At 37.9% G+C, this 72,089-nt stretch overlaps 5 protein-coding genes across 35 annotated transcripts; 2 read left to right on the plus strand and 3 right to left on the minus strand.

Moving 5' to 3' along the window:
* The first annotated feature begins 16,279 nt into the window (after positions 1-16,279).
* On the plus strand, positions 16,280-21,313 carry LOC147498468 (phosphatidylinositol/phosphatidylcholine transfer protein SFH13-like). 28 transcript variants are annotated; one of them, XR_015195501.1, is made up of 10 exons: positions 16,280-16,440; positions 16,692-16,864; positions 17,250-17,388; positions 18,205-18,650; positions 19,269-19,359; positions 19,500-19,583; positions 20,167-20,265; positions 20,337-20,484; positions 20,596-20,706; positions 21,038-21,313. XR_015195501.1 is itself a non-coding variant. In XM_086560442.1 (9 exons), the coding sequence occupies exons 3-5, from the start codon at positions 17,265-17,267 to the stop codon at positions 20,094-20,096; spliced, it is 288 nt and encodes a 95-aa protein (XP_086416568.1). In that variant the 5' UTR covers positions 16,280-16,440; positions 16,692-16,864; positions 17,250-17,264; the 3' UTR covers positions 20,097-20,102; positions 20,207-20,265; positions 20,337-20,484; positions 20,596-20,706; positions 21,038-21,313. The 28 variants fall into 28 exon arrangements, 20 of the variants coding, with proteins under 20 accessions (XP_086416568.1, XP_086416573.1, XP_086416574.1 ...); XR_015195497.1 differs by having other exon boundaries at positions 18,205-19,359; XR_015195498.1 differs by having other exon boundaries at positions 19,269-19,583.
* Positions 21,314-32,811: 11,498 nt separating this feature from the next.
* LOC147498469 (B3 domain-containing protein At2g36080-like) lies at positions 32,812-36,127 on the plus strand. Of its 2 annotated transcripts, none has more exons than XM_086560450.1 (3): positions 32,812-33,994; positions 34,327-34,517; positions 35,229-36,127. In XM_086560450.1, exons 1-3 carry the CDS (start codon positions 33,145-33,147, stop codon positions 35,289-35,291), a joined length of 1,104 nt encoding a protein of 367 aa, XP_086416576.1. In that variant the 5' UTR covers positions 32,812-33,144; the 3' UTR covers positions 35,292-36,127. The 2 variants fall into 2 exon arrangements, with proteins under 2 accessions (XP_086416576.1, XP_086416577.1); XM_086560451.1 differs by having other exon boundaries at positions 34,330-34,517.
* A 1,336-nt stretch (positions 36,128-37,463) lies between these two features.
* EMB2735 (embryo defective 2735) lies at positions 37,464-42,598 on the minus strand. Of its 3 annotated transcripts, XR_015195504.1 has the most exons (5): positions 42,461-42,598; positions 41,928-42,090; positions 40,377-40,593; positions 39,255-39,586; positions 37,464-39,171 (listed from the first exon to the last, which is right to left on the minus strand). XR_015195504.1 is itself a non-coding variant. In XM_086560454.1 (4 exons), the coding sequence occupies exons 1-3, from the start codon at positions 42,596-42,598 to the stop codon at positions 40,400-40,402; spliced, it is 495 nt and encodes a 164-aa protein (XP_086416580.1). In that variant the 3' UTR covers positions 37,464-39,586; positions 40,377-40,399. The 3 variants fall into 3 exon arrangements, 2 of the variants coding, with proteins under 2 accessions (XP_086416580.1, XP_086416579.1); XM_086560454.1 differs by having other exon boundaries at positions 37,464-39,586; XM_086560453.1 differs by lacking the exons at positions 37,464-39,171; positions 39,255-39,586 and having other exon boundaries at positions 40,212-40,593.
* LOC147498471 (pentatricopeptide repeat-containing protein At5g04780, mitochondrial-like) lies at positions 37,601-40,259 on the minus strand. The gene is given in 2 exon segments (XM_086560452.1): positions 37,601-38,795; positions 38,798-40,259. Coding segments are annotated over 2 exon segments (1,869 nt in total). The 3' UTR covers positions 37,601-38,388.
* Positions 42,599-42,754: 156 nt separating the features above from the next.
* On the minus strand, positions 42,755-43,106 carry LOC147498472 (bric-a-brac protein). Its single transcript, XM_086560455.1, has 2 exons — positions 43,017-43,106; positions 42,755-42,937 (listed from the first exon to the last, which is right to left on the minus strand). The coding sequence occupies exon 2, from the start codon at positions 42,935-42,937 to the stop codon at positions 42,755-42,757; it is 183 nt and encodes a 60-aa protein (XP_086416581.1). The 5' UTR covers positions 43,017-43,106.
* Positions 43,107-72,089: the final 28,983 nt, after the last annotated feature.

Consider the following 72,089-nt stretch of genomic DNA (forward strand, 5'->3'; position numbering starts at 1 on the left):
TATATCGATCCAAAGAGGGCCTAAATTCTCGCTTAGGATATGGCATAGTGATCAAGCAAGTGGACGTGTGATTTCTCTATCCGGATTTTACTTCTCCCTTGTGTCATTTCTCAAATGTTTCGCTCATATAAGGCTTTAGGCTATATTCTCACAGGATTTGTAGAATAAGTACTCTAGCTTAGATTTCAGAAACTTACTGCTAACAATCATAGATACTCATGTAATATATTTGTAGATAGATGCAAAGATTATTACCTACATATTAACCTATGTTTCTAAAAATTATTCTGATGCAAAAGCTACGTGAGATTTCTAGATTGTTAAGAGCATAGAGAAGGAAAACAATAGCACTATTCCTAAGTGTATAGCATGAACTTATTTATTTATATTTTTGAATTTTTAAAAATTTAACTAGAAAACAAATGCATATTAACTCTATCTATATCCTAACAGATGCCTTAATTACACGTGTTTCTATGCCCCCAACAAGAAGCATGCTTTGTCCTCAAAGCATTGTAAATAAAGAGGGTAAGAAAAATACCATTGAAACATGTGAAATTCAGGAACATCTGCAAAACAAAGTTAGAACGTACTAATAAAGGAAATAAAAACTGACGCAACTCTATACGAAGTTCTACCCATTATGGGGTTAATAAGAATGAAATTGCTTGGGACATAGCGGACACTAACTAGAATGAAACTTACCTTATCTCCCCGCGATTACTCATCATCTTCGCCGCCCTCTTCTTCCATAAAGAAGTGAGGTTCCTTTAGATCTGCCATGCCATGATAATTTGCCGGGCTTCCCGCCATTTATCATCTATTATTGCTAACCTATTAAGAGCTACTTGAGTGTCCGACGGGTGTAGGGTGCAACCTGATGAGGTTGTATCCTCCACCCTTGCCAAGTCATTGCATGGAAAGATCGAATAATACTATTGGTGGGTCGACATGCGATTAATCGCCGTAATCCAATCCGCGGAACGCGTGTACAAAAACGGGAAAGAAACATAGCATAATACGGAAACTAGAACGGGCATAAGAAGGAACTTATGCCTCATGCTATGGATCGAGCTAAACTAGACATCAAGGTTCGGGAAGGTCATGACATATACGTCCGTGGCTAAAGCAAAGGAAAACGCTGCAAGTGGCATCATTCACGTAAGAAAAACGCCATTCCCTAAAAATGTTTAGCATGATCCAAAACATAACAGTTCCTATGTTCATGGACAAAGCTACCAAAAGCGGCGTTATAGTCCCCTTGGTCCTCGATATCGAAAATGCCCTCCCCATACGACTCATGCAAAAACTCATAAGTGTAGACATACATATTATCTACCCAATAGCACCATGGGTCTTGTATTTCAGTGGGCATAGCAAGTCCAAGAACAAATGCTAGCAAGAACCTAGTAATTTCCATTGGTTCATTATCAATGTTGATGGAGAACACTTCTCCATCTGGTCTTTCAAAGAAAATGCAGTTATCTTAAAAATAAGATGCTAGTGTTGGAGAATAAAGTGCATCCGGTCTTACCATAAGCGGCTCCCAGCCAACGTATGTGATCGCCTCGCGAAACCAAGCACCATAAGTAGTGCTTTGGAACAAATCTTCGAAAGATTGTTCCGTATCGTTGTTGAGATGTCATCTCAAAATTACGCCTGGAATAGCTGCGAATGATCCGGATACTACCCGCAGAAAACCGAAAATTTTCTGGTCCACGGAAGTCGTATGCTGAAAGGCTCGATAGAAGCCTTGAAGAAAAGGCCTGAGTATTTGAAATTTCCAGTGTTTGGCGGGTCGTCGGCTTAGCGCAAGTCGCGCTCGACAAAAATGTGAAAAAAATATACAGAGCGAAAAGGCCCTGTAGAAATGAAAATCTTCGGAGTTCTTGAAACTTCGAAAATGAGCGAAAACGAAAGGAATCGTGGGAGTGAAAGGTGAGTGATGGAGTTTAGGTGTAGTGTGAGTTGTGAGTGTAGAATGTATGAAGTTTATATAGGTTTTCAATTGCTAAAACGGATCGGAAGTTGCCAAAAGTATTTACTGGCCGGTTTCGAAATTCTAAAATTTCCAAACCCGAAAACGGAACAACTCATTATCTTGATTCTAATTCAAACCTAGTATCTTTTAGGTTGAATTTATGATAGAATCTACCTATTTAATCTAGATTTCATCCTACCCTTATACTTATTCCTGGATATGCCTAAACGGCCATATTTTCACCTTGACTCCTAATAAATTCTAACACGAGGGTTATCTAAAAATCATCTTTGAATAGATAAAACCACCCCCAAACAATTTGGGAAGGTGGGATCAATATTAGACAACCACGATAATAAAAAAATAACCGCATTATATTAAAATTTTCATTGGAGTACATTTCACTACAAAATTCAAATTACGGAAATAAACTTACAATAAAATAAATAACAATAATGAAACTACAAATAAACATAAAACATCAAACGATGCTATCCCTAACTACTCCTGAATCGGTAGCGGAGGGCACACGGTCCGAGATCGCTCTGAGCTCCCGATGGGCCAGCACCATTATCTCGCCCTTCGGCGACGGCGCCGTGCCTCGATGGTGTGTCCTCGGAAGGAGAGTCCCCGTGAGGTGGGAATCGTAAGCATCTCTTCCTGAATCGGGCGCTGAGCTTCTAGCTCGCCCTCATCTGTTCCCACCTCTCGTCCTCTCTCGGGTAATGCGGATCTCGGTTATGATGCATCGTTGCTGTCGAGTCCGGAGGTCTTCGCAGATGGTGTTGAGCGAGAACGCGATGCCACGATGAATCACAGCCATGCGTTACGCCCCGACCAACACCTCTCCAAGGCATCCGCGATCAAAACAAGTCAACTCCTCCTCATCCTCCGAGGCATTACGATTTCCCCGGCCTCCTCGGCATTCTGATCTCCACCATCCTCTTCTTCTTCTTCTCTATCCTCACCAACCTCCAAACTCGTTGGACGACTCCTTATAGATGTGAGGGTTACGGTGTAGGGTGATGTAAGTCCTATCGGTCGCTGAAATGCTCTCAACTTCAACATGATCTTGGTTATCAACACGGGAGAGGGGCAAAGACTTCCCCTCTCCCCTAATCATGCTAAGTAAAACTCCAAGATCACGAGAACTCATACTTCTGCTCTCGAGTATCCATAAGATATGGAGGCGATTCGGGCGATGTCGATGTCGCCGACCTTCTCCTTCCCCAGGACGTTCCGACCAATCCACTGAGGTGCAGCCAGCTGGTTGGTCCTAAGGGAAGCCTGTCGAACACAATGCGATCTCGCATTGTAGTCCCCTCCAATAACTGTCTTGTTCATCAATGGCTCTACCCCATTATGTTGGGACTCCTGCAGGGTGACATCCAGATGGATTCTAGGCGGAATGCCTAGAATCTCAACCAACAACCCAGTCGTCACTTCCTTCCTCCTCTTCGCCACCACAACAAAAATCCTAGTCCCTTCCAACTCCCTCGTATTGTAGAACCGTCTGACTAAGTCCTCGTGGTAATAGGCTTCAGTCGAGTACCACAAGCTATTCTAGTCTCGACTGATCATTTCGTCACCGTAGAACGGTGCGAAGTGGTCGCCGGTAAAAGCTTGCTCTCGTAAAATTCGGCGTTGTTGAGCCATTGGAAGTTTGGAATGTAGTGGGGGTTTAAATGGGATGTGGTGGTGGGATTTAAATCGACCAACGGAAGCAACAGTGGTGGTGGTGGAGTGGTGGCGCGGCAGCACCAAAATTTGGAGTTTTCGGTGGTTTTTGGTGATGTAAATCGGTGGGGGTTGTGGTGGGAAGCTTTTAGGTTAGATTTGAAATCGATTTGAATTGGGGGCGTGGGTTAATTTAGGTTTTTTTTTTTTTTTTTTTTTTTAAGCTTTTGGGCGTTAATGGCGGTATGGAGAAGAAGATCGCGACTGTTGGCTAAGGTAAGGGCTTTGGGTCTGGTCGGGCCCAAGCCCAAATCGAAATTATTGATTTTTTTATTTTAGCTAAACTTCAAATCAAAATTGCCGCCGTTTCGGGTCCGATTTTTGCGAATGAGATATGGAAATGATCAGGAGAGAATTTCCAATCCACTGATCCATAAAACACTCTATTCCGACCGTGGATGACATATAAGATAGTGGAAAATGCCTTTGAAGTGCGTGCATGACGACGTTATCACGAACAATTGGACTCTAAAATCATGGATTATGTCAACCCGAATCGTTATACAATTAAACGGCCTAAACAACTCTAATGGGACATAAACATTCTAGGACGGAAACACGAACACCCCACCCCCAAACAAATTTTTTACAACGGAGCTTAGAAAATTTGTTTTTAGCAGTAGGTCTTTTAAAGTCAGATTCCCGAGACTTCCTATATTACTATGTTTATTCTTTAATATATATATATTTATTTATTTTTAATTTTAAAAAGAAAACAATAAACAAGAAAGACATAATTCACCCCATAGAGAAACATGACTCAAAAATCCGAGAAAACATGCAAGAGTGGAAAACGTGAATTATGTCAAACGTGGACTTAGGATCCGGTACTTACAGCCACACACTCCATAGGGAGGGCCCGGTTACCTTAATGGTGCACTCACCAATATATGGAAATGAAAGGAAATGCACCAAACACAAAAGTTGAGTCATTTATAGTCAGATACTCGAGACTTTATCTAAACGTATGTATGAACATGCAGTTTACCATATATCAACAACCGAAATAGTTGTGGATCATTCCATAAATAAATATCACAGAAAACATATCCAAACACAATCAAGCACCAAGATTTCCTATGACGCAACCTAGTAAAATGAAAGCGAAGTCGGATAACCCTATTACTTAACCTAGCATGCACCTTTTTTTTCCATTTTTGAACGAGGGGTGTCCTAGTGAATAAGTGTGGAAGAGTGAATGGTTGTAGAGAATATGGTGGATATGGGTAAGTTGTAGAAAAGACAGCACAGAAACAATGAGGATGTGGTTTTAACACAAAACTCATTCATTGTGTGTGTAGGGACTGTCTCAAGTCTGAAAATGAAGGTGTCCAATGGATTGTCCTTCTGAAGTATTTGTTTACTAGGTGGATTTAAAAAATTATGGAGCACTGAAGAAACAAAAGGATCGAGTGCAAACTCGAGATTCCTTTGAACTGGTGGAAGGAGGGGAGTCGAGGTGGTTGTTGTGCAAAGTAGTTCTTGATAGGGTGAATCATCACCTGCTCTAAGAAACTCATCGAATTGCTCATCTAGATTGGTCATATCCACGTTACTATGATAGTCTTCTATATCTCTGAGAAAGTCATCTATCTCCTCCTCATCCGTAATATGTGTATCGACTAGTGTAGGGATGGAAATGTTGAGTCCGATCTTCCAAAGGAAAGAAATTTGGGCATACGATTATCGTGAACGCGTGTTGTTGAAATAATCTCGAGCAAAGCTCTCGATCATGCTAACCTCTCCATCCATAGACGAATCGGGTAATCTCTTGTCTTTGTTTTAAAAACATTGACTTCAACAACAAGATGGCCAAAAGACATGGACATTGAACCATCACGCAAATTAATGAGCGCATTGGCGGTTGCGAAAAAGGACGCCCTAAGATGATCGGGAGAGTGTCGCTAATCCACTTCCGTGGTCGAGGATGACAAAATCAAATTCGGATAGTAAAAATCCTGAATTTTACGGAACATTTTCGGCGACACCCTTAGGATACTTAATAGACCGATCGGCTAATTTCAACGCCATTTTAGTGGGTTGCATCTCGTCTAGACCTATTTGTCTATACAAATAAAATGGGAGTAAGTTAACACTAGCCCCCAGGTCTAATAACGCGGTCGTCGTATAAGAATCTCCTAAGGTGCATTGTACAGTAGGACGACTAGGGTCCTTGTACTTAACAATTCCATTATGTTCAGATAAAGTTGGGAATTGTTCTGTTAAAAAGGCATCTTTTGGTATATTGGTCTTACGCCTAGTAGTACACAATTCCTTAAGAAACTTAGCATGGTGTGGTAGCTTTTTTATAGCTTCGAGGAAGGGAAGGTTTATAGTTAGATTCTTGAAAACATCCCTAATCTCCTCATAATTTGTATCCCTAGTTAACATGGCTAATTTTTGTGGAAACGGTGGTTTCTGTCTATATTTAGCAATGGTATTACCTGGATGTTTAACCGTGGCTTCCTGTTTCTTAGGTTTTGTTGTAACTGGTACCTCTACAGTGGTAGGCTCTTCAGTTTCTATTTCGGTATCTAGTAATATAGCAGGTGTAGGGGCTACTGGTGGGGTAACTATAGGCATAGTTACTTTGTTATCAACCACTCTGCCAGAACGGAGAGTGGTGATGGCCTTTAGCTCACCTACATTTTCATATTCATTACTAGTATTATCGGTTACCTCAAAGGCTGTATTTGTTGTTTTAGGATTAGGTATTTCGTGACCTGGAGACACACCTTTGGGTTGGGCTTTATCTTGAGCCAACTGTTGGGTTAAATTATTAACGGATTGTAGAAGCTGTTGGTTAGATTGAGCCATGGTTTGGAAAAGTTTTTGGCTCACTTGTATAAAGGTGTCAAGACGATCCGGTTGTGTGGGTGTACTAGTCACGGGTGGTGTGACTGGAACTATTTCACGTGAATTATTTATGGGTGGATTTTGATAGTTATTTACCAGAACGATACCTCTATTAGCATTATAATTATTATAACTACCTTGACTTTGTGCTTGACCTTGTCGAGGTTGCACTTGGTTGTTATAATTATTAAAATTACCCCACAATCCCTTGTCGTAGTGGGGCTTGGTTAAAGCCGCGTGCGTAGGCCTAACATATTGATTATTGTACCCTTTGAGGTGTGACGCTTTTGGTTATTTCTCCAACCAAAGTTGGGATTTTCTCTCAAGGGCGTTAGGTTCACTATTAATGGAACAAGCCCGCTCATAGGCAATAGGGACGCTGTGAGCCTGATGCTCGTGGCTCCAAATGTAACGTAAACTACATGGATTTGAATTTACATTCATGACGGGGGATTGGCTTTTGTTGTACTGTAAATGGCCTCAACCTTTTTGTGAGGGATTCAATTAGAGTTTTAAGCTCGGGATCTGATTTAGCCTCAAACATACCGGTAGCCTTAATCGTTGAAGAACTAGCGGAGCGGAGTAATCGTCACTACCCCCAATTATTATTACGCTTTAGTTTGATCTTCCAAAATTTATATGCCTCCTCGAGGCTCCTTTACTTAAGAAACTACCCCATTCATTATGTCTAGGACTTCTTTATGGTGGTGTAGAAGTCCTTTCAAAAGGCAACGAACTAACGTGTCTTTCGCTAAATTATGATGTGGACACTCTATAAGGAGATCGGTGAAACGATTCCAAGCCTCTGAAAATGACTCATGAGGATTTTGTCGAAAGAAATGAATCTTGGAAAGCATCTCGTCCGTTTTAGGGGTGGGTAAAATGTTCCATAAACAAATTGAACAAATTTAGCCCATGAGTCCACGTAATTAGGCGTTTAGGCGCTTAACCAAGACGCCTTTATCGGGCTAAGGTGAAAAGGAATACCCGAGTTTAATTTGTTCCGCGCACCAACCGTAGGATGGTGGAATGTTGTTAGGACTTGTTCAATCCTACGCGTGTCTTTGATAAGGTTTTTCATGGTCTAATCCATGAAAAACGGGTAACAAATTAAAATATTTGGGGATTCGAAATCCCCAATCGGTCCCGCTAGAACGATGCAAGATTTGGGGCTATCACTCAAGGCTTTGTAGAAGTCAGAGAGAGGAGTTTCTCTTTCTTCAGCCATTATGTCAAGTATGGTTGGTGGGATAGTAGTTAGAGGTGTAGTGATTGGTATACTCGATATGTTTGTTTGTTGACGGTTAATTACGCTCGAGTTTTTTTCCGACCGCACCTTTAATCTCATGCAAGTCTAAGTCTAAACACGAAAACAATCCAAACAATCTTGATATATTAGTATGAGCCTCTAACCGAGATCGCGAGGTATGGAAGAAAGGAATACCTTCCTTGCTTCGCTTTATAAATAGCGTCTTGTTCTGGCGTGTTCAAGTGTAAATAACAAGTTAGAACACCGAAAAACTTAAACAATCGGGTTCAAAAACAAACCTTCCAATCGGAAAATTTTGATGAGGGCGCGCCGCGTAAAGCCGCGATAGTAGGCGCTCCTTGTTCAGTGACTTAGCGTCGGTTCGGTGTGGAGGGCTGTCGCGCTCGTGGTCCAAAGAAAAATAGTATGGTCGCGCTGTTCCGTGACTATAGGCAGTGCGCCCTTACGGCGTGGGTCGCTTCGGTGTAAATTTGTCGGAACTTTTTCAACGCTGAAACGGATAACCACAATATGAATCAAACAAGGGTGGGTGGGTTTAATGGGACTTTAAAAATGACTAATTCTACTATGAAAACAATGCTAAAGTGCAACTAAGATGGCAGCGGCGCCATTTGATAAATGATAAATTTGAATAGTTTACCTACGAAATGAACGTTGAACTCAAAACGTAAGTAAACTAAAACTTATCTTATGATGCTTTATGCTTATCAAAGATTCTACTCTCAATCCTATGAGATATAGTGGAGTAGAGTGATTCGTTCCACTCCTAGTCCTTCCGCATGCTTGTTATCACGTGTAATTACTCTACTTAAGGTCTAATGAGAGATTTACGAAAAGGCAACTAGACTACGATGCAACTACCCATAAGATGCACTAGTCAACTATTAGGACAACTAAGGGAATGCTACGTTGATTCTATGATAAGGAGTTAGAGGGGGATTGATTCCACCTTAACTCGACTTAATCCAATTAACGATGAATCGTCGTAATCCGAATTGAACTGCTTCGCAGAACAATTGGTTCTTCCTAATCCCTAATTACACATGGCATTCCTACCAATTCATAACTAGCATGTGAACGATTAAACCCATTCTCATGGTGAACTAATCGTTTCTAGAGTGGAAAGGAAATTACGACGATTCTACGATAGTCAGAATCAAGCTTTCATCAAGGCTTCTCAACCCCTCTAATGGAGGTTTAGCCGAGAATCATTACGCAATCATTTCTGATTAAAGTTAAACTAAACATGATATAAAGAATTGAAATTTACTAATCTAAATTAAACAATAATTAAAATCTAATTAATAACTAAGAATTGAATAACAAGTAGTAAATGAATCAGTTCTAACACAAATGTAAATGACAAGAATCGAAATTGACAAACTAGCTATTTTATTTATCAAACTAATTAAGAACAATGATTCTAAGAATTTAATCTAAAACAAGAGTTGGATTTGAAATTAAACTTAATTAAAAATAATTAAATAAAAACTAGATCTAGAAGCTACTTTAATGGCTACTTTTTACTCTAACCTATCTACCATTAACAAAGAGCTAAGCTTTTGTTTTTATACTTTCAGATCCAAAAATCGTGCATGGGCTTGGAGCCATGTTTTGGGCCAGAGAATCAGGCCCAAAACCCAATTCTTTCAGTCCAAAAAGGCCTCTTCAGATGCAGTTGGCTTCAACAGACTTTTCGTCTACTTCTGCTCCTCTGATTGGATCACATCTTAGACCATTGGAAAGCTCTTTCCGAGCCGGTCGTTTTGACATAAGGTAGGCCCCATTCCGAGGTCTGAGTCCAAAGATATGGCCTTCGGAAGTTCTGCTGACTTTGTGTGTTGTTTCTGCCCGCGTCGACTTTTCAGCTTTTGACCGGGCTTTAGAAAGGCTTTGTCTTCTTGAATCTTGGCCTTTAATCACGGAACTCCTTAGTAACCGAACTTTGCTCCTTTATCTCGCTAAAGTGGCACATTTCTGCACATAATGGACTTTGAAGCCTGAAATGCATAAAAACACGTAATCAGTGTTAACTCTTAATTATTACTCACATAATTGGTCTAAAAGTATGTCTGTTACAGGGTTAAAACTACAGTTTTGGGCTCTTATCACACCAAAAGCAGCATTAATCACGCTTATTATGAAGACCAATAGCTACTATGGAAAAGTGCTGAAAAAGTTAAAGTCAACCGATCAAAGTCAATGGTCACAATCAATAGTCAAAGTCCTCAATTTAGAAGACCAAAGATGGAGGCCCTTATTTCAAATTATGAAGACTTATCCCTAAACCTATCTTGGTCAAGAAGGCACTAAAAAGCAAAAGCAAAAGCAAAAATGAAAGGGATGAGGTACTCACTACAATATTAAAGCTTCAATGAACCTTGAAGAACTGATCGTCCGTCTAAGGATAGAGGAAGATAACTCCTCATCTGAGAAGAAGGGGAAAGATCCTATGGTGGCGAAAGCCAATGTTGTGGAAGGCACAAGTGCTAAACGAAAAAAGAAGCGCTAAGATGACACTAATCAAGGCGAAAAGGAGTGTGCCTACCAAGTTCAAGGGCAAGTGCTACAACTGTGGAAAGGCTGGACACAAGGCAAGTGAATGTCGCAAGCCAAAGAAGTACAAGAAGCAAAAGACTAAAGCTAATGTGATTATGGAGAAGTTTTCTAGGGACGTGAATGACATAAATCTATCTACGGTGGTTTCTGAATGTCTCACGGTTGGAAACAAGAGAGAACGGTAGGTGGGCACTAGTACTACTCACCATATATGCTCTAACGTACAGGTCGATGTTCACCACCTATCATCCAGTTGAAAAGGAAGAATAACTCTTCATGGGAAATTATTCTACTTCCAAGGTTGAAGGTAAAGGAAAGGTGGTGATGAGGTTGACTTATGGGACAGAACTAACACTGAATGAGGTGCTCTATGTGTCAAACATTCGTAAGAACTTGGTTTCTGGGTCGCTGCTAAGCAAGAATGGTTTTAAGTTAGTTTTTGTAACTGATAAATTTGTATTTACTAAGAATGATGTATTTGTGGGCAAGGGCAATTTTAATGATGGGATATTTAGAATGTCTTGTGTTACAATTGTGCTAAAGAGCGCTAATATAGTTGAATAATCTGTTTACTTGCTTAAGTATTCACATGTATGGCATGATAGACTAGGACATGTTAATTATGATACTTTGCTTAGATTAATTAATTTGGACTATATACTAAAGATAAAATTAGACCCACATTATAAATGTGAAACTTGTGTTGAATCTAAGTTAACCAGATCATCCTTTCATTCAATTGAAAGAAGTACTGCACCTCTAGATTCAATACCCACAGATATATATGATCTTAAGTTCATGCAAACTAGAGGCGGTAAAAAGTATTTCATTACTTTTAATGACGATACCACAAGATACTGTTATATTTACTTGTTGAGAAGTAAAGATGAGGTTATTGAAGTGTTCAAACACTATAAAAATGAAGTTGAAAATCAACTAAGAAAAAATATTAAGGCTATAAAGAGTGATAAAGGGGGTGAATATGAATCACCTTTTGAAGGTATCTGTTCTGAACATTAAATCATTCATCAAATTACAGCTCCTTATTCTCCTTAATCAAACGGTATTGCGGAGCGTAAAAACCGAACCCTAAAAAAGATGATGAATGTTATGTTGTTAAGTTCTGGTTTACCCCATAATTTCTAGGGAGAAGCTTTGCTTTCCACCAATTACATCCTCAACAAGATTCCTAACAAGAATACGCTTAAAACACCATACGAATTATGGAAAGGTTATCAGACTTCTTACGAATTCTTAAAAGTGTGGGGGTGTCTTGCTAAAGTGGAAGTCCCTAAACCCAAGAAGGTGAAGATAAGACCCAAGACTATTGATTGTGTATTCATTGGATATGCAAACAATAGTAGTGCATATCGTTTTTTGGTTAATAAATAAGAGATTCAAGATATACATGTTAATATGATTATTGAGTCAAGGAATGTTTCATTCTTTGAAAATTCGTTTCCATATAACATGTGCATAGAGTCAAGTTCATCAAAGAGAACTTTAGATACTACAACTAGTAACCATCCTACACAAAGTGAAATTAAGGAGAAACCTAGACGTAGTAAAAGGTCAAGGACGTCAACGTCTTATGGACCTGATTTTCTAACATACTTGTTGGAAAATAATCCTCAAACGTTCAAGAAGGCAATGTCATCTCCAGAAGCTACTTATTGGAAAAAAGCAATAAATGGCAAGATTGAATCCATAATGCAAAATCATACATGGGAATTTGTGGATTTACCACCATGTTCCAAAACTTTGGGATATAAATGGATATTCACAAAGAAATTTAAGACTAATAGATCAATCAACAAGGTACAAAGCCAGACTTGTGGTCAAAGGCTTTAGACAAAAGGAAGGATTAGACTATTTCGACACTTACTCTCTATTTACAAGAATAACGCCCATAAGGATGCTAATAGCAATAACTTCAATACATGGACTTGAGATACATCAAATGGATGTAAAGACGGCATTCTTAAATGGTGAGTTAGATGAAGAAATATACATGGAACAACCCGAAGGGTTTATTGCTCTTGGACAAGAAAGGAAAGTTTGCAAGCTTGGTAAATCCTTATATGGATTATAACAAACACCTAAGCAATGGCATGAGAAATTTGACAATGCAATATTGTCAAATAGTTTCAAAATAAACGAGTGTGACAAGTGTGTCTATGTCAAAAGCACTCAAAAGGGATGTGTCATTGTTTGTCTCTATGTGGATGATTTACTCATTTTGGGGAGTAATATGGATGTTATAAACTCTACTAAACAAATGTTAGTTGTCCAGTAAGTTTGATATGAAAGATTTAGATGCCGCTGATGTTATCCTAGGAATTAAGATCTCTAGGATGGAGGATGGACTTGTTCTATCACAATCTCATTACATTGAAACGATTCTTGAAAAATTCAAGAAATATAATATCACACCAAAAAGGACACCAGTTGACATAAATCTTCATTTAGCCAAAAATACTAGAGATAGCATATCTCAACTAGAGTACTCTCGTATATTTGGCAGTTTAATGTATGCCATGAATTGTACAAGGCCTAACATAGCATACTCTGTGAGCAAGCTAAGTCGATATATGAGTCATCCTAGCAAAGCTCAATGGACTGCCATACTAAGAGTTTTGGGATACTTAAAGTGTACTCAGAACTTTGATCTGCACTATGCAATATATCTAGCCGTTCCAGAAGGGTACTGCGATGCAAGTTGGATATCTGACACTAAAGACTCAAAATCCACAAGTGGATATGTCTTTACACTTGAAGGTGTAGCTATTTCTTGGAAATCCTCAAAACAAGCGTGCATAGCGAGGTCCACTATGGAATCATAATTCATAGCACTAGACAAGGCTGGAGAAGAAGCAGAGTGGCTTTGAAATTTCTTAGAAGATATTCCAAACTGAAGCTAAACCTATGCCAGTAGTGTGTATACACTGTGATAGCCAATCTTCTATTGGTATAGCACAAAGTAGCATGTATAACGGGAAGTCTTGATCGACACATCCGTCATAGACATAACACCGTTAGACAATTGTTCTCAAATGGAGTTATCTCAATTGACTATATAAGGCCAAAAGATAACATTGCGGATTCGCTTACAAAAGGTTTAACAAAGAGCAAGTGAAAATATTATCAAGGGGAATGGGTTTAAAGCGTTTGAGATAATTATCCAAGAGTCCTCATAATGGAAAAACCAACTTAGTTGACTGGAGGTCCCAAGATCTAGGCTCAAAAAGCCAACTAAATTATGTCTGTGACTTAGTGAGCACTGGAGAGTAATACTATACTCTAACCTATTCCTATGATAAGATGTGCATCTCTGCCGCGAGAGCCATGATAAGTTAAGCTTTTAATGATTTACTATATCTTGGAAATTTATTTTATTCAAGTGAAGTATTGCAGGATAATCTTTATAGAAATCACCTATGTTAGTGCGAAGTAGGGCCGCTTCTATGAGAATTTTAAAGACAAATGTCTTAGAAGCACTATCTGACACCAAGAAGTGTTCAAGGCCAAAATGAACACAAATGTGAGAACCAACAATATTCGAGAAGGTACTAGCGTGAAGATGATTGTTTAGGTTTATACAAACGGCTGACATTTCAAGGACATTAATTAAAGTTTACTGATCATCTAATTAAATATGATCGTCTTTCACTAAGGCAAGTTCAAGGTCTCCCATGCAACTTGACCTGATGCGGTATATTTTCATTTGTAAAGAAAAACATAAATTCATTGTTTATGAGTGAAAAAGCCAATTTTTCATTTATGTGGGGGATTGTTAGAAAAATGGTTGTAATTGAAAGTTCAAAGTGTAGTAAACACATGGAACTTGGAATTACACCAATCCATTGAGAAATGAATGAGTAATTTGTCTCCCAACTTACCTTACTTGAGATGAAATGATTGAGAAATGAATGTGAGAAAGTATGAAAAACACTTAGTCCCATATGAGAAGAAGACCAAAGAGTTGTTGAGTTTATAAGGCCTAATTGTGGCTGCTTGGGTTGGGGCCCAAGGGGTACCACTAATTTTCCATGGAGACGGAACGTAGTTAAGCTCAACAAGAAACACGCGTGCCGCCCATCCGACCGACTCAAGTCGGGTCGGGCTTGGCTTGAGCTTGGCTACTGTGTATATTCTTTTTGGACTATGAACTTCTTATTTCTTAAACCAGACCCAATCCGAATTGGGTCCAATAGGTTAGTTAGTTTCTCTTGAAATAGTAAAGTGAAATACACCTTTTCGAAAGGGTGCACTAGTTCGAAATAGTATATTATGCCGAAAAGGTGCGACCTTTCGAAATAGGCACTGGTTCGAAACAGTACTTTATGCTGAAATGATGCATCATTTTGAAACATTTTCAAAGAGTTGCCTAACTTTTCCCAAGAGTCACTGTGTTGTTTCAAAAAGACACAGCTCACTTTTAAATAGTGGATGAATTTGGAGAGAAAGATACACCAAATCACACATTTCTTATCTTTCTCTTCTCCCTCTATTCTTAGTCAAATACTATGTTGTGTTCGCTGATTCTGTAGAATTGAAATACTAGCTTGCTATAGAAGGAAATATGTTCTATCTTGGGAGACATTTTCTCATCAACCTTCAAGCACCGTGAGGGGAAAATATGTCTTAAGGACATAGTGTTTCTACACTAGGCTCGGATTTAACAAAGAAGTACAAGATACTTACAAGACAAAATATTTGTACTGTTTGGTGATTGGTAAAAAGTAACTACATTTAAATTGTATATTCCTAACAAGAACTGCATCCCCGACTTGCAATAAAGATGTAATTAATGTAAGTATGTATGGTACATTGGCAATATAAACTGCGGCCTACATATTATTAAATTACATGGTGACCATTATACAGAGATTGTGAATGTTGTTGAGACAATGACATAGAAACTACTAGACCATTAAACAGATATATATATTGTGAATGTTGTTGCGATATGACATAAAAACTATTAGGTTAATTTTACACTTAATTAAACGAAGTGAATTGGTATCTGTTAGAAAAATGGATTTGCACAAATCCATTGAGATATGAATGAGTAATTTTTCTCCCAAGTTACCCCACTTGAGATGAAATGGGTTTCTCTTGAAACAGTACGTAAAGTGATAAAAACATTTTCGAAAGGGTGCACTGGTTCGAAACAGTGTATTATGCCAAAAAGGTGCGACCTTTCAAAATGTGCACTGGTTCGAAATAGTGCATCATGCTGAAAAGGTGTGACCTTTCGAAATAGGCACTGGTTCGAAACAATGTTTTATGTTGAAATAGTGTGTCCTTTCGAAACATGTGACTTTTCAAAGAGTTGATTACTTTTTCCAAAGAGTCACTATGTTGTTTCGAAGAGGCACCACTCACCTATAAATAGTGGATGAATTTGGAGAGAAAGACACACCAGATCACACAGAGTTCTGATCTTTCTCTTTTTCCTCTGTTCTTAGTCAAATACTATGTTGTGTTCGTTGATTTTATAGAATTGAAGTGCTAGCTTTCTATATAAAGAAATCCGTTCTATCTTGGGAGACAGTTTCCCATCAACTTTCAAACACCGTGAGGGGAAAAATCTATCTTAAGGACATAATGTATCTACACTAGGCTCGGATTTAACTAACACTACACCATAACAGCATATTTGTGACACTGGACATTTTCTAATTGTGGCGCCATATTGGTGTCAGAAATTTTGTGACGGTGTTTTCACGTCAGAAATTGATAATTACTGTTAGAAAAATACATAAATTTATTGATTTAATTTTAGCATTTATTCTAAAACATACTGACGGCTTGTTGGCGTCAGAAATAAGGCACGTGTTAGGTCACGCAATTTCAAAGGGCAGCTCTTGTAAATTTGTAACAAAGTTTTATCGATCTCATCTCTTCCGTCAACTCTAATTTCTTGAAGAAGAACAAGCAACAAGCAATCCAGACCACCCCCACCACCACAAAAGTGTTATTCATCTTCTTCTCCATTCGCGAGGAGTCACACTCACATCCACAAAAGTGTTCGGTATGCCTCTCTCTCTCGATCTCTTTTATCTATCCCATGTTCACAGGTTGATCTGAATTTTGAAGCCCTAGAATAAATTGTATGGTTATAATCCCTAATTTTAAAAGCCCTAATTTCAAATCCCTTAATTTCTCTGAAATTAAAAACAAGTGTCGTTCAATTTGTTTATTATTTTTATTAGTTGTTGGTTCTCTAAAATTGATTTTGGGGCATGTAATTTACTGATTTTGGGGTTTGTAATTTCATGTCAGTTTCGGGTTTCACTTGATTTGGAGTTTCACACAACAGCGACAATGTTTAATCATATGATTCATCATATGTAGCGGGTGGTAATCCTGCTTCTTTAAGGCCTGGTCGCTGTCTGGACTTGTATAGTGGAACAAAATCTGTTGGAATTGAAGCGATCAGCAAGGGATGTTCTGAGGTGTCTTCCTTAATCCACATTAGTACCTTCTTTATTATTTAGTCCTACCATGCTCAGACTTTTTTTCATGAAATATTTATTTCAGCAAGCACTTGAAGAAACAATTTAGCTATTATTGCTTCCAAGTTTTATTCTTCTTATTTCTTTTGTAACAGGGCTTCTTGCCCTATTTTTTTTTTCTGTTCCCTTCTGCTTAGATTCTAACAAACCTTACTTTGTCAATCCAATTTCGAAATAGAAGTTTTTCACTTCATGCCATAAGCGGGATAAAGTTAATAGAGTTCGAGTAATTTGATTTGATAATAACTTTTGTGTAGAATATATGGATGTTTGCTTCGGTCCTTGACATTTGGCCTACTCTGACGCATGAATTATTTGCTTGCAGGCTCACTTTGTCGAGATGGATCCTTGGGTTATCTCAGAATTTTTAAGACCGAATTTGGAATGGACCGAATTTCTTGATGCTTCAGTCATACATACACTTCGTGTTGAAACATTTCTGGAAAGAGCTGATATATTTGTAGGTAAGAATCGTTCTTTTACATATATCTTCTGATTCATACTGCACCAAATTCATGCATGACAGGTTTCACCTACAAAGAGGGGGGGTTAAGCTTGCATGGCCAATATATATTGCCATCTAGAAGTATGCTTAGCAAACTAATAGCTACATATGTAACAACAATCTTACTTGAGGGAATAGACATTTTACGGATCAATAAAAAGATAGAAATGTGCTTAGCTACAACCAATGCAACTTCCAAGCGGTTACTGGAGTTTGATTTTATTTTTGGAATGCTCTCCTAATGGGCTAATACTCATAACCTTTATCCCTAGAATTATTTCTCTCTGATGATTTACTTATGCTGAGTAAAGCCTATTTCTCCCAAATTTTCCCTTTCTGTAGCATTTTGCCGCTCAATTATTTCCAAGTTTGTTCACATCATCGTAGTTTATTTCATCTTTCCAATATCTCTTTCTCGGGTAGAACTTTATAGCCCGTACAACTAATTAATGCTGTCAGCGGTATAGCCAGTACATAGCCAACATCTCAGTCAATTTGCCTTAACTTGTCATGGATTGATACTTGTAGCATGAGCACTGGTATTCTGACACTTAAAACTGTCCTAGCTTATAAGTCTTGTAATACCTTTCGATTTTATAAATTCCCTTCACCGAAGGAAATTACATGAAACTAGAGACTGGCACTAGAAACCAAACATGATTCCAATATGAATGTATTTTATCACCCCTCATGGGCTATTGCAAGATAAGCCCCTTAGAATTCATTTTAAATCAAGGAAACCTCCTTAAGGATCTCGATGCATGAGTGTGTGCAGGTGGTGATGTGAGTGTGCTGCTAGCTAGTGTGTGAGTGTGTGCATGTGGTAATGTGAGTGCATTGCTAGCTGGTGTGTGTGTGTGTGTGTGTGCAAGTGGTAGTACATGTTGCTGCTACTGGGTGTTGTTGTTGCTGCTGCCATGGACCTGCTGCTGCCTGTTGCTGGTGGTGTCGTTGCTGGGTGCCTGTTTGCTGCTGTTGCTGGGTGTTGATGCTACCACTATGTTGCGAAGGGAAGGCCCTTATTGTTTGCGAACTCCTGATTTTGTTATTGTGTTTGAATTGAAGTGTGTTATGAATTGAAATTTTTGCGAAGAATCCAAGTGCACAACTTGATTGCATAAACCTCTACTGGTTGTACTCTCAAGAGTTAGCCATACTATGTAGGGTCCCTCCCAATTAAAGCTTTGAAGCTTCCTGAATCAAATGTATAAAACTTCTATGGTGAGTTCCTAGGCTATCTAATTTACAGTTATGAACCAGTATAGTGAAGCCCCTAATTCTTTAGTCAGGATCACATGATAGCCATAGTTTATTTGCATAGTCTTGATGTTTAGGCTTAGTTCTATTGTTTTTTAATTAAGTAGAGCATGACCCATTAGGCGATGTCATTCTTGGGAGGAGTCCCTCAAGTCAATTCTATTTTGTGAGTGATGGTTTTTGTATCAACACCGTATGCATTTTGATAGACACAATAGTTAGTCTAATTTTTTAACAGGCACAGTTCGTTGGAAGTATACGAAGAGTGTGTAGATTATCGAGATATAAGTTCATCCACATGTTTAAACCTCATGGTGAGGCGGAAAGACAAGGTTTACTGTCTCATGACCAGTTTTTCAAAATTAACAAATTAAATGAGTTTAAACTATGTATTGCATAAATGTCTGGGAAAGTTGTTGGAGTTTATGAGGATACTATCACTATAACAAATATGGGCTTTTGTAACATGCCTTTTTGCAACATTTTGTGGGGAACGCGTTACACAGATAAAACATTTGTAACATTTTTTCTATAAAATGTTATTGATTATAGGATATCACATGCTTTTGTGTCATTTTATAGTGTAATGCTACAAATTTTAGCTGACTTGCAACATTACTATCAACATTTGATAAGCTTGTTGATGCCGTGTGGGTTACCCTAGGTCCTAAAGGTATATTGTTATTCTTTGATTGTCCTTGTTTCGTGATATATAGGCAGACTATGTTCACGAGGAATATAATGAGATTTGTGTCTCATTATATAATTAGTATGTGCGACTGCTATTGATGACTTTTCTTTTGTTCTTCACAGATGTTTCTTTGAATGGTGCTGATCCTGTTGGACAAAAAGCATCGCAATGCCACTACATCAATGGTGCCTCCATGTACTTTGAAGGTACATTTTTTTTCTTTTAAGTTTAGAGTGGTTTGGTTTTTTTTTTTTTTTTTTTTTTTTTTGTGATGTGGTTTGTTAGCTTGTCTAGTTTTAGCTAGTGTAGGTACTGATTTGGGATTTGAAATGACGATTATTGAAATAGATACTACATTTTGAATGAAGTATGATAGTAAGGTTGGACTAATGCGAAGTTTTGTGGTATGAAGAATGTAGTGGTAGTGTACCATAAGATAATTAAGCTAAATTGAATTGAAGTTCAGTGTGAATGGATGGGTGGGGTGATGGTTTGTTATCTAGACCCAAGACAACTTCCAAGATTCATGTTTGCTAGAACACTACTCTATATGTTATGGTTTCTTGTAATAATTTTTGGCATTATGGTCACTGTTATATTTTGGGACATATAACAGTAGATTGTGAATTGCTCTAACAAGTTCTTGGAAACAAGTACCAGGAGATCATTTATGTGAGGTATATGATTTTGACTTGAATTTGGTAGATGTCAAAGATTAGGAATATGTATGTATCTCATTTTATATATTTAAAATGTACAAATTTCTGATACACCTTGGAACTTCCCCAGTGAGTTACCTGAATTTATGGGGGTACCTGTACCTGTGCAGATCAGGGGGGCTGCCTTAGGTCTGACAAAGGTCCCTGGAAAGTTCCCAGCATATTAGAGGTTCGTCCTTGTTTTGGAACTTTCTTTTCTCTTAAGTTTGATTCCAGAGTATTCTTTCAATTGTGTTTTAGGTATTGTTCAGAAATTTTTGACTGTCTGGATTTTCATTTTCGAGGGTTCGTAATGGTGAAGCATGATATGTTAGACAAATTGTAAAAGTTGCCAACAGTGATCAGTGATCATACGATAATTGCTTATAGTAAGCCACATCACAGTGGGGTAAGACCTTTAAATTTATCAGTACTCAGTATACATTTTTGGAACTAATCTTCAATACATCGTTTTGTAATAGCTTTCTATTTTCTGGTATCATTCCTACTGTTGGAACAGATGAAAGGAGGTGACACATCTACTGCTGAGTCCAGATTTGAAGTCGAGGACAGTATTTTCCCCAAACCATTTAGTCATGCACATCCTAGGCTGACAACTGTTTGCAAAGAGGTAAGGGTTTCTTTTGCATTTTTAAAATTTAAGTGTGTAGATAAAAGGTTAAGTTTGAAGGAAATGTATTAGAATTAGGACTCACACCTCAAATAAAGCTCATGTTACCCCCATTCTTGAAGTACTGGCCCTCTGCATAAAACAACTTCAACTAGAACTATCCAGCTATCTCGCTAATTACCCGAGCTGACTAGCTATCTTTTCCTTGTTGGTTGTACATTGTGCAAAAAATTTCAAGAAGTTGAGGTTTGCATTTTGTACTATATTGGATTTTGTCGCTTTTACGATATATTGAATCTAACTACTTTTGTTTTGTTTTTCTATTTTGTAGATTGAACTTAATAGAACGAGGCTATGATGGCTGGAATGATGGATAAGCTAGACATGAAATCATTTTCTCACACGGTGTTAGGGTCAAGGCATAAGCAGTGGTGATCAGGGGACTTTCTTTCTAGGTAGCTAGTTGTAAACACAATGTAATATAGCATAGTACTTTCACTTGGGAAATATAAGTATTTAGTCTTGCAAGTGATTTCATAATTTTTAAAGGGATGGAATGAATACTATATATTCTTGAATGGGATTGATGGTGTAATTTTGCATTTTATAGTGGACGGTGTTTTAAATGAGTTCTTTTACAGGGTGCAAGACTGTAAGGTGGATGTATAGCAACTATTTTTTTTTTCTAAAATATATTTTGTGACGTCACAAAATATAGTGATGCCATTTTGACGTCACAAAATATAGTGACGCCATTTTGACGTCATAAATTAGTGACACCAAAATGGCTTTACAAATATTTGTGATGCCAAAATGGCGTCACAAAAATAATTGACGCCAAAATGGTGTTACTAAAATTATTTGTGACGTCATTTTGGCGTCACAAAAAATATGTTTTGGTGTAGTGTAAAAAGTACAAGACACGTACAAGACAAAATATTTGTATAGTTTAGTAATTGATAAAGAGTAAGTACAATTAAGTTGTATATTCCTAACAGTATCTAGGAGTACATTAAGTTATAGGTGCTCACGAAACTACAACTTGCTTGATGGTTAAAATCCTAGAGGTGGAGCATATATTTAGAGAAGGAAACAGAACTGCAGACTATGTAGGAGGAGATGATACTGTAATGAGTAGTACAGGTCCCATAGAAGAAAATTTATCAAAGATAGTATCTGAGTGTGAGGGAGTAGTATTCACATCCAATGAATACCACACACGTGTCCAGCACAAACAGAAATACCACACCAACCTCTGACTTACTTCTCCAACCTACGTCACCATATCGCGTCCACGAGCTACGAGATCGCTCTAGAACAATTCGTATCACTACGCAGATCATTCTATATCATGACTCAGCCTACCTTCTAGAAGCAATCATGACTAAAGTTACACGTACACAAATCACTGCCGCCAGCTACTGACCATTGTCGCAAGCTACTAACCCTATTACTAATCCCCATCATTACGGCAAACCTACTAGCACAGTTCTCACACGCCTCCACAATCTCCACCCTACATTTGTACGGATCTTTACACGTGTTGGGTTAAGATTCACTTTCATCTCCTATAAATACTTCTCATATGAACTACGCCAGACCTGATCTTCTCTCCCCCCAGAATCGAGAGTAAGATACATAGGCAGTTCGCTCATCAACGAACTCGGTCTTTCCCACCTTCAATCCCATTCTCCTTCATACCTTATATGTAAAGGTGAACTAAAATGCTCCTTTATATTGGCGCTGTCTGTGGTCTCGATTTCTTGAGAAACCACTTCACAAATCCCAAAACCATAAAACAAAATCCTCAATCCCACGAAGCATGGCAAGCCTCGAAGCTCAAATCCCGAGCTTAGCAAGTCAACTAGGTACCATGAACAAGCACATCACCCTGCTCAGGCAGGAGAATGTTGCATTACGAGCACAAGTAGACGCGACAAAATCCTACTGGCGCAATAGCAGAGGACAGTATCCATGAAGTTAACCAGCAAATCAACGAGCTGTCGCAAAGAATCGATCAGAGTGCAATCAATCAAGCTCCAGAATTACTACTCTCACATTTTGTATAGGTTCTTCAAGCTCCAAGCTAGGGCCTAGCTACAACCATCTCCGAACTGGGGCTAGTCATTGCCATCTCAATAGACTCAATTAAGTTATTATGCTCTATGCATCTCCAGAATTACTACTGTTAGTTCGTAATAACTCTTTGGTGTTAGCTCGCATTTTGTACAGGTCAATTAAAACTTCAAAAATAAACTGGGGCTAGCTATTGACAGACTTACTCGGGTCACGACACCCAGCTGAGTATAACGCTCACTCGAGCTCAAACACTACATAGCGTCACTGCCCCAGCTCCTGTTGTCAAGACCCCAGAGGTCGTCTCCGCTCTTGCTATCAAGACCCCAGAGGTTGCCTCTCACGTTGTCAAGACCCCAAGACCCTCTCTCGTCAAGACCCCAAGGTCGCTCCCTCTGGTGTCAAGACCCCAGAGGTCGCCTCCGCTCCTGTTATCAAGATCCCAGAGATCGCCTCTGCTCCTATGTCAAGACCCCAGAGGTCGCCTTATAATTAGCTCCTGTTGTCAAGGCAAGCTATCAACTGCAAAATCCAAATCAGGACACTCACTAGAGCCGCCAACTCACTAGCGCAGGCAGACTCACTTGGGTCCTAACGCCCACCTGAGTAACAAGCTCTCTTCAGCTCATAAGCTCCATAGCCTCTCCAATTCTCACTAGTTAAGGACCTATACTTCTAGGATCAACTCAGTGAGAACGCTCTCAGTGAGCAATACGCTTTCATAAGCTACCACGCTCTCCGCGAGCAGCACACTCTCTTGAACTTACAGGCTCCATAGCCTCTCCAGTTCTTACTAGTTGATGACCTCCACCTCTAGGATCAACTTAGTGAGAACGCTCTCAGTAAGCAATACGCTTTCATAAGCTACCATGCTCTTCACGAGCAACACGCTCTCTTGAGCCCATAGGCTCCATAGCCTCTCCAATTCTCACTAGTTGGGGACCTATAATTCTAGGATCAACTCAGTGAGAACGCTCTCAGTGAGCCACAAGCTTTCTTAAAGTTAACACGCTCTCCGCGAGCTACAAGCTTTCTTAAGCTAACACGCCCTCCGCGAGCAACAAGCTTTCTTAAGCTAACACGCTCTCCGCGAGCAACAAACTTTCTTAAGCTACCATGCTCACTCGAGCTACCTGGCTCCATAGCCTCTACAGTTCTTACTAGTTGACGACCTACCACTCTAGGTTCCACTCAATCCTCACTAGTTGAGAGCTTACAGTTCTAGGATCAACTCAGTGCAGAACGCTCTCAACGAGCCGCACAAGCAGCCAAACTAAAATACTCTCAGGAGTTCAAACGTTCTCCAACATAAACGCTCTAACAGAGCCACAATCATTCTCTACATTAATACGCTCACTAAAGCTCAAATGCTACTTAGCACTACAAAGTATTCTCTAGTCACAGCCATGCATGCCCAAGGTCAACTAGAAACGACATGTTAACTCGGACACGAACGCCCTCTCAAACTGCAGCATACTCAGAATTCACCACATACACTTCTATGTCAAATTCAAGATGCATGTAAACATCAAAATGGTACTTCAAGAGCAAATGATGTGTTTCATAATACAAAATTCTGCTCAGATTCTCCCAAGCCACGTGCCAGCTATCGTCTCACAATAGTTCATTATCCAACAAGCACCGACCTCAGTAGCACGTTCGGCATTTCTGTTCGCAATTGCTCGCATCCTCACATGTGCTAAACACGTGCTATCGTTCTCTCTCAGCAGATCGCTCCTCCATACAAAGCGACCTACTGAGAGGGGGTTGTGTGAGGAAGTAGTATTCACATCCAATGAATAACACACACGTGTCCAGCACAAACAAAAATACCACACCGACCTCTGACTTACTTCTCCGACCTACGTCACCAGATCGCGTCCACAAGCTACGAGATCGATCTAGAACAGTTCGTATCACTACGCAGATCGTTCTATATCATGACTCAGCCTACCTTCTAGAAGCAATCATGACTAAAGTTGTACGTACACAAATCACTGCCGCTAGCTGCTGACCACCGCCGCAAGCTACTAATCCTCATCATTACGGCAAACCTACTAGCACAATTCTCACACGCCTCCACAATCTCCACCCTACATTTGTACGGATCTTTATACGTGTTGGGTTAAGATTCACTTTCATCTCCTATAAATACTTTCTATATAAACTACACCAAACCTGATTCTTCTCTCCCCCCAGAATTGAGAGTAAGATACGTAGGCAGTTCGCCCATCAACGAACTCGGTCTTTCCCACCTTCAATCTCATTCTCCTTCATACCTTGTATGTAAAGGTGAACTAAAACGCTCCTTTACACTGAGGATGATAATGGATGTACTTATATATACCAGATTTACATGAAAACAGGTTGGATTCAGTGAAACCGTACCCCTAAACAATTCCTAGTATGTAGTCTATTCCATATGACAACATCGGACAACCTCAAGAGCACAGCACGCGCCGTATCATACAAATGCTCGCCCACGTAGTAAATCCGATCGAGCATGTACAAATTTAATAAAACACGTCGGTTTTCAATAATTGAAATATATATCAAATATTCAAATCAACAAAAAAAAATGTAAAATAGATATTTGAGATTGGGTTACCTTTGGGCTACTTAATGAATTTCAACAGGAGCTACTGAAATCATTTAGCCATTTGAGCTGTGTAATACGCACTGTGGCTTAATGTAGTAGAATGGGACCGTAATCTGATTATCTGAGAACTCAATCAACTGAGCTAATTTAAGGATGAAGATCTGAACCTTTTTCTTTCCGGTAAAAAGAACATATATTCTTAACTTGTGAGAGATTATTCCTTACTTGTATAAAAAGACTAATGACTTTCAAAAAAAGTAGCAGGTTAATTGTTATTGGCCTTAAATGCACATTTCATTAGCAATAAAAAGTTTCGTCAACTTATATGCGTTCTCCTTGCAACTAGCTAGATCACTAATAACGACGACTTATCTTCATGGGGTGCTTAGAAGCCAACTTTGATGAGAGGTCATTGTCGACCTTCTCTGAATTGAAATGATTCAGTGAAAGTTATCTTATAACGAATATCTTCACATGGTGTAAGATATAAAACTTCATACTGGCGATGAGTTCAGAATGCATGCATGATCGGAGTACGTACGCAAAATGAACTATTCAATTGTGATCACATGTGTAGAGTAAATTAACAACAAAGTAGTCTTATTGTACACTTGTACCTCAACAGTTATTGTATGTATTGATCAAACCTAACTTTATCGGATTCATCTACAAGTAGTGTACAGAAATCAGAATTTAGAACTATTGATTATATCACTGTGAAGGTCCACCCCAAGTGAGGTACTTAATTAAATAATTCGTAGAATCAGGCAATCTAGAACCATCAGGAATTGGACCCCATATATATATATACAAGAGGATACTTGTTCACCAAAGCTTGTGTCTTCTGTGACAGTTGATCACCTGAAGAACTGGTTACTTGAAGAAATGAAGTATATATATATAGCACACCAGCCACACCTTCAAATGTCGAAGATATGTACCAAGTACCAACCCACCAAGCACGCAAACAGATAACTGGGCCTTTATTTCTGAAACTCTCAAGGCCCAATCCAATGGACTTAATTTCTTACGCTGAATATAAGAGCTAAATTTAAAATATTGGAGTATTGTACCGTTTAATCAGGACTGCGTTCCATAGCATTTTATTCGAACTTTAGGCATCAAAGACATTACCATAGGAAACTTCAACGACATGTTTGGTTTTAAGCTTAACAAAAAGCCCAAAAAGTGCGAAAAGTGCCTATAAGAAATGAAGTGTTTCGAAAGGATCAGTGTCAGGTGATTTACACAATGTCAAAATTTTGTGAGTTCTGCAATTTTTGTCTATGATCGCAAATCAAAGAATGGCGAAGTGATGCCATGTGAACCTGTGTGTGCCATTGTTGGCCCCATTGATAGTAAAATAACACTCTAACATGATGAAATTGACCCATGAGCTCGGCCGCATCAATGAGTTACTCATCTTGTTTAAAAGCAGGTTTGCCAATCAAAAAATTGACCCTCATGCATGTCTCATGGAATAGTGTGAGATTTTTTACTTGCCTGATGTCAATTACTAACGAGGAAAAAATATATATATTGTGGAAAATAATATGTCTGCTTTGAAATGCATGCGTATCATTTTTATTTCTCGACAGAGTTCGTTTTTGAATTATTGGATCAAAGCATCTATACTATTCATCAGAGATGACTTATTGAAGAAACCACTATAAAGAAATTTTTATCGAAGTACATATTTTACACCCATCAGAACTCCACATTAAACAGAAAAATCAATGAGATAGGGGAGAAGGAAAATGTTTCCAAAAGATACGGTGCTTCATCATTTCTAGTGCTTCCATCTGATATTCTCCCCAAAGACAAAGTACACTTCGATCCACTCGTCAAAGCCTTTGTTTGACACAACAACTCCTTTTCCCCTCCCACAAAGGGTCTCTCACTCTCTCATCTGCTCATCAGTAGAATTCAAGGACAAAGTATACCTTGTCCTTTTTCTTCAGTCCCCACCATCCCCACAACAGATGTATTGTAGGACCATACTAGTAAGCGTGTTGTAGGAGCTGAGACTGGTCCCACATTTGCCCATTCTTTTCTCCATCTTACTTGTACCATCATCTTCCACGTGTCATCTTACTTTTAGTTGGAAAGAGAGGGAGAACATGATTCATGAAAAAATGGCTTCATCAGGATCAAGTGGGTCCAAATAGAGGTAGAAATATGCACGCCTCTGCAGCTAAAGCCATTTAAAGCCCGGCCGACAGCCTGAGGAAGTTAAACGTGGCATCATCTAAACACGTTTAACATCGACATATTTTAAATAAAATTGACAAAACAAGAAACAAATAAATCAGTACAACACTACAACAGAATTTATGATATCTGTTTCTAGATAATTAGCTATTGGAAATTGGGTCTTTTATTTTTGTCAGTTTTAATTGAAATTATTTTATTTTTCGTTGTCATAAATTCATAATAATCATCTCTCTATCTCTATTGGTGATTCTAATGCCAAAAGTTGCGCAGGAGGAGTAGTTTTTAAAGGCAAGCACAGGTTCTGTAGATTGAGCCCCACCCACCCACATGAGTCTAAATATTTCCTACCTTCTTGCATGGTCCATGCCCTGGCCGGCCATGTTTTGTATCTTCATCGATGGGCCACTTCTTTCTATGAGTGTGGAACTTTTGAATTCCCGTTGAAATTTCAGCCCCATGTGGAAATTGCAAATCTTTTGGCTTTATAAGCCCTCTATTACTTATTAAGGATCTGAGGTAATTCATAAAATTCTTTTCATTGTCTTCCTTCAATCACTTTATGAAACTAGCTTGCGGATTTATTCAGTTTAGTCGACGTATACCAGTTCATTAATATATAACAAAAAAATTAATAGCACAGTAAAATAAAATAAACAGCATGCATGTGAGATATACAAAGTGATTTAACTCAAAACATGAACCAGATCAGCAGGGGATTGTGAGTTTCGTTGCACTTATCAAGAAGGAGACATGGTGTTTTGTTCGAGAATAAAGAGTAGTCCACAGGCTAAGCTGATATTGTCTCTTAAGATTTTAAGAAGAACTTGCATGTCATGACATCACTGCCACAAGTAAGAATATCATGCAATTGTGTGCACTGATTGATTTATAGCCTTAAGTGTATGTTATGTTATTCAATCCAATTAAGTAGATGGCGACCGTTTTCATATTTGGGACGACCAAAGTGTTTGGAGGTTTAGCAAGCTACTGCTAGATGATCCTGTATTCCTGTCTCAAAGTCTACAATCAAAAAAAAAAAAAACTGAATATAGCACATTACACATGAGCACCATTTTAAAAGGGTTGGAATTCAGAGAGCCTATCTACGTCGATAGTTGCATAATCCAAAGTATTCGACTGTCCAGCCTTGATAAGAGGTTGATCCTTAGCATTCTTCAAAATTAATGAAATGTACACTGGAATCTAATCGGGAAGGCCCGTGGATTTGTGGTCCTAATTGAAACAAGGTCGTTCTTTTGCTTGGGAACTGGAGAACTTCAGATATGGTAATAATTTACTCTATTTTATTACAAGTCCATGTTTCTCAACTTTCCTCAAATACCTCATGAGTTTGTCCCCTGCAATAGTAGTTTAAGTGAAAATAAATGCCACATTACTGAAATCCCCATGAGCTACATGACAGATTCTACATTTATAGGGGTAATCTGGTGATTCAAGACCAAGGAAGATCTGATAAGTTAGTAGAAAACTGTTCCTTTGGTGTTTTAAATTCAACCAAATCAAGTTGGGTGCAGATATATGCTGATCTTAGCAACCCTTAGAATATAGCAATTTATGACAACCATATGCTTAATTGATACAATGTTCCTAGCACAAAATTCCTGTTTATATCATTTATATATATATATATATAAGGGTGCACGCGGATCGATCTGGACCATCTGATTATGGACCACATTCTTGGATTGGAATCTAATTTCCGGAATCAGTACAGTTGTATGTAGTTGGATGCTCCTAGTCCTAGGCATGCAAATATGAAAGTACTATTTGCCTTTATGGTATCTGAATACCATAGAGTAGAATATAGTTTAGACTCGAGGGTTCAACTTATCCCCTCATGTCCATACGGCAACTTTTACTCTATCGGCTCATCTTGTGACATTGCCAACAACTCTCAAAGCTCTTTTAACACACCTTTGATCGGTTCAAACTTCAAAGACCACCCATAAATTGGTCTAGGCTGACATAAGACGGTTAATCGTCCAGAATTCCTACTCGTGTAATATAGCAGGGACATAGTTACGAAATCATTTAAATTCTAAGCAGATAGATAGTGATATAGATAATATATGACTAGGCTGATTAGATGAGCATAGCTATCAGGCTGTACACTGCATTATGTTTAAATCAATTGCGAGTGTTGTGCACCATTAACAGGCCTAAAAGGAAACTATCAAATAAGGTGCTAACTGCTAAGTGGGCCAGAAAGTATGCGCCAAAAAAAAGGTGAAAATGACAGATTGCAACCAAATTCTCCAGGAGGTACAGGACCTCCTGGCATTAATGTCTGTAATGACTAATCCACAGGATTGTTTGCAATCAAAATCAGTTGATTGATGGTAAAAACATTTGTTCAATGAGTGGCCTTGTTCAATTGTGTTACTAAGCAAACCAATTCTAATTTTTTTTTCGATAATAAACCCAACCAATTCAAGTTACTCATACATCATGCAAGTGGTTCAGATTGAAATATGACACATCTACCTTTGTTCGTATAGTAGTTAACTAGTTATACATAAATCCAGCAACCTCAATTATATATATTCATGTTCCCAACATGTCCTTCGATAATAAAAACTAGTTTACCCTTTTTGTAGGGAATTGAAGAAAAGGGTGTATGTATCTCTACCTGGAAATAGAGGTGGGTTTTGTCTTGAAATTTAAAACAAAACAAATTCGATAGAAATATAATAATAGAAAACATAGGGGAGATAGTTAAGTATGTTTGTGAGCTAGTGAAGAAGGAAGAAACAAATAAAAAAGAGAAGTTAGGGACAGGATTGAAACACGAATGCCAAACAAGTCTCCTCCTGATATTAATCTTATCTTGTTGTTATATAATGTTAGCATCTCATATCTCTCTATCTGCCTATTGGAAATGGTGTGGGATCTCTGGATTTTTGCAGGCCCAATTGGTTACGTGCTTCTTTAAAAACTAGGAATGATGCATCAATGGTCCAAGATCAATAATTGTCACGCACGTGACTTAATTGCCAACCCCCTAACCCACTAAACCATACCTTTTCTATATCTTTTTTCATGCATATGCATAACTAACTAATTATGCAAAAGCTGGCAGCTTCAATAGGTGAGTGTAACCATTATTTCTCCTGAAACAACCCTAACTATTTAAAGTTGTTGTTCGCATAATGCCCAACTTTCTTTAAATGACAAAAATGATCTATATAGCGTAAAACGCATGTTGTTCCAATTGGTTGGACAGGAAATTAATAAACTGTTTGAATTAATTCGATCATTATGCACACTAATGGGAAGAAAAGAAAAAGAACAACTAAAATGTGTAATTCGTTCCTATTCCAACTTTGCATTTGTTTTATTGATATTTTTTTCCAAAAAAAATTGTTTTGTTGATTGGAAGTGTCGCTTCAGTCAATAAGGCAACTAGGAATCTATTTTTGGGGGATGCAGTGTAGTACGTCGTTAATTCCTTGGAATAAAAGTATAATTTGGGTGCAAATTAAATAGTTAAATTTTTTGCATTCTTCACATATAGGAGTAGGAATGTAGGATCATAGCTAATCACTAGCGCAGTAATGGAAAATTTTGTACTTCCCTCGTGTAGAGCTGTGTGGATGGACATGTGGTATTTTGTATGCAGATGTTGTTGGGTGTTCCTACCCAAGAGTGATTTCCACTCCTTCTGTATATGTATGTAAAAATATATAGGTGAGTTTATACATTTTATAAATAAAAATAAAACTCAGATTTCACTTGCAAAAAAATAATGTTGGGTATATATATGGTCATGCCGGTCTCACCCTACACCATTTGTTTCTGCTATGTTGGAATGTGCATCAATAATGACTTTTTGATATGTGTTTTCTTTGCAAATTTAATGCAAAACCACCATTAGGTTGTCACCTAGACACGTACAGTTGGCAGTGGTTTATTTGCATTTGGAAAAAGATGACATTAAACATTTATCGAGTGATTTTTTGCTTCTAGTGATATTTTCTCCAAAGGCTCCAAACCCAATCAAGAAGCAACCCTTGTTAATTGTATTGGAGATCTAACTAGCAACATATTTCTTTAGATTTGTACTTTCGGTTTTACTCTTAGAATTTTAATCAACAATTTCTTCTTCAGTTCTTTTATTTAATAAAAAAAATTCAATAATTATCATTTGAGCCCCAATAAAAATGAGATTTATGGGGAATTATTCTATTCATGAGCTGACATAAAATATGAAAAAACACATTTGAAAGATTATTTTCTATTTTTTTCAACATATATTTTAGATTTTTTCTTTAAATTTTGACAAGAGCAAATTGGTAAGTCTAAGAAAAAAAAAACAGTTATTGGTAGTTAGATTTCAAACTATTATAGACGTGTTGATTATTGATTGGGCTTAGAGCAATTGGAGGAAATATCACTGGAGCCAAAAATCACTCAATAAATGTTTTATTTCATCCTTTTCCAAGTGTAAAGAAACCATTGCCAATTGTACACGTCCAGGTGACAACCTAATGTTGGTTTTGCATTAAATATCACTTGGAGCAAAAAAAAATTATTAACTACTTTTTTGGCATCGATATATATCTAAAAATATGGTCTCCACGTAGATTCCACAAAGTATCTACTTGGCAGAATAAATGTGCGTGTGGAAAACACGTGGATTCAAGCATTTGGTGATCTGGATGGGCACAGAGCGCCAAGTCATACCCACTAGGCAAACATGTGTCAAGTCATCATTACACATGGCACCAGGAGGAGGAGAAACACACCGAGTATGAAATCATATATCCTTTTAGGGCTCAATAGGGTTTGATTTTAGAACAATCATTATTAATTTCTAAACCAACTAATAATCTTCTAAGGTCCTTATGGATCAAGGGAATGTTCGTCCAAACCGGATTCCTATACGTATCACGGCATCTTTCAGCTCTCGTCCACGGCGTCACTTGCTACTTCGCCTTAACGTAGCTCCGAGCACTATTCTAGGCTGTCCGCCACATTCTAGCTTTAGACATTATCATATCACTCCTTTTACAGTATCTTCATTAAAACTTTGAAATAACAATTTTTTTTTTCTAATTATCGTGTCAAATAGATGGAATTTTTTGAAATTAATTTATCACAATTACCAAATACCAAAAGTGTAATTTACAAAAATCAATTGAGTGCACACACCACATGAAATTTCTTTCCAGGTCCATTCTCTAAATTTAGTTAAAATAGCAGGAAAAGATAGAATTTTATTCAATAATATTCATCTCTACATTTTATTTAAATTTGATTCCAAAAAAGAGAGTCCCAAAATATATTATAAATGGACCAAAAAATGATTGATATTTCCATCACGCAAACCTTAAAGTACTATTGTACTTACAACATTTTCCACTCTCTTTCCATCCCCCCCTCTCTCCTGCTTTCTCTTTCTCTGCTATTTCTTCCATACCACCATAACCAACTAATAATTCCCTATTCACTCTCTCTTCTTCATAAACCCCACCAACAATCTCATTTCACACTTCTATCTTCTCTCATCTTTCTTCCTTTCTTTCTCCATGCCCATGACTGATTTCTCGTCAAACCTTCAAGAAGGCTTATGGTGGAATAACACACCACCACCAAAATCACCATCCTCAGAGTACAAAGGTGTCATCCCTCAGCCAAATGGTCGTTGGGGTGCTCAAATTTACGACAATCAACACCGCGTTTGGCTTGGCACCTTCGACACCCAAGAAGCAGCCGTCCATACTTACGATCAAGCCTTAGCCATGTTTCGCGGCACCCCCGAAAACTATCCCATAGAAGACCACTCTCATTCATATTCACATTCTACTCCACAAGAATCAATCACGGACGACATGGACGAAGACGTGGAAGAAGTAGAAGAGGCCGAAAAAGAGTACATGTTCGAAAAATCATTAACACCAAGTGATGTAGGTAAGTTAAATCGACTTGTTATACCAAAACAACATGCTGAGAAATATTTCCCATTACAAGCTGACACAGTTGAAAAAGGGTTGTTATTAAGTTTTGAGGACGAGTCAAGAAAGATATGGAGATTTCGTTATTCATATTGGAATAGTAGTCAAAGCTATGTTTTAACTAAAGGTTGGAGTCGTTTTGTGAAAGAGAAAAAACTTGATGCTGGTGATGTTGTTTCATTTCAACGCCGTAGATTTGACCGTGAAACGTTATATATACGGTGGAGACGTCGTAATGCTGCACCCACGGCGCATGATAGCAGAATGTCACAGTCTATGACAGCTGCTGCTACAAATGTTAGTAGTTCATCATCATCTTCAGCGTGGACCAGAGTTTACTATTCTGCGCAGCATCCTTATCCTTCACACCAGCACAACCTTCATGGTCCACTTTCATACCAACCTGACTGTCTCCATGCAGCTGGTATCATTTCATACTCTTTCAAGTCTTATCTGTATCTTTCTTTCTTTTTTATTCTTTATTTGTACACTTTTGATTTGTCAATTTTAGTACTCTTTCTTTTTCAGTATTTTAATTTTCGTAATCATGGATCGTCACCATTTTTACTTATACTTAGCTTACATGGCATTGACTTCGTTGATATATGTCATATGAATATATGATCTGTCGAAAAAATGTGGTAATTATGAAATTTATTACCTTGAGTTACTGAATTCTTTTATTTTATTTTTGCTGAGACGTAATTGGCATTATCGTGTCTCGAGTTCTAATACATCTTGAATGAATTGTTCCAGCAGAACCAGTAGAACAGAATCCAGTTACAATGAAGAAAAAGAAGCCAGTCAGAGTGTTTGGTGTGGACCTAGCAGATTGCCAGCGCCGTAAATCTCAGCCATCTGGGCCAGATAATTCGTCATCTTTAGGTCAAGATCGAGCGAATTACATGTACTCACATGGGCATGACTTGAACCTTAGCATTCAACAGGTACACTATTTGCAATCTTCTTGAATATTCAACAACACCTGATTATATACTTAGTTCCTATGTTATTACAGGAACCCATTATTTTCAACGGTTTTGATATAGTCAGATAGCATTATAGGCAATCCCATCGGAATTCTTTGATTCATTGGGGGCCACCATTTCCAAATAAGAGCTATCAAAGCTGCCAAATCTTTATAGAATACTTTATTATTTCTGGAAACTATTCTTTTATTTGGACATGTGCATTTAAGCTGGTTATGACTTTGAGATTCTTCATAAAAATTAGTAACTTCCCTCCTTTTTTTTTGATAAAATTCACAATTTTGCGACCTTTTACAAAATTAGTAAAAATTCAATAAATTGCTTATATTCTGACCAAAAAGCAAAAAGAATAACAAAAATAAAAACTCATTGGACATAAGAACAACTGTCTTCTGTTGAAATGAACTGGTTGTTACTTGATGGCCCAGGTAAGACCGAAAATGAAGCTGAGCCAAAGCAATGATTATATTTTTTTTGAATAATGGAGACAGCACATTAATGACCTACTTCAGAAATTAATGGTTTGTTGATTCTTTATCAGAAATTATAGACAGTTGTGATTAATGCCCCAGTTTAGTTTTTTTGGTCGTACAGATGTTTTGCTTGCAATGTATATATGTTCCACAAGCGATGTTTGGTAATATTTGGATGTATTTGGTATCATTACAGGATTTCAGTTTCTCACAACAAATGAGAAATTATCCAGGAGGGAGTGGAGATATGCCTACATGACGTCAGGGATTGACTTTGAAGAAGCGCTCTGGAAAAACAATAAAAATAAAAATAAAGAGTATAACTATTTGAGAAAATGGAGAAGAAATCCCTGATTCTCTGGAAACTCTCAAATCTCATTTTCAGAATTTTGTCGAAGAAAGTATAGGAGAGAGAGAGAGAGAGAAGTAAGCAGAAAAAGTTGGACTTTTCAAGTTGGGTAAATGGGAAGAGAAAAAGGTAAAACCATGAAGAAGAAGATGGACCACACTACCACAGAGATAAGGGGATGACATCACCACATACTGTAGAACACTGCATGATTGGATCTCAGAAATCTCTTTTATTTACTGTTGGGATTCTCTAAATGTTCACTGAAGATCATTTGATTTACAAAAGAAAAGGAAATGGGAGACTGAGTGAGTGAATCAATGCATGACAGCCAGTAGTACTTACTACCCTTCTGTCTCGTCTTTTTTCCCAGGTAACTAAAGTTAAGTTACATGGTTAAGGTAGAAAGAGCGGGAGCACATTGTTGTTCTTAGTTGAAGTTTCTTCGACTCTCAAGTGTGTGTCAGTCTGTCAGATGAAATGAGGTTTGAATTTTCTTCTTATTCCCCTTTTAACTGAATTCAACAAATTTGACTTCTTTGACATGATTTTGTATGAGTTAAGTTGTACGATTATGAAGATAACGGGTCCATTCCTAATTTACTACACCACCTCTATCCCGTGTATTTCCATCTTAGTCTTGGAAGCCAAAAGTTGACTGTATACTAAGGTCCCAAAGCTAGACTTTGTGGAATTGTATTGAACATTTTGCATTCTATCGGATTTCTAATTTTGCATTGTGTAAATTTCGTATTTATAAAGTTATAAAATTATCATTATCTAACGGCCTATATTGTTTTAATTTTGGTAAATTTTTTGACAAAACTAAACATATTCAATTGGGCTGATTTTTTGTGAGGTATTCTCCACTATGTGATATATCTCTACAAAAAATTAGTCTTCAATTCATCTTGTAAGTTCACTTTTAGGAGTAATTTTGGAGTCACTATTTTTTTTTTATTGGTAAGTCTGTTTTTAAATGAGATCAGTAACTCTTTGATGCTAGCGGGGTTCGAGCCCCAGACCTCTGGTATCATCACCCAAAGGTTTATCATCACCCAAAGGTTTTACTGACTTTGGAGTCACTATAAGGTTGAATTCATATAACCAACTCCATATATATATATATATATATATATATATGAACATGAAGTAGTCATGAACATAGTTTCAAGAAGCTCAAAATAAAGGCAAGATCCAATGTCAGAAATACACTGTCATCATTCATGAACCTGGTTGGAAATTAAAATAACTCGACGTTTGTTATACTTGATATTCAGACATAAAAGCCATTCCTTCAAATCCAGTACATAATAAATCTCGATAGTCAAGATCAATTCTAACTCTGATTTAGAAGACAAGGTTGCATGCTTCATTTTACATTCCAACTAATTATCTTCACTGGGACGCTAAGCTGTTATAAACACATTAGACCTGTTCTCCTATCACTTGTGTACACTATGACAGGAGCGGCAGTTGGTTATAGATGACAAAGTCATCTAATGGACGCATACCCACCAAAATACTGCTCAAAACTTCCATTTTACATACATCCTTATAAAAGACAACACAATCCCTCATTCAACAGGCAAATAAAATCCAGTAGAGATTTAACCAATAGTGGCCCAATGACTGAATGCCCCAATATGAATTGAAATCCACTTCTAAAAGTGGGTTGAAATAGACAGAGAAATCAATACAATTATCAATTCCTGATGCGTACTGAGTTTGAGACGACCTATTAGAACCATAACCTGAGTTTGTAGTTCTAGTTGAGCGGAAAATAAATAAATTGTTGTATAAATAATAATAATCATAATAATAAACAATAAACAGTAGTTCTACATATGGCCTGATTACAATTACCTCATACATTTGTAGATTCAATAGATACTTTATGTCTTGACAACTACCACAGATGTTATATATTTAACATCCTAACTTTCATGTCTAACAGTGTACACGCAGACATTGTTCGAAGTTTCTGTAAAAAATCGCTAGTATACCACAAACACATCAGTTTCTAGTGAAGGCAAAGACCATGAGTTTTACCACATTCTCAAAGGCCTGGCTTCAAAATCCTTATACACGACTAACATATCGAGACATGCATTGGTTGTTTAGGAACTGAAACATACACTGTTCACTATACATGCTTTTTACCAGTAAAGTTGGGCAACTCTTTACAAGTTGCATATGATTAGATAGGAGATTTGATGTGGTGGGCCAAAGTTTAAAACATGATGGAAAGAAATCGAAATGGTGTAAATAGTCATCTGTTGTATCATGTAATCACAATGACTTTAAGATTAAGACAGTGATACCCGTTGACCTTGGCGATGATGGATCGAAACTTTAGTGGCTTTTCCAAGTGTTCAGCATGATGGATCCCCAGCTGTGGAATTTATCATTGGCCCAAGTTAGTGCCCAATCGTAATCCCAAGAGACTCCTGCTTGAGTAATGGGTTTGTCCTGTGAGGAGGATTCATTCACCCATATGCTTTGACACAACACCCATGTAACATGTAGCAACACCTTGTAAGATCTCCTCAGATTTGCTTTTCCTCTTTTCTTGGCTTTGCTTTTTTTGGGTCTGGGTCAACCAAGCAAAATCCTTTTCCATGGCCAAAATAAGTAAAGGAGCAATTCTTGTGGGGTCCCGTATCTAGTTGAGCAGAAGACTAGGAAAGAAAGTGAAAATGGATGTTAACAGCAACCGAACCTGTCAATAAAACAAGCTAAATTCCAACTTGTTTTCATTAGATTCAACTGTTGTACTTGATCAAACCACACGAACCCTGCCTCCTAAATTTAAAACAGAAGGTCCCAGGTCTTGTTAGCAAAAGATTCCAAGTTATTGGCTATAGGAAAGAATCTTGAAGCCATGGGAATCTCACCCCACCATTTCCTAAGTAAGAATGAGATATCGGTAATGGAAAATGGATATCAAGTTCTTCTGATGTGGCTCCACCAATTCTGAAGATCTGCAAATTGAGAAACTAATATATCACCAAAAGTCTCTGCATGAACATGATCCATCCCTAAAATGGTGAAATCGATTAGTATCCCTCACAATGATAGCCCTCGCAGTGATCTTTGAGACCAGTTTAATGAAGGAATGGCAGTCCCCACATATCCGAAGGTTTTTCTTGATCCTTATAGGCATGCCAGAAGGTAAGCTTATAAGCCCAAAAGCTAGAGCTAGCTTCTCACTATGGTGTCTCAGGAGCTCCTCCTTCTGAGCTACCTCCACATCATGTAAATCGTGGTCAGTATCAGCTTTGTAATCAAGCTTCTTCATCTCTTCCACCAACTTATCCAACTTGGCATAAATATCAGTGATTCTTGGGTGTTCTCTTTCTCCAACCACAAATGTATGAACCTTATCTTTAACTTCAATCCAACTCTTACCATCTCCTTCCTAACACCGCTGTCCTTCAGAAGCTTTCTCGACCTAGCCACATCTAGCCACATTTTATTTGCTGCGTATATATTTGAAAGAAGCACATGGTTCCCTCCATTGTCAGGTTCCATGTGAAATAAATGTTTTGCAGCAATCTCAGCCAGTTCGAGATTCCCATGTATCTTGCAAGAACCCAATAATGATCCCCACATCGAAGGAGTTGCTTCTAATGGCATTGTCTCAATCAAGCAATGAGCTTCTTCAATCTTCCCCGCACGACCGAGAAGATCTACCATGCAAGAATAGTGCTGAACATTAGGATACACATCAGGATCTCTGACCAACCAGTTAAAATATATCTTCCCCGTATCAACCAGACCCATATGACTACATGCAGACAAAACAGAAACATATGTTATTTCATTTGGAAAGATACCCATTTGTTGCATTTTCTCAAATAGAATCATCACCTCCAAGGAGTGAGCATGTCTAGAGAAACCTGACATCATTGCATTCCATAACACTATATTCTTTGCTTCCACCATGGAAAACACCAAATACGCATCTTCAATAATCCCACACTTAGCATACATGTCAATAAGAGAGGCTGACACAAAAAGATTCAATCCATAACCAGTTCTCACTAGTATTGCATGAATCTGATTCCCTTCAATCAAAGCTGACAAACTTGCACAAGCACTGAGAGCAGAAGAAAGTGTAAACTGGGTCTGTTCAGCACCCACCTTTTGGCCTTTGTGAAACAACATCAGAGCCTCTTCATGAAAATTATTTTGCACATATCCTGAAATCATTGAACTCCATGTAACGGCACTTCTTTCAGTCATGCTATCAAATATGCGGCAAGCATAATTAATCAACTCGCATTTTGCATACACGTCAAGTAAGGCAGTCCCAACATATACATTAGAATCAAATGCAATTTTAAGAGCAAATGCATGTAACTGTTTGCTCTCATACACTGCTGATTTTGCAGCACAAGCACAAATAATACTTGAAAGTGTGAATTCACTTGGAGGAACCTGTTCCCTTTGCATCTGCATAAAAAGATTGAGGCCTTCATCTTCCTCTCCATGTTTAGTGTGTGCACCAATCATTGTATTCCATGAAACTAGGCTTCTTTCAGGCATCCTATCAAAAACTTGACGTGCAGAGTCAACAAATCCACATTTGGAGTACATGTTGATGATGATGTTTGACAACAAAGTGTCTACCTGTAAACCTGCCTGGAAAACCTGACCATGCAAGACCTTCCCCTCCCAGACTATCTTATCTACAGCACATTTTTGTAAGAGAGCCTGCAAGTTCACTACATTGATATTGCAGACCGTAACTCCTGGAAATTTTGGGTACTGTGTTCCAAATTCAGTAGCAGCAGTCGCGGAGAAACCCCGAAACTGAGAGCCAACTTTACGATAAACTTTCCAATAATTAATAATATAAGAGATGATCTTCATAAGAGATGTAGAGCGCAAGTAGTCTTCGTTCAGAATGTATAACTTAACAACATCATTATTAGCTATAGCCAATGCAGTAACTCTATTTTATTATTTAAACTCTTGAGGTCAACTTACAAAGTTCCTTTGTCGAGACAGTATCATCCTGATTTCTTTGAAATATCTTCAGGCTGTTGAGGATTACTTTCTTCCTTCTTTGACATGACTTGTTGTATGCCTTCTTGATAACCATGTATAAAGCTCTTGAGAGCATCCCTATAGGCAGAAGCTCTCGTCATGTACACCCGCTGCATAGCTGGCCTTAGAGTCTCCATTCCCCCTCTGGCAGCCACCGCTGTTTTCATCACCCACGTAAAAGATAATGTAAGAGCTACTCAAAGTACAATGTTGGACAAAAAGAAAAATACTCCTTTCCATTTCTAAGCAAAATAAACAAAACAATGATATACAGACAAACAAAAATTGAATTTAGGACACATGTAAACTTCTTTACCAAAAACGTAAAGCAAGAACACAAATCCAGACAACTCCAGTATCACAGTTGCTGCGGAGTGAGGACTACATGGGGAACTAATGAAGACCATTTTCCTTTTCCATTTTCAAGTCCAGGAGTTGTGTAATATGGCAACGCAAGAGTTTAAGATGAAAATAGTGGATGCCCCCAAGTCAAATACAGATTAATATTTCAGAACTTCAGTACAGACAAACACTCGATTCTGTTCAATGCTCAAATGGATTAGGCCTCGAGGCGCGGCTGGAAGCCTCATGAACAAAAATGCATCAAGGTTATGACCTATAGCCCTATACACGAGGTGAAGAGGCTTACGCTTCACACTAATGACACGCACATTTTGGTGCCTAAGCTCAGTAAAGTCCATTCTGTTTCTTTTTTATTTTTGTCAAAGTATTATCCTTTTACATTTGCTAATAACATATAACTACCCCTCGTACAAATATATCATGATGCCTTAAATTCGTAATAAGTCACATGGGTATCTAAGGCCTACGGCCTCTATAAGTTTCATTGTTCCTTTAAATTTTAGAGTGATGTACTTATGTCGCAACATTTTCAAGCTTTCTTCTGTGAGATTGAATGCTACTCACAGGGTAAAACTATATAATTCATATGATATAATATTTCTTATTTTTCTTAATTTAATTAACTATGCTTTTTTTCTTAGAAATTCTGCAAACTTTTTCCAATTAAGGCGTACACCTTGCGAACCTCTGAGGCTTTCCTCGGGCCTCAATGAGGCCTTCTTGCTCAAGGCTTAAGGGAGTTTTTTCAAACATTGATGTCCTTATGGAAAATTATTCTTCAAAAACAAAACAAAACTTTGCCTCAAGTTAAATTAGTGAACGACCAGTGCTTAATCTGCAGTTACTGAGATGGCAAGCTAATTATAAGTAAAAATGGAAGGGGGAGCGAGTTGAAAGGAACATAATAATTTCCTTCACATGAAAAGATAGAAAAACTTGTGATGCTCATAATGAAGTTAAAACGTATCAAAAGGTAGATGGTGCAAAATGATTCAGCATATCACAGATGCAAGCATTTGGATGGGCATCAACAACTGTTAGGCGGATCTGTCAAAATAGTCTCCTATCTAGACGGAATTTGATCTAAAACAAAGCAAGAATAGCAAAATGAAAAAAAATGCTGCTCACCAAGATCCTCAAGGGTAGAGGGTTCTTTCTCTTTGTTCTCAACATCTCCTACATTGGATTTATCGCCATTCTCAACATACTTTTTGTAATCATTCGGCCGAAGATCAGGGCCAATATCCCGTACCCAGCTTGCTGCGTATAGCCTAGATGCCTCCTTCAATACCTAGACAACCAATACAGAACATTGATTATATATGTAAATAAACATTACTAAAGGTGAAATAAGAAAAAGAAAATGATAGTAGCAATTTTGGAAATAAACGGCAACCGCCCTACCAGTTGCTACACCCTTCATTTGGTAATGCAACGCAACAAGCAATGTAAAAAAACACCAGAATTTTTTAGTATATAGATTGAATGATTAATAGCTTTTAGCAGGTCGAGAATATGAGTATGATGAGGCCAGTTTTTTTATTTTCTGTCATTAAATAACTGTCCGCTTCCACAATATCATGAAATATGAAGCCATTATTGATGCCTACCAAGGGGTGGAAAGTATCAAATATCAAATATCAAATAGAAAAGATACTTACATAATAGCGCTCCTTCCAATTCAATTTTCTACGTTTTATAATGTGAGGAGGGTCTGGCAAAGATGAAGGAAAAGCAATTTCCTTGAGATCATATCGTACATAATCAGACACTTTCCTCCACACCACCTTCAACTTCATTTCGGTCTCAAACTAACCACTGACACAAGGAAGGAAATGACTAAATTATCCCCCAAATAGAAAGTTACTAAATTACCCCACATTTTAAAACAAATACATACCTACTACTACTACACTACTACAGTAATAAGCGGCGGCGATGTCTTAAAACAAAGATTACTTTCCGTATCCGTATTTCTTTTTCAAGTGTTCTCTAAGTAAGTCGTTACGGGCTTTAGTTCGAGCTTGTTGAGGAGCAATGTTAACGTACGACAGGTGTGCACCGATACCAAATAGGCAAACTCCTACGCCGAAACAACCTGCAAACCCCTTTGGTGTCCACGGTGACCAACCAACCATCTGATTGGTTATAAAATATATATATCGAAATTTTAGCCGAGAAATGAAAAGAATGCAAAAGAGAGAAGAAAATACTTACTCGTTTGTCAATTGAGGAGTGCCAAATGAAAACCCTTGATAAACCCCCAAAATGATTTTGTGGACCGTTTATTTAAGGCATAAAAGTAGGCCGGGCTATTTTATAGTCTACTGTTAGCCCATATTATTCGATTAGTTTGGGTTTCACGTGTTTGAACCATTTGCGAATTGGATCCAATTGAAGATCCATAGCAACTTTGTTCCTGTTTTGGCATTGCACTCTTCACTGCAAAATCTGTTATGAAATGATACCATCATTTCACTTCAAAATGTTGCTTTGGAATTTCGTTACATATTTAATTTTTGCGTCGAAATAAAAAAAAAAAAACTTAAATGTGTAACCAAATTTTGTAGAGCGACAGGTCCAATGGCATTATATAGACAAACACTCAAAACATACCAAGAAAAAAGACTACAAAGATTACATTTGCACGCGCACACTGACACACAGGCCATTTAGATCCTACATGATGAACAAAACTAAAAACGAAGATGTTGGCTTCATTCTCAATCATGGCCTAACCTAACTTGGGGCACTTTGGGCCGGGTTTTTTCCTTGTATAATGTTTTTCTCCTCTTGCTATGAGTTAATTGACTCAGTTGTTCTACTTCTGACTGTGATTGTGCAATTGCAAAGAAGAGTTGCCTTATAGTTTATTGCGGCAATGAACAAGTCTTCCTCTCGTAAGATGCCTTAGGTTTTAATAATGCTTCATAAATATTATACTTTCGAGTTTACATTGTATATTAGCAAAGACAACCAATAACATCCATTATCGCAATAATTCTCAGAGTTAGAGCATTGGTTAGTTTTGACTTTTGAAGGAGAAAGAGGATGAAGGGAGAGCTAGTGCATGAGCTGGAGATGAATATACCGGCTAGTGACGTCTGGGAAATTTATGGAACACTCAAACTTGCAAGACTTATGGGTGAAGTCTTTCCTCATATCTTTGAAAAGATTGAAGTAATTGTTTCGGAATTTATGAACGCTTGGCGCAAAATTAAAAGGAAAATAGATAGTATAATTTCATTTTAATTTAGTTTTTATATTGCAAGAATGCGCTGTTGGAGTAGTGGTATCAAGCATAATTTGAAGGGCTTGGTTTTGGAATTAATTAGTGTTGTTCTGTACTTCAGTAAGAGCTGAGTTAGCTCTTTCACCGATCACCCATAGGGTCTTTTCTTTGATAAATATATTCTCTTTCACCAATCAAAAAATAAATCTAGAACGAAGACAAGAAATTTGTTTGTAAATAATGCCATAAACATGTTGTTTATAATGTTTGTACTACCATGGCGTAGTAGGTTAACTCCAGACATGGTTAATGACTTCTTGTGATAACATTGCACTGCTAGTGCTAACTGCTTTGTTTTGTGTTAATAGGAACACTACCAGGGACGCAGGGTTCAATGTCTAGGGTGCAAGAGTATAGGCAACCATGTAATTGAGCTAGGGGTGCAGTAGTGGAGCTTCAGTAAAAATCTCGAGGTCCAAATCCTTAGTCTAGCCATTTTACTAGCAAATTAACACCCCCAGATTCCATCTATGTACACTACAGTTTCCTTAAGTTAAAGAAAAGTTCACAAAGATTGATAATGAAAAGCGTTTAGAAGAAGTTCAAATAATAGAAGGAGGATTCTTAATGCTTGGATTTAGCTCGTTCTTAACGCACTTGGAGGTCATAGAGAGGGACTCAAAGTCGTCTATTATCAAATCTACCGCAGTGTATGAAGCTTCACTTGTTTCGATCGAAATTCTCGGAGTATTCACTCAAAAGAAAGTCTAATGCAAGTGTTACCTACTGGGAAGGAACACCATGAATGAATATATTAAGTGTTGTTTACATATAATAAGGTCACGAGGCCTCACTCTCACTCTTGTTTCGTGCAGTTGATCACTTGATCCCACTGGAGCTTGTTCAAGAGAGATGGCGTAGGACTACAGTATGCTTAACCACTCTGTATCCCAAGTTAATTCAAAGTGTGATTGGAATACAAATCTTCAATCTCCAATGGCAGTAGAAAATAAGGGTACCTTATTTTAGACCTCCTATTTCTTGATTGAATTTCAATCAATACCGAGATAATTCTAGTATTTCCTAAAAATTAATTTTAATACATGGGTAAAATTAACTAAACTTGAGAATGCAGAACAAAAATTAAAAATAGGTAAAAGATAAAGGGAGAAGATAGCTTACCGGGTTGCTAAGAGCGGTGAGAGATGAAACCCTTCTTAGTGATGATACACATCATTTATAGTCCAAAGTGATGTCAGCCTAAATTTACACTTCATTTATAGTCCAAAGTGATGTCAGCCATTAGGAGCATAATCAATGCATACACTTCATTTATAGTCCAAAGTGAAGTCATCAAGTTACAAGATGATATTAGTCAAAGTCTTGAAAATTATCCACACCAACTCACACAGTCTATATTATTATTTTTATAATGAAACTTATCTTATAGACCCATTGGACACTTATGCTAAAATATTTTGACTACTCTCAATTTGCCAACGTTCTACATATTTTTTCTATAAACCTAAAATGGAGTGTAGTAATACAAAAATAATAAAATTAGTTGTTTGTACATGTAGCAAGTTGGGACAGTTTGGACACCTAGTATGGAGTGTCACTCGATAAAGCAAATCAAACTCTATATTTAACCTCCAAAATGGAGTGTGGCGAGTTGTTCACTTGATATAGAACATGAGTTGGTGTGGAAAATTTGAGCTGCCCACTCGACATGTAAGACTATATAGTAGCATTAAAGATGCTCTTAAACCCCAAATGCCAAGTGATTGCAAAATGAGGCCAAAGCTGCACATATCGTTTGTAAATAACTTGAAGCATACAATTGGACCAAGCCAGTTTTCATTTCAGGGATTATGACTCAAGGACAAAGCCCAATAATAATTTCGCCCAGGTCCATCATAAATTTTAATTATGAATTTAAGGAAAACCGGGTTGATGGTAAGCAATCTTCATTAATAATTTCGATTTTATGACAAATCTTCATTAATAATTTTGGCTCAAGAGCAAACGGGGCTGACGTCATCATATATAAATTTGTATTTACAAATGACAATATAAAATTACACACTTTTCTTTATCCTATGTAAATTTACATAGTATTTTACATATGTACATTTGTATTTACATATGATAATGTACGTTTACATGTGGAAATTTAAATTTACACAATATTTTTCGCAATTGAAGAAGTTTGTAAAATTATATTTACATGGTTGTCATGTGTAAATATAAAGTTCACTAGAAATAAAATTGGTTTCTTATGCTGAATCTCCTACTAGCTTGTAGTTCCAAAAGTCGATCCACTATAAGAGGCCCTATCACATGAGCCTCAATATCATAGATGGAGGGCACGCCGCTTGGTAACGTACTACAACTTAGGTTGGGCACTTGCAAGGATTGTATTACCACGAACTTTAGATTTTATGTATTCATCTATTGCTTTGTCATGGCAGGAGTAGGCAGATACCTAGTCACTACGAACCTTGTAGATATGCCCAAAGAATGGGAACTTGGCACACTGATGAAATGTGGAGACTACTGCCCCCATGGAATGTATATAATATCTCTGCTCAAAATTGCGTTATAGTAGGAACGACAATCCATCAATATAAGAAATCGAGTTCAACTTCTTTGTTCATTAATTTGATCGGTAAGATAATTCTTCAAACCGTTGAAGATGTTGTCCCGTTAAAACCAATGATAGAATTGTCCTCAGCGATGATCATACCCTCGCGAAATTGCAACTGAGAATAACATCCATTGAAAATGATGCTGGAAGTGGCACCTGTGTCGATTATTACCCGTTGAACACGAGAAGCACCTATACACACAGTAATTATGACTGCATCATAGTGAGGGTAATATACACCAAGGAGATCGTCATCAGTGAATCGGAGGGGCCCTTCTTTATAAGTCTCGGTTCGGATTCCTTTGACAAAATGGACTCTATTGACACGGTTAAACTCATCACCAACATAATTAACTTGCAAACACTTTTGATTCTTACTCTGACTCTTTGAAAAAGACTCAATTCAACATGAGAATGAGAAAATTAATGACATGCTCATAAGTTGTAGCGACTGCCTGTTGAGAGTTTTAGTAAGATATTCGTTTAAAAGTCCCTTATCCACCAATTTTTGAATTCGACCCCATAGAGAGCGACAATATTGTTTTGTTTCATGGCCATAGTCATTATGGAATTTACACCACAAGAATTTGCCCCTTGTACCTTTGGTATCTTTTGAAAGCGGATAAGGCGGGGAAAGAAGATTCTCACTTTTAAACTTCTCATATATAACAAAGTACTTGGCATTGAGCGGGATCAATTTTAGCTCTGGTAGATAGAGGCTTACGATCAGTCCATCACAGTTGAAATTGACTTGCTTCTTACTATCATTCTTTTTATTGTGATGTTGTTAATCTGACTGTCCTTGTTTTGGCTTAGAATTCTTGTTGTCGGTAAAATCTTGACTTCAAATATCTCTATCTCTTGCTGCTTTCACCAATAGGTTCTCCTCGATACGTATATATTGTTCAGCCCTAACATACAGATCGTACCGAGTTTTAGGGACATCTTTAATTAGAGAGTGGTAAAGATCCTTTACAATGAAATTCGAACTTCTGTCTCTTTCATAATATAATGCTTCTTTAAAGGTGAAAAGAAGCATCCTATCAGAAACTTCTGGAATATCTATTGCTGCCTTTCGAAATCTAGTAACAAAAGTGCATAACTTTTCGTCACATTGTTACTTGATGTTCATAAGTGAGTCGACATCCTTGGGCATCTTACAATTGTGGCGGAAATGATTAACGAAATGATTTTCTAGTTTATTGTATCAGTGAATTGATTTTAAAGGCAACTCACTAAACCAGCGTAATGATCTTCCCTTTAGCGTTGACGGAAAAAGCTTACACATGAGCAGATCATCTCCTCCCTAGGGCTGTCAATGGGCTGGGCAGGCCCAAAGCCTGATTGAATCCGAACCAATAAGATAGGGACTTAGATCTTAAATATTGTCTGATAAGACTATTAGGCCAATTCTGGACATACCCCTATCCGGTTCAATATATAACGGCCCGATCCGAAAACTAAAATATTTTTGTTAGTTTTTCAATTAAATACTAGTACATTTTCAACTATTAGCATACATAAAAAGTTTGAGGCTTGGTGGATTAGTGATGTAGTGCCACACATAAAGCATGGGTTTGAATCTTGCTACACTCAATTTCAATTTGTTTTGGAGAAATCACCAAAAAAACCTAACTATTTCCAAGTAATCTTATCGGACGGTTCAGACCTAAGCCATGCCCAAATCCGATAATGTCCAACGGGACTTAGGCCGGGTTTGGACCTTCTAAATGTGAATATAATTTAGGCCAGGACCTAGACATACCCGTTTACAGCCCTAATCCTCCCCATAAGACCAGCTTGTCTTTAAATGATAGAATATGCAAGCTAGGAACACCTTCAGACTCATCATAAAGGTCAAAATTGGGTTGTTTGAAGTCGGGATGGTGATAAGCTTCCTGAATGTCTAGAGAAAACTTATCAAGTATGTCATCCTTGACTGTCCAGTTTTTCATTCTGACATCCATTGACTCTCTATCATTAAGTTCTTTTGCAATCAACTCTTTCAATTGTTGTTCTGTAAGAGTAGAGTATTGGTTTGAACATCAGGACGCCCCCGGTCGTGCCCATGTGGAGAATGATACCTTCCATTGTCTCTTATTGGAGATAGAGATCTTTGGCAGTAAGCATGATTAGGTCCGACCGGTGATTGTCTTTCTCTTTCCCTGTAACTAGCCTAGATAGGCTGGTAGATAGTGACCTTTGGCAAGATGATCGGTATTAGTATACCACTCCTCCATGTTGTGTTGCTCCTGTGTATGATGTCTGCCTTCCTCGTCATGTCTGACATATCTCAGATGGTGGTCTTCCCTGAAATTGCTTCTCGAAGATAAAATCTTCCCTATGAGATCGGACATGTCTTGGATAGTAGTTATCCCTGCCAATCCGATTCTCCCCATAATTTTGGGTAATAGGGTCATTACTCTTAGAGCGTGTTGATTGTGCTTAAGAAGTAGCACGTTGCTGAGGACAATGAAATGGATCTTTAAGACAGTCCCATACACTGGAACGGCCTGCGTCCCTACGTGGTCGCCTTGATGTAGTTGAATTGGCAACATCGTTCACCAGCATATGTCTTTTTGCCAACTTCCTTCTCAAGTTTCTATTCAAGTTTTTGACTCGTCGTAACTCACGCTCAACTGTATTATTGGTGTATTGGTTGTTACCATCACCTGTTTCGTTAGTTGGTGTGAAAGTAATGTCAAGGTCCACATCCATGTCAATTAAAGGATCAACATGGACGGATGGCGAACCACATGGATGATTACCCACTTGTAGGTTTTCTTGTTGCAAGACTATTGGGGGTGGTGGCGGTGTTTGTACCAATGTTTGCGGAGGCGGTGGTGCTGCAGTTTGATGTTAAGGATTGATCCTACGACTAGGAGCAACTCGATTGTTCAATGGTTCTTACATTTTCCGGCTTGAATTTCGAGGGTTGCAATTCCTATTGGTAGGAGGAATATGTTGATTGTTCGGCCTACTTCTAGTGCTTACCATCTTGATTACTTCACGTGATAATAGATTCTAAAAAACTCACAGATGGTGCCAATTATGTTTCGGCAATAATATGCTTCAACACAACAAAAGCAATATGATGAAATATGCACTAAGAAATAGATGGGAATTGATGGTTGCGAGAGATGAAACTGAACCAAAATATATTTTCTATAGATCAAGTTTCAACATAGTTCACATTATGAGAAAGAATGGTTTTTATATGAATAAAGAGATTGATTCCTAAGAGGACTGTGTTTGTTTGTGTCACAAGAACTGTTATCTCTTTGAACTTCTATCATTATCTTTCTACAATAACAATAATGAACCTGAACATATTCATAAATAGACCAGTTAAGTTATTGGGTGTAGCTAGGATTAAACCCTTGGGCTTAATTGATTTGGGTCGGATCAATTGTTGGGGTTGGCCTAGCATTGCATTACGCAATGTTTCTCTGAATGAAAACAACATCTTAAACCGGCCTTTGTTGATGGTAAGATCTCTCTCTCTCCCAATCACTCTGCAGAAGGTCTCAAAATGTCAGGATCTTTCCATAATTCAGGTATTGTTAATGGTTTATTGTTGGGTATTTTAATAATTTCTAATGTTTCTCACTACACCATAACAGGCTATTTGCAACACGCACCTTTTTTGCTTTGTAACACTTTTTTACTGTTGGTAAGTTGTCTATGCTATATAAGCGTTGTGAATGTTGATAAGTGTTGCTTTAATTCCGAGGAATTTCAAGAATTAATTGCTAACGCTTTCAAATTAGAGCAAACCGTAGGGTAAGTGTTAGAAACTTGAAATTTTGGGCGAAAGAGGAAAACGAAATAAAATCGCGCTCGTTATTGCGTTGAAACATAAAGAACATAAAACATAACCTCTCTTTCTCTCCTCTCCCTCTCACTGCCGCTACCCTCTCTCTTCCACTCCCTTCTCTAAAAGTTTTCATCTTTTTAGCCTCCAGGTATGATAATGCTGTTTCTGTAACTCCAAGTTTTCATCTTTTTGTTGGGCTTGCTTGAATTTTGACTTTGTTGAAGTCCCTTTGCATAATGATGTGATGGATGTACGATTATGATTATGATTATGTTTATGCTGCTTTGTAGATGCTGGTGTCGCATTGATTAGCATAATTAACCTTAGTTGATTGTTTTGACGCAAGAAAGTTTCTTTTAGGAGATGGAATGGTAACCAAATTTAAGTGAAATGACCTGCAAGTTCATTCTGTTACGAAGTGAAAAGTATAGTGTCAACAAAGGAGTGGATAGTTGACGGGTCATAATATTTGTATTTGTGAAATCATCTCTTGATTGTTTACTTCTGTTTTCCACCATCACTCTTTAAATTCTTAATTTATGTACCGAGATGATGAAACATTGGCTTATCCAAATAACTGAAATCTTAGAAGTGTGTTTATCTTGACTAGGGATGAAAACTGGAAAAAATTCTTTAAAAACGAATGACAATGCACTTACGTAGTATAAAGATTTAAGGTAGAAAGAACTAGTTGGCACCAAACATACTCACCTTGTTAAATTAGTAGTTGTGTCATGACGGTTTTCAACTAAGCACTTTGCAAAAGCGAAATGATTTCAAGAGTATCATCAGAAGAAGAAAAAAATTGTACGACAACAAGTAGGACCATATGTAGCGAGTTAGGGCGAAACAGACCGAATTAGGGCCAAAAAAGACCAAGTTAGGGCCGAAACAGACCGAGTCACTCACCGAGTTTTATAGTTCCGATCGATTGTCACTGTTTTTCGAGTGTAATTCATCAATTGAGAGGTGGAGAAGAAGATCATAACTTAAGTCGACTGGTTAGTGCTCAGGATAGTCAGCTTGTGAGGTGATAAAGGAATGAGCTTTGGGAAGAAGACAACTTATCTAGCATAATCTTATTTGAGGTAACTAAAATGGTTAGTGTGTCTCTTCTCATCACATTATCTTTTACAGTTGAGTCTGGTTAGTTTTTGGGCCCAATTTGATAGCGGTGCCTGCCTAAGGTGGTAGTTTATACTAATGTTATGGCCAGTCCAGAGTGATTTCGGCAAGATCTAGGTCAAGTCCGACCATCTTCAGTAGAACATATCCTCTTCAATGTATTACTCTACCTGCTACAGTGAACTTTTGGTTACAGAAGCCTCCCCTTTCTAGTGATATTTTGGTTCCGATTCAGATTGCTAGTCAAATTCAGGTGATTGAAATTCTGTCAGTTGGGGATTCAAGTATTGAAGTTTGAAATAGTTTGTGCGTGTTCTCTGTGGGCGATTAAAGTGGTGCTTCTGTGGGAGTTTTTAGGTAAAGATCAGCTTTTACCAGATAAAATTCCATATCACTTCTTTGTAGTCGGTACAGGTACAAATCATCCTCTTTTTAAGCTGATCTTGGTCCTTGTTTTGTTGGAGACAACTTGGGTTTTGGATTATAGAATTTGCATTTCCAGGATTCTAGATTAGAGTTGGTGGCTGCTGTTTCTCTAAAAAATTTTGTTGTCGGTGGTAATATTGTGGTGGGATCTGTGTGGTTGCTTTAATAGACTGATTGGTGGGGTTATTAATTTCTTCTGTCGGATAGTTCTGTATTTGGAATTTAGTATTTGTTTCATTTTTCAAGGATTGGAGGTGTATAGTGTGAGTTTTTTGCTTGAAAATCTTTGTGAGTTTGTTGGGTTATGTAAGTTTTTCAGAGGAAACCTTTACACTTGTGATGTTGATGTGGAATTGTCGGGGACTGGGTACCTCGATAGTGGTTCAGAATATGAAGGACCTGGTTAGAGAACATAATCCAGACGTTATCTTTTTAGTAGAAACTAAAGCTAGCAGTATTAGAATCAAGAGTTTAGAGAAATCCCTGCTATATCCGAATGCTTTTGTGGTAGATGCTGAAGGTTGCAGTGGTGGGTTGGCTTTACTGTACAAGGATAAAATTGAGCTGGAAATCTTGGGAGCTAGTAAGCATGTAGTTACAGGTAAATTTACTAACTACCTTTCTGAAGGTGATTGGTTTATTATTTTGGTTTATGGTCATCCAATATCACATAAACGTAGTATTGTATGGGATCATTTACATACTGTTGCTTCTAGTTGTATGGGCCCTTGGTTATTATGGGGTGATTTCAATGCCATTCTCAACATGGATGAGAAAATGGGTGGTAATAAGGTTAATCTTAAAGCTCTCCAAGAGTTTCAAGACCTGGCATCTGACCTGAGTCTTGTTGGAAAGGTCAAGCTAATATGAAAGAAATATTGGATCATGCTCTTGCTAACACTGATTGGTTCAATCTTTTTCCCCAAGAAAAAATTCACCATCTGCCTAATGCAACTTCAGACCACCTCATTTTACTTCTTAACCTTTTTTTAAAAGATAAAAAAAAAAACAAAAAAAAAACCTTTTAGATTTAAAGAGATGTGGATTAGAGAATCCTCTTGTGCTCAGGTCATTAAAGAATCCTGGACTCTCCATGTTACAAGCTCTCCCTCTTTCATACTCAATTCTAAAATATCAAACCTTCAAAAACTCCTTTCCCACTAGAACAGAGAAACATTTGATAACATTTTTCACCAAATAAGAATATGTGAGACTAAGCTGACTTCTCTTAATGATCTAAACCCTTCTGAGGCTAATACTTTAGCCATCATCAGTACAAAAGCCACTCTAGAAGAACTTTTGTTAAGAGAGGAGCAATACTGGAGACAAAATTCTAGGAATACTAGGGTTCAATGTGGTGGTAAGAATACTACTCGGTTTTTTCATACTTATGCATCATATCGGCAAAGTAAGAATTCTATTGATAGACTCTTATTGGAAGATGGCACTTGGTCTAGTGATACTTCTGTCATAGAAAAATCTATCAGTGAGTTCTTTTCTACTTTGTTCACCTCTTCTGAGCCTATGGTCAATCAAAATATTCTCTCTCTTTTCAATCCTTGCATCTCAGAATCTCAAAATCAATCCATTTCTGCTATCCCTTCCACAACTGAGATCTTTAAAGTTCTTAGAAAGATGAGCAACCTCAAGGCCCCCAGGCCTGATGGATTTCAGCCTATCTTTTACAAAAAGTTCTGGAATGTTGTTAAGGAAAATATCATTCAAGTAGTCCAGACTTTCTTTAGAGATGAGCATTTTGGCACCATCCTTAATATAACTTTTATTTCTCTAATCCGAAAAGTATCCAATCCCATCAAACTAACAAACTTCAGACCTATCAGTTTGTGTAATGTGATCTATAAAATCATTGTTAAAATCCTTACAAATAGGCTCAAAACCCTCCTATCTTTGTTCATATTCCCACATCAAGGCGCTTTTGCACCTAAAAGTGGCATTGGTGATAATGTAGGAGTAGTTCATGAAGTCTTACACAAGATTAAATCCATGAAGAGACAAAAAAAGGGTTGGTGTGCTATCAAGCTGTATATGGCTAAGGCCTATGACAGGGTAGAATGGACCTTTATTGCTAAGATTTTCCATAGTTTAGGCTTCTCTCCTAAATGGATCAAGCTCGTCAGTTTCTGTCTTTCCACTGTGCAATATAACATTCTTGTCAATGGTATTCCTCTAAAAACTATCATCCCATCTAGAGGAATAAGATAGGGTGACCCTCTCTCACCCTATTTGTTTATCCTTGTGTCTGAAGCTTTGTCAAGGCTTTTTTTCAAAGCTGAACAATCAGATCTCTTAACTAGCTTAAAGATCGCTAGAGGTGCTCCTGGTATTTCCTACATGCTGTATGCAGATGACCTCATAATTTTTTGCAAGACTTGTATTGAGGATGTAGAGGTTGTCAGTGATATTTTGGATGAATACTGTGAGGCTTTTGGGCAACTCATTAACTATGACAAGTCCAATGTTTCTTTTAGCCCAAATACCCACATTCATCAACAAAGACTCATCAAATCCATACTTTATATCAATTCTGTGGGCCTCAAAAACTTTTACTTGGGCTTTCCAATCTCTTTCTCCAAGTCTAAAGTGCAAGATTTTTCTTTCCTTGCGGACAAAGTTACAAAAGCCATAAATGGTTGGCAAGCTAGTCTCTTGTCCCAGGCAGATAGAAGAACTCTTATAAAGATAGTTGCCCAAGCAATCCCAATCTATAGCATGTCATCTTTCTCAATCCCTTATTCCATCACGGAGAGGTTAGACAAGCTGTGTAGAGACTTTTGGTGGAAAGGCTCCCCTAATTCAAAAGCTATTCACACATGCAAATGGGAAAAAATCTGTCAAAAGAAAGAGGATGGTGGTCTTGGTTTACGGTTCTTTAAAGAGATTAACTTAGCCATGCTAGTGAAGCTGTATTGGAAAGTTTTAATTGGAGAAGAATGTTTATGGACACAACTAATGAGAGCCAAATATGGGAAGTTCCTTAACCCTGTGTCAGAAGATCCTAAAATCCCTTCAAATCCTTCTTTCATGTTCAGAAGCATCATGAAGGCCAAGGAAGTAGTGACTCGTGGGATGGTTTGGAAAGTTGGTGATGGAAGTAAGAAATTTTTTTGGAATGACCCATGGGTGTACTTCTTAGGGGTTTACAAGCCTCTGAGACATTGGGTGGAGGTGGAGACACAAGACATTCCCATAGTGACGGTTCAGGATGCCATTTTAGCTGGAGGGTTCTGGAACGAACCTCTTTTACTATCTTTGCCTATGCCTATTAAGAGTGCTATTACATCTACCATTATCAGAGCCAACATACCTGACAAGCTTGTGTGGCAATTCACCAAAAAGGGTAACTTCTCTGCCAAATCAGCATATCATGTTGCTGCATTTTTTAAAGCCATATCTCCCCAAGCCTCCACCAGTTCTTTTAATCCTAAACTGTATTTGCAAATCTCGCAACTCAAAATCCCTTACAGAGTCTAAAACTTCATTTAGAAGGCTTCTCACAATATTCTTCCTACTTGTGAGGTTCTTATCAAACATCACCTAAATATTGACCCCATGTGTTGTCAATGTTGTGACAACACTTTAGAGGATCTTTATCATCTTTTTTTTCTGTGTCCGTGGTCAAGAGGAGTATGGTTCAACTCCTCGTTTTGTCTTTAAACAGACGAGGCCAATTTTGATGTGGCTAACTGGCTCTCTTTTTGCCTAAACATCCAAAAACCTATTGATATCAATGATCGATTTGTGCTCTCCTACTTTTTTCTGTGCTATTATGGATCCAATATGGAAAGCTCGAAATAATAAACAATTTCAAGGCTCTAAATCTAACCAGCAGTCAACTCTTCAACATGCATATACTATATTGCAGGATTGGAATAGAGCTTTTACTAATGATGTAGAGGTTACGGATGAACAGCTGGAGAATGATAACACCTCAACCCCACTGGAATCCAGTTGGATTAATCCTCCTCCTAGTTGGGTAAAACTGAATTTTGATGCCAGTTTTCATCAGGGTTGTTATTATGCAAATATAGCTGTGATTGGCAGGGATAGTCGAGGAGAATTCTTGGGAGGAAAAGTTAGCAGAGTCAAAGCCACTTCACCTGGAGAAGCAGAAGCATTAGCAGCGGAACTGGCAATAAATTATGTAGTCCAACAACATTGGAGAGTGGTCATTGTAGAAGGAGATGCTAAATCAGTCATCTTAGCATGTGCAGACATGATTTCAGCATCTTCATGGACCTGGAACCAAGCTCTATGTAATATTTCAATGAGATCTAGTAGTTTTAATTCCATGTTATTCAAATTCACTCCTCGAACATGCAACACGTCAGCTCACAAACTGGCAAAATGGGCAAGGTCGAGGGAGTCTTTATCTGTGTTAGATGTCTGTAATAATTTCTTAAACCAGTTTTTAAGTAAGGAATAAATAAGGTGCCCATGATTTGTTCATGGGTCCTCACTATAAAAAAAAAAGAAAAAAGAAAAAAAAGTTGTGTGAGTGAATTTTGGAAGTTGTTGATATTCCATATTCTTGTGTAGATTTTACTACAGAAAAAACCAAATAAAGTTCAAAGTTTTGATTTTTTTTTTTTTTTTTTTTTTTTCTCATTATACATATTAAATACCCCTATTAATGAACAATTATCTCTAGACCAATGCCTAATACCCCTATTATTAGGAGGACCAAAGTATAAATACAAACCATCTAAATATGACTTATGTTTATATGGACCACCCTTTACCGAAAAAGAATTGGAAAAAAACGATTATAATACAAGAGAACTTCTAGGGCATCGATATTCCTTGTTTCTTTTTTTTATCGGTTCGATATTCCTTGTTATTTAACAACAGCTTTTTTTGGTTAATTTTGTGGCGAAACTTTGAAAGATTTGACACTAACCTCCAGTCCCTGCAATCCAAATTTTACTCTCTTGTTTTTAGCTCTCATTTCCAAATAAATACAGATGGCCTTTTTGAGTGCCGTTTAATGCGAGTTTAGAACACTTTAATAACTTGACGGTGTTTAATTTGTGAAGAAAATGAAATTTGTTTTAGAAAAGGGTGATCTTGGACATACCCAACAAAACACTCCCGTACCCCAACTTTAAAATAAATAAATAAAACGATTTTAGACATATTTAATTTCCTAAATTACCCTTCTTGTTTACTGATTGCCATAATTACTCCTTTTGCCATAATTGACAAATCTCAATGCCATGACATGAATATAAGCACTTTTCTCACTATGTTATTAGACAGACGGCCGTCGTATTATCATTGCCATTATTATAGCTATCATCTTCGACATACATATAGCGACGTGTAAAACAAGCACACCTCTTAGTTTTTCATTCCTGTTTTGCCTGTACTTACATTCTCTGCAATCTTTTCCCCATATGGTGTTTGTTCTTCCCATTGCGTATATTGCATAGATCACCTTAGTTCCTTTTTTAGGTATTGTACCATGAGGGAACACATCATCTTCGAGAACCTGCAAATGTAATATGCATAGGACACGCTTCATTATTTTTCTTAAGAACAATTTCTGCAGTTTATGTACTTGATTAATCCTAGGATGATGTGCAGAACTGTTCAAAATCATTAACTTCTGCTGGACTTAAGTAAACGTTAGGAGAAAAATAAAAGGTAGCATAAAAAACAGAATCCCCTGCTTCAATTCTACTAATAACAGAGATAATTTTCTTGGACAAGATATACAGATACTACATGATACCTATAAATAATATGCTTATATGCAGATTGGTTGACAAGTTTTAGAAACATTACCTCCTTGTGGTCAAGAGGTACTGAAGGATACAACCTTAGAGCTTCTGATAGAGCTGCTTGTAAGTAATCCATTTTTTTCGTCTCATGTGGCTTGAATACTAAAGGACCTTTAATATCTGCCAAGTCCTCCATATCAGTGTCCCCGCCCTTTGGCAAAGTATGTTCTGGATCTCTTCTAGTATCCGCTTTTCAACTTCAGGATGTTTTTCAAGCAACCAGAAGAACCAACTTAATGCTACTGATGAAGTATCTCTTCCTACAAGGATGAAGTTTACACAAATGTTTCGCAAGAACGTATCAGAAAATGGCTTCCCTTCTTCATCTTTCAATCTTATGAAGATCGTTAAGAGATCTGATTTTAATTTCTTGTCATGTAACTCTAACGAAAGCTCTTTTTTCCTTGTCGTAATTACCCGGTTTGCGAACTCGTGTACTTGCGTTATTGAATACTTGAGCTTTCTCTCAATACCCACGTTGAGATACCTCATTGCCTTCCAAATAAAAGTTGGTATGAAGATCGAAGCGTAACACTGTCACCTTTGTTGCTTTTACTAAAAAACGGGTACTAAATAGATGTGTGTTATTTTTTTTTGCTCTCTACCCTTATTGGAAATACTCCAAATTATTTGGGAGATATTATTGGATTTAGGCAGTTATTGGGGTATGACAAAAACTTATGTTAGTTATGGGGTACGGGAGTGTTTTTATGGGTATGTCCAAGATCACCCTTAGAAAATGCGGCTAAAACAATAAAAGTAAATTGCTTTTGGACACAAATTAATGTGATAACCAAATTTGTCAAATAGCTTATACATACAAACATAATTCCTGAGTATTGATTTGTTTCTTAGCTGAGCTGGATGATTTATCAGGCAAAAAACACAATGCGCCAACCAACCTATAATCACATATCAATTTCCTCCAATACCGCCCATTTGGTTATAGTTTTTGAGATCATTATGGGAAGTGAAATGAAAATTTTATATTGGGTTTAGTTTTTGTTTTGTTAGAATTCAGCATTAAAACTGAAAGTCGTCAAGATCAAGCCCAAAATATCGATATCGATGAGTATATTGGTGTACCCAAAAACCGATATATATCGGATATATCTATTTTTTTGGTGACCAGTCCAAATTATTTAAAATATCGAATATATTGGAAATATATCGAAAATATCGAATTTATATTAAAAAATGTCAAAAAGTCAACCGATGTATATCGTAAATATCGAAATATCAATTATATCAGCGATATAAAGTTTTATATCGAAAATTCCGATATATATCGGAAAAAACAAATTTTATATTCAATGGATATATATCGAAAATATTGATATCAGTGTACTAAAATACCAATATATATCAACAATATATCATATATATCGTAGATATTTTGATCCTTGCTCAAGATTGCCAAATGCTTTATAGAACTGGAGAAAAAAATGATCTTATCACAAACTAGTGGTTGTGCACGCACCATGTGCGTCTCTCGCTAGGTCCAATGAAGCCCCTTTCCCTAAAAAAATCACTAAAATCGAGCTCCAAGCTCAAACCATCCCCCATTGTCGAATTCAAATGTGGGTTACTGAAAACATGAGATCAAATGTCATGGGCGGGCACTTGATCAAAATTATAAAATGGTTAACAGTTTGATTTCAGGTCTAGTCACTGTGCAATTTTGATTGGTTAACAGTTTGCCTACTGCCATTACATGGTCTAAGTTACACTGATTCACTAGACAAGTAGATCCATGTATACACAATCTGTGTATACGAGAAATCATATCTTTTAATTGGGTACATCTCTTGATCGTTAGATACTTTCTATGTGGTTTGTAACTGGTAAGGCTACACGCCACAGTGCCACACTTTGTCTAGATTGTCCAATATGTGGGTGTATTATTGAGTATTTAATATATGGTTTTGATGCCCCGACCAACAATCTTCTCGGTCTTTAAATCCAATTGCCAGCTGTCATTAGCATGGTTTAGGTAGTTGATGCCAATATAGATGTAGATACTTGGGAGCACGGCCACTGTTTGGGGGCATATGAGCAATACCTCGGATAGTTTCTTTTTGCATAATCTCTGAGTGGTATTGTCGTTCTTTTATGCAGGTGTAACCTACAATCTGGAGAGGAATGAGAATGGCTCCTACCGGGTGAAGTTATCAGCAAATGCTACTAAAACTGTTTCAGACATGAGAAGGCCACTTGAGCAGACACGGAAAGGGAAGAACATAAATCATCCCAACCTCACTCCAAGTATACTGCAACTTCTCTTTACCCGAGATGGTATTGCACTCAAGTGGACAGTGCAGCGAGACACGGGAACCTTCAAGTGGACAGGGCTCAAGGAGAAGGCACCTGATGCTGAGTTGGTGCTTAGCACCTGTCGTCATGCACTCTTGTTACGAGGGGACAAAGAGTTGAAGCAGAAATTGGAAGAGATAATTCATGATGTCGCAAGGTTTCTGGGTGATAGTGGGCTGTCTGAGGTGTCTGAGGGTGAATCTTCATACCCCATTTGCTTGTGTGAAGTGGATGACTGTTATCAACTTGAAACTTGTTCCCACTGTTTCTGTCGGCCATGTTTGGTGGAGCAGTGCAAGTCTGCAATTAAAAGCCACGAAGGATTTCCATTGTGCTGCAGCCATGAAGGCTGCGGGAGACCGATCTTGCTTGCAGATTTGAGGTCTCTGTTAGTGGCAGAGAAATTGGAGGACCTCTTCCGAGCTTCCTTGGGGGCATTTGTGATCTCAAGTGGTGGCAATTACAGGTTCTGTCCATCTCCGGACTGCCCTTCGCTTTATCGAGTTGCCCAGCCTGGGATGGTTGCTGTTGTGGATAAAATCACTGCGGAAACAACGTTATCCACTCTTAATAGATCAACCCTACACAAGGATTGATCATTCTCTCTAGACAAGACTTCAATACCCTCCAAATACTATCCCAACGCTTCTCATTAACAATTAACAAGTATATAAAGTAAATATAATAATACAAAAGAGAACCAACCACAAGACACGAATATAACGTGGTTCGGCAATATGTCTACGTCCACCGGCAAGTTCCAAGCTTTACTAGATGTCTAGACTAACAGATTACAAGAGCTCTTAATTCACTCACAAAGAATGAACACTCAACTCACTAAGAATTTTTCTGTTACAATCTCTCTCTTTCTTGGTTTTGGTTAGATTAAGTTTTTAGATATTTATACTGTTTCTGAAAAAGGTCGAAGTCTGAGTGAAAACGGTGGAGCGCGTGCGCGCCTTGAGCCAGGCATAGTTCGAGCGCGTGTGCGCCTGACAACCTGTTCGCCAAAGAGAGAAAAAAAAACTCATTTTTTCTCTACATTATCCACCTCGGTGAGGTTTTAACACATAAAACCAAGCTGAACATATTCAGCAAGAAGCACTAGTCTTCAAAACATATCCGAAAAACTCGCCGTCTGCCCCGAACGGCTATGCCCACAAAGGGCTCTAATCAAACATGTAGGATTTGGAGCAAATCCAAATAATATTGGAACTTAACTCCTGTGACAACCTTGGCCAGCATATTAGCAGGATTGTCATGGGTGTCCACTTTCTCAAGTGCTATATCACCATCCTCAACGACATCCCGTACAAAGTGATAACGGACATCAATATGCTTGGTCCGAGTATGATGAACTTGGTTCTTCGCCAAATGAATAACACTCTAACTATATCAATACAAAGCAACACTGTTCCGCTCAATACCTATATCATCTAGAAGACCTCGAAGCCATAGTGCCTTTTTCACTGCCTCTGCCACTACCATATACTTTGCCTATGTAGTAGATAGAGTAACTATAACATGCAGCATAGACCTCCAACTAATCGGTGCACATAAACACAAAACCAGTAGTCGATCGTCGTCTATCTAGATCACCAACATAATCTGAATCCACATAACCATTGACATAACAAGTACTCCACCATAAACTAATCCCACATCCAAGGTACCCTTCAAGTATCTCAATACCTATTTCACTGCCTCCCAATGCTGCTTTCTAGGATTTGTCATATACTTGCTTACAACACTAACTGCCTGTGAAATGTCAAGGCGTGTACACACCATAACATACATCAAACTGCTCACTGCACTAGCATAAGGAACATGAGCCATATGTTTTTTGTATGGGAGTTTTCGAGTATCCCCTGATCTTCCTCTGTGCCTTGAGATCTAAAAGCTTTTACTGAGTAGAGATGAAATGAGATGATTGTGAGTTCAGGGTTGAACTGTCTGGCGGCTGCCTACGTATCTCCTTGTTTATTTAGAATAATCAAACCTTATTTTGCGTAGTTCCTAAGAATGAATTCCTCTGGTTTATATAGGAAGAGCTATGAGAGTCCTAGGGTTAGGACTGCCCTTACCGCTTGTGAGTTCCCTTCCATCTTTGGACTCTACCTTCCTATTAGGATTCCTCTCCTTATGAAAGTCTGAATCTAGACCATATCTTATAAGAGGTAAGTTTCTCTGTTGATCATAATGTCCCATCGTGTATGGGAAGATTATATCTAAAAGGTAACTCCTAATATATGTTATCACGATTCCTTCCTTATATTTTGCGTAGTTCTTAAGAGCTAATCCCTCTAGTTTATATAGGAAGAGCTACGAGAGTCCTAGGGTTAGGACTGTCCTCACCGCTTGTAAGTTCCCTTCCATCTTTGGACTCTGCCTTCCTAATAGGATTCTTGTCCTTATGGAAGTCTGAATCTGGACCATATCTTATGAGAGATAAGTTTCCTTGTTGATCATAATGTCCCATCGTGTATGGGAAGATTATATCTAAAAGGTAACTCCTAAGATATGTTATCATGATTCCTTCCTTATCATCAGAGATCGCCATCTTCAGTTTCCTTCTGTTCAGGAACTATCTATATCAGTTCCTAACGACTTGGAGAGCTGTCATACTTAGAGGCGGTCAACCACATGCCTAGCACATGTCCACTAAACACTCGTGCTAAGCATGAGATCACTTATTCATATAACTAATCCGATGGTCCTCGTCTCATTCTAGACATCTATAGTCTTAGGTTATTTTCCATACATGTGTCATCTGTTCAATGATGGAAAATCCCCCTTACAGATACCCCCTCTCGTGCCATCTAGCACATGGGTGCTTGAAGCGACACTGCTTTTGGCGCGAGAATCTTTTTCCTAAACTGTTACTGGAACTGCTTACATATCCAACTAATTAAGGCTCTAAAAAGATGGCTTGAACAGACATGTCGTTTCCTAAAAAAGGTAATGATGGCAGTTCCATCCTGAAAAGACGCAATGCTTGGGCTAATCGTAACCGTCCATCTTATCTGTATATAAAGGATCTGGTGAGAGAACCCTCATTACCTATTCCACTACTTTTTCTTTGTATACTGAACCTTTTGATATCCCGCTTAGGGTTTAACCAAAACTTGAAACTTTCTCTCTTTTCCGATCATGAATTCCAACTGGTCACTTGTAAACTTCAGAGATCTTTCCTCCCTGGAACTGATTCGAGAGAAATTTCACATCCCTGATGATATCGGCCTGGAGTGGGGGAGGTTGTCTGATGGGTTGGCCTATAAAGAAGTAGTGCTCATCACCATTGGTCAACTCAGGGCCGGACTCACTCTTCCCTTTCACCCACTGTTAAGAGAGTGTCTGATTCACTTTAATCTTGCTCTTGGTCAAGCAGCACCTTTGTTCTACAGAACTGTCATGTACTCTGCCATATTGGCCAAGAGGCATGGATTCGTTCTGAATCGTTGGGTGTTTGGGTACTTTTATGAGGTCCGGCATATTCGAGACCAATCATACTACTATCTCATGACCAGAGACAAGAACTCTCCGATTATATTTTTCGAGGGGAAGTAGAGTGACGAAGGTTGGGCTAATCACCATCTCCATGTGTTGGGTGATGCGTGGGACGTTCGTCCTTCTGATGCTGATAGTGAGCCTGTAGGAATTCCTGTTCCCAGAAAACACACTCATGCTTCAACTTGTAAGTCTCTTTTCTTACAAATTTTGCAATCACTATAAGAGTCTTTCGACTGAGTTTCTTTGCTATTTTTCCTTAGATGACTCTTCCCCCTGGATGTTGCTACGGTGGACTTCATCAAGAAGATTCCCAAGGAACAAAGGTTGCCTTGGGTGATAGTTCCTGATCCCACTCGTCTTTTCGAATATTTCAACATGTCTGCTGAAGATTTGCTCCAACTTGGCCTCGGCTTTTCCCCTTTTGGGATAAGTACTGTGAATTCTGGGCGCACAACTATTCCTCCTCCTGTGCACCAAGATGCTGGACTTTTTCCTCCTCCAGTTCAGGATGAATCCTCTTTGAGTACTAGAAGAAGAAGGGACCACAAAAAGAAAAGCTCTGTGGCTGCCTCCTCGTGATCTTTGTGACATTGGGCTCGGTTCGAGAGCTGCGGTCGATGATGATTGTGTGATCAGCGGCGAAAGGCCCTCGAATCGCCTCATGAACTGCTAGCAGCAAGCAATTTTAAAATGGGAGTACGTGCATCTAATCGCTCTGATTGATGAGAGTTGACCCTGCTTATGCTTCTAATGTTGCCCTGTCTGGTAAGAAAATGAAGTTTTGCCCTCTCTCTATTAATAAAGAAACACTTTTTAAGGTTCCTGTGACTATTCCCCGTTCTGGTTTTGAAAAAGTAGTTGTACCCCTATCAGTTCCAGATCCTCCCACAGGTTCTAAACAAACTGGTGACAATGTCCTTCTAACTGTTGACCCTTCCCTCCCTGATAATCGCAAGGGGAAGGGCATTGCTGAAACAACTACTATAATTGTCGCTCTCCCTCCTCCTCGATTTAATGATAGGAAGGGGGTGAGTGACGGCATTCCTTTTTCACCAAGATCTCCAGATTCCCTTGAAAGGGAGATGATCGTGGAGATGAGGCGTTGGGGACGAACTGATGAACTACCTATTACCAACAAGCATTCTGTTAATGATGTTGATATTACGCTTGGAGTTCTGGAAGCTGCGCGACTTCCTGTTGACAAGGCTGAAGCCAACATGGTTGGGAGCCTGGACCTATCCTTTCACCAATCTGTTGTTCACCTTGCCAAGTTAAGTTTTTCCCTCTCTGTTCACTATTCTGTTTCTCTCATTGTGTCACTTACACACTCTGTGTCCTTTTCCAGTTAGTGAATAACTTTTTAGCCATGAAAGAGCCCATCTTTGTGGCCTCTGCGGCACAACCACTGATGACATGGCTACTGGTGAGCTGATCTGGGCGAAAGAGGCTGCTGAGAAAAGAGCTTAGGAGCTACAGATCCAGATTGACCAGCTCTTGGTGAAAGAGAAGAAATATGATACTAGCTTCAAGAATATGAGAGACACTTGTGGATCAATGTATACTTGTTCAATGTATCCCTAGGAGTTAATTGGTAGTATATGTAGTTAGTTAATTCTATTTATAGCTATTCCTTTAATATCATAGACTTATCTAGAATTTCGAGAATACTAGTGTTACTTGCTACCTAGGCCAGCTGCGTTGGACCAACTTAGAGCTTACTTTTGATGTAGTTGGAGTCAAATTTAGGATTCAATGACTTACGCAAAAGCCTTAGTACTCTGTATCTATATTCAAGGTTTGATTGTGTATTATGTTAGATCAAATTGATAGATTACACAATGTGCTTGTTCAACCCCCCCACATGCCTAATTTTGCAGAATGTCTCGGCCAATTCAGAAAGAGCTAGTGGATGAATGAATTGGATAGATTTGGAGATGTGTACAAACAAGGGGTGGCTGACTTCATTCAATTTGCAACTGTGAACAAACGCGACTCGACCACGTGTCTTTGTCCTTGTAGAGAATGTCGAAATGGAAAAAGCTTTGCATTTGGTACAATCTCAAGACATTTGATCAGGTACAGGATGGATAAGAATTATCGTGTATGGGTTTTACATGGTGAGAACCCATGTACGGATCCGGTGGTGGAGCTAGTGATTGAAGAAGAAAACACTGAGGCTGAAAGGCTTGGGATGGGGAATTTTGTTGATGCTTCTTATAGAGTGCATGAAGTAGTTGCAGGTGATTTGAATGAGGATGAAGAAAATCATATGGGGGATTTTGAACCACCACCTGTTCTTGAACCTGATTTAGGGAAGAGGTACAATGAATACAAGAATATGGCAGAACAAAAGCTATACCCTTCATGTGAGGCTCCTGTTACTACACTTTCGGCAATTGTTGACCTTCATAACTTGAAAAAGAAATATGGTTGGTCGGGAACTAGTGTGTTTGCACTTTTGTCCCTTTTGAGGATATGGTTCCCATAAGGAGTCACTTTGTCATCAAAGTACCCTGTAATGAAAGCAATGCTGAAAAGATGATGCTAAGAATGAAAACCACAAGTATCGATGCATGTGAGAACAATTGTATGTTATATTGGAAAGATGATGCTAAGTTAACGGAATGTCGTCAGTGTAAAACACCCAGATACAAAGTGAAAGAAGGAAAGATGGGTAAGAAAGAAAGAAAAGAGTCGAATAAAGTTTTGAGACATTTTCCTTTGATTCCAAGGCTCAAGAGGTTGTACACTATCTTATAGATAGCGAACTAAATGACATGGCACAACCGAGCTACACCTTCTTGGGATCATATTCGACATCCTATTGACTAAATCAAGTGGAAGACATGTAAAAAGAGATGGCCTGATTTTGCTCAGGAAGGGAGTAATTTTTGGCTTGGAATTGTAACGGATGGTTTCAATCCCCGTGGAATACAATCCACTAGCTACAGTTGTTGGCATGTTTACTTGGTACCTTATAATCTCCCCCCTTCTTTATGTATGAAACCTGAGTTCCAAATGATGTGTTTGCTGATACCTGGGCGGAAGGCACCGGGTCAAGATATCGACGTTTTTCTTCAGCCATTGTATGAGGAGTTGGAACAATTGTGGAAGGAAGGGGTGCTGGCTTATGACATGCATAAAAAATAGCATTTTACCTTGAGAACTATGCTAATGTAGGGTATCATGATTTTCCTGCTTTTGGAAACTTAGCGGGCTGCATAACACATGGTTATAAAGCATGTCCGATTTGTTCAGATAACACTCAATCGATATATCTCGAGCATGCAAAGAAGATTGTTTACACAAACTATCGCCCCTTTCTTACGTTGGGTCACCCGCTTCGGTCAGGCAAATACTTGGGACTTAAGACTGAAGAGTTGAACATTGCTCCACTAAGGTTAAGTGGAGAAAAGGTTATGCAGCAGGTGAGTCATATCAAGTATAAGCCAGGTAAAATTCCAACAGGCAGCAAAATAAGCACATCTGATGTGAATTTGGATGATAGTGTAGATGATGAACATGTTCAAGTTAGAGAGGCTTGGTATAAAAGGTCTATTTTTTGGGATATGCCCTATTGACCCACTCATAAATCCCAACATGTTGATGTGATGCATGCTGAGAAAAATGTTGTAGAACATCTACTAAATTACATCCTAAACAAGAAAGACAAGTCAAAAGATACAATAGGTACGAGAGAAGATATGAGGAAGATGCGAATTCATGGTGATCAGTGGATGCAATCAAACCCAGTCACAGGGAAACCAATAAAACCAAAGGCTCAATTTGTCTTAACTAAAGACGAGAAGTTAAACTTCTGCAAAATTTTGAAGGACTTGAAGCTTCCTTCTGGTTTCTCATCAAATCTGAGCAACATTGTCACTTTAAATCCACCTGGTTTGCTAGTAATGAAATCACATGACTATCATGTCATTATGTGTTATTTGCTACCTGTATTGCTTCAACATGCTTTTCCTAAACATCGTGACCTGCAAAGAGCTATTCATCATATAAGCTTATTCTTCAACTTGTTGTGCTCTAAAGTCTTAGTCCGACAACATATCCAATAGGCCAAGTACATGGTTGTAGAAGCAAAGAAAAAATGCAACTTCAAGTGGAGAGGGCAGTGCAACTCATCTTGATTTTGATAATGACGAATTGACTGAAGTATTAGGAGAGGACAAAAGGAATAGGACTCGTGGAATCAGCTCTAACCTCTCTAAGAAGCAATTAAAACATACAAGTATTGCGAAGGTGATGTTAGCACAAGCAAGGTCTTCATCAAATTCTGAATTTAAGGGTGAAATGAGTGAGATGAAGTCCTCCATAGCTAGAGTTGAGGGTGTGTTGATGGTGGGTTTGCCTTAAATATAAAAATTATTGCTTTCATCACATATATAAATCTTAGTTTTGTCATTCATTTTGTTAGGATATGCTTAAGCTTGTAACCAACAATGGAATGTTGAATAGTTAACCGCTGCGTGGGGATACAACACCCGGAACCGATGTTGGTTCCAACTCAGTTCGCCGTTCGTCTCAACATAATTTAATGAATATGTTTGAATCTGTGAACCCTCCTGTGAAGCCTCCTGCGAACCCTCTTGCTGAAACGTTGAGTCCACCTTTTAAGGTTACCCTATTAGGTAAAGATGGTGTTCCGGTTGCTAGGGGATATGTTATGACAACCACCGCTAATATTTGCCATGGCAGAGTCATCCTTGGAGGGGAGAAAAAAAAATCTACATCCAGGAAGTCTTGGTTCCTAATGCTCCTATTTATGATGGACCTCAATTTGGGTGCTCGGACCTTAGTGCTTTTGTTGAAGGGGGGCCTTTGATTTGGCTTGAATCAAGATTGCAGTATGAGTAATCTATTGTGTGGGATATGCAAACTTCATCTATTTTGGTTTTTTGAGTATGTTTTTTGTAAGTAATGGTATGAGCCTTTTGCAAGATGTAAGAATGACATAACGAATTTGTGCACTATAACTTGTTATGATGGTATAATGGCTAGATGGTTTATAAGAATGTTTATTGTCTGAATGTTATATTATGAAAGGTTTTTTGTTTTTTGCAGGTTGAAGAGATAACAACCCCGTTTTTAACTCTGCCAGTGCAAAGTAATGAAAGTCTTTGCGCTGCTGGTCCTAAGCCCAGATAAAGGAGGAGGGAGAATGGTGGACAGTTCTGCGGTTCTGCTCCATTGGTTGATGCACTATTCCATGGTTGCAATTCCATTGTTCTTGCTTACGGCCAGGTATAGTTAGTTGTTGTTGTTTTTTTTTTTTTTTTGAGTTTGTAGCTTGTGTTGTTTATTAATTTGTATGATATTAAAATGTTGTTTTGTGTTTGGGTGTCTGGATTAGACTGGTTCTAGAAAGACTTACACTATGGGAACCAATTATACGGGAGAGGCGTAGTGGAGGGATTATTCCAAAAGTGATAGAGACTATATTTTCGAGGATTGGAGATATGAAAGACAATGTTGAGTTTCTAATCAGAGTGGCATTCATTGAGGTAAACCATTTGCACTTTCTCTTTATAGCGAGCTGGTTTGATATTTGAAATATAACTTTTGAAGGTGTGTTGTTGACTGTGTTTTTCGTAGCTGAATTTTTGTTTTTATTCGTTTTTGTGCTAAAGATTTTTAAAGAAGAAGTATTCGATTTGCTTGAAGTCTCTGCAACAAAGGCAGCTGCACCTGTCAGAAATCCAATACAAATAAGAGAAACAGAAGTTAAAACAAAGGAGGAGATGGCTGCATATCTATCTAGGGAAAACTAAATCCTAATTCCAAATCTAGTTTAAGAAGTAGGAAAAAGCATTTGGGTTTGATTATGGCAGTGGGTTCGAAGGAGGAGGGTAAAAATAATCACGACAAGACCGTAACTTTCTTAGGTAAAGGTGGTTCAGGGAAAACTACTTCCGCTGTTCTTGCAGCTCAGGTACAGTTGCCTTGTCCCTTGAATTTAAGTATCAGAATATCAATTTAGAATATATTTTGTTTTCCCTTTTTTGGTCATTTGGATAGCTAAAAACAGTCTTATTTGTTGAATTAACGGGTTTGTCTTTTTCTTTCATTATATGATGCCTAGTTTTATGCAAATGCTAGTCTCAAGACGTGTTTAGTAACTCACTCTCAAGACCCAACTGTTGAATATCTCATGGGTTGTTAAAAAGTTGATTGGATTCATTCTCTACATGCACCAACAAATCCCTTCATATGTTTCTTTCTTTCTTTCTTTCCAAAAATACCCTTACCATACTTTCTCATTACACTCATTCTTCTTGTAGCATTTTGCAGGATCTAAGTGATGAGTTTGATGCACTGTAGATAGAGTGAAAAGATTTGGTATGTTTTAGATGATGAACATTATTTTTTGCTTTTTTCACTGTATCTTTTGGCCTTCCTAAGAAGTGTAATGTTTAGGAATTTATTTCCACACAATCAAGGTGAAGGCTTCTTCTCGGAGAAACCAGATTGGGAGAATGAGAGAAGTGAAACAGGGGTTAAAGAGAATGGAGAAGTTAATGAATACATTAGCTAGTCTTAAGGCATCTATCCAACTGATGCTGAATGAGAGTCATAATATCGAGGGAGTCATGTTGGTTCTTGGATCAAGTCCTATCCGTCCTCAGCAAGTTTACGAGATGTTATTCTCACATGGAAGCTTTGTTGCAGAACATACAATCGACTACAATAAAAAAGCAAAGCTGCAGAGACTCTTTCACGGAAGGTTCTTTCTAATATTGGATTTTAAGTTGCTAGGAGAGTAACTCTATTTATTCTGTGTCTAAAATTTGATGTTATTATGTGCTCAGGCTATTCGAGCATTGGTTTCAGATGGTGCAGGATCTGTTTCCTATGCAGGTGACTTATCTATTTGTTTATTAGCACAGTGCTGATTTCTACTACATTGAAGTTACTGTTGGGATATTTGGCCTTTACAAAGCCAATGAACATTTATTGTTTATACATGATGACGTTAAATTAAATACACCGATCTTATTATTATGCATATGGGTGAATTAATATCATATGATGAAACCATAAGTTCCATAGGTAGTAGAATTAGAACAATCAAGCATATGAACAGTCACGTGCGGGAGATTTGATTGTATCTATTTACCTAGAATATTCATAGTTAGGGGTGAAGTCGGACACTTCACTTATAAGACTGCAATATACATAACTGCTATATGATAGGATGATGATATCTTAATCATTTGAGTATGACTCTAAGTTTGTATATTGGTGTAGTTACATGACTGACACTGAGGGGATCAAAGTGAGAACACACTATAAATTTGCTGTTAAGGTTAGTGTGCAAATCTCACTCTACCAATTAATCCCTACCAATCTGTATGTTGTAATTAATAAAGGTGTTTTTTTTAAGTATTGATACATACTATAAAAGAAAAGAGGGTGACATATATCACATACTGGATAGTGCATGCAATATTAGTAATATATGATTGCTTCCGCTGGGTATTATTATTTTCATGTGATTCAGTTATGTAATAAAACTTTATTTTTATTATTGTTAAAGTGGTACTGTAGTTGGAATCTAGAGGATCAAAAATTTGATTTCGGTTGATGTAAAGCATATCATATCACATGCCAATTTACTTGTTGATGTAAAGCATATCATATGCACTAAAGGACAAAACTACTATTAACTAAAAGACAGATACCATTGTTTCATATAGTTAGTTTTGGGCCGTCAGCAATAGTAAAGGATATGCCTAGTCTTGTTTTGTCCTGTTATAACACATGATATCTTTGCACGAAATACAAGGATGATGTATAAGGGCTTGACACATGGCATGCAATGTTTCTTTTCTAGCACATGCATACAAAGTGTACTAGTTATTAGTAAAGGAATAAAGCAATAGTAAGTAATTACGTTTGTGTTTGTGTGGGAGAATTGACATGTAATAGTACTGACAAAGACCTCTTTTAAACTTTAAGCAAAAAGTTTTCATGCTCTATTTCACATGCATACAAAGTGTACTTATTCTTAGTAAAGGAAAAAACACAAGGAAGGAAACAATGATTAGTTAGTAGACTATTTGGTCAACACACTTTTATCTACTAACACATGCAAGAGATGCTTGTAAAGGCTTCTAAGGTTTGTACAGTAAACATGACTAACGTTTTTTTTTTTGTTATTGAGATAACTGAATATGTTTTTATCAATATATTAACGGTAAAGTAACAGTTGAAAATCATGTGCTATGGTATACTGTTATTAGCAATTTGAAGGTACATAATTTGCATGCTAATTAATCTGATGTTTCGGTTATATGCATACATGACCTGTACCAGAGAATTTCAACATGTATATAATACAAGCGGTTAGCTTATCTACTATTGATTTAGTATCACAATGATATATTTACGCTTATTTATTATTGGC

This window comes from Coptis chinensis, chromosome 5 (assembly GCF_015680905.1).
Source record: "Coptis chinensis isolate HL-2020 chromosome 5, ASM1568090v1, whole genome shotgun sequence".
NCBI classification, from domain to species: Eukaryota; Viridiplantae; Streptophyta; class Magnoliopsida; order Ranunculales; family Ranunculaceae; genus Coptis; species Coptis chinensis.

Bases quoted from the DNA above. Each gene is read 5' to 3' on its own strand.
- LOC147498468 (XM_086560431.1), top strand. From the start codon at position 17,265: ATGGATCCTTGGGTTATCTCAGAATTTTTAAGACCGAATTTGGAATGG. The intron at 17,389-19,499 runs GTAAGAATCGTT...TGTTCTTCACAG, and splicing joins AAGAGCTGATATATTTGTAG to ATGTTTCTTTGAATGGTGCT. The intron at 19,584-20,206 runs GTACATTTTTTT...GTACCTGTGCAG, and splicing joins TGCCTCCATGTACTTTGAAG to ATCAGGGGGGCTGCCTTAGG.
- LOC147498472 (XM_086560455.1), bottom strand. From the start codon at position 42,937: ATGGTTGGTTGGTCACCGTGGACACCAAAGGGGTTTGCAGGTTGTTTC.
- LOC147498469 (XM_086560450.1), top strand. From the start codon at position 33,145: ATGCCCATGACTGATTTCTCGTCAAACCTTCAAGAAGGCTTATGGTGG. The intron at 33,995-34,326 runs GTATCATTTCAT...GAATTGTTCCAG, and splicing joins TGACTGTCTCCATGCAGCTG to CAGAACCAGTAGAACAGAAT. The intron at 34,518-35,228 runs GTACACTATTTG...GTATCATTACAG, and splicing joins TGAACCTTAGCATTCAACAG to GATTTCAGTTTCTCACAACA.
- EMB2735 (XM_086560454.1), bottom strand. From the start codon at position 42,598: ATGAAGTTGAAGGTGGTGTGGAGGAAAGTGTCTGATTATGTACGATAT. The intron at 42,091-42,460 runs GTAAGTATCTTT...TTGGTTGTCTAG, and splicing joins ATTGGAAGGAGCGCTATTAT to GTATTGAAGGAGGCATCTAG. The intron at 40,594-41,927 runs GTGAGCAGCATT...TGATGAAAACAG, and splicing joins CTCTACCCTTGAGGATCTTG to CGGTGGCTGCCAGAGGGGGA.